This window comes from Podarcis raffonei, chromosome 16, assembly GCF_027172205.1.
Source record: "Podarcis raffonei isolate rPodRaf1 chromosome 16, rPodRaf1.pri, whole genome shotgun sequence".
In the NCBI taxonomy this organism is placed as follows: Eukaryota; Metazoa; Chordata; class Lepidosauria; order Squamata; family Lacertidae; genus Podarcis; species Podarcis raffonei.
In genome coordinates, this window is record NC_070617.1 from 7,979,980 (window position 1) to 8,050,159 (window position 70,180).

General features: G+C 47.0%; 4 protein-coding genes across 7 annotated transcripts in view; 3 read left to right on the forward strand and 1 right to left on the reverse strand.

Moving 5' to 3' along the window:
* The first annotated feature begins 1,369 nt into the window (after positions 1 to 1,369).
* Positions 1,370 to 15,586, forward strand: LOC128403715 (protein S100-A16-like). Of its 2 annotated transcripts, none has more exons than XM_053368745.1 (3): positions 1,370 to 1,516; positions 12,572 to 12,765; positions 15,080 to 15,586. In XM_053368745.1, the coding sequence occupies exons 1-3, from the start codon at positions 1,510 to 1,512 to the stop codon at positions 15,242 to 15,244; spliced, it is 366 nt and encodes a 121-aa protein (XP_053224720.1). In that variant the 5' UTR covers positions 1,370 to 1,509; the 3' UTR covers positions 15,245 to 15,586. The 2 variants fall into 2 exon arrangements, with proteins under 2 accessions (XP_053224720.1, XP_053224721.1); XM_053368746.1 differs by lacking the exon at positions 1,370 to 1,516 and adding an exon at positions 5,896 to 6,002.
* Positions 15,587 to 19,482: 3,896 nt separating this feature from the next.
* Positions 19,483 to 22,339, reverse strand: LOC128403724 (protein S100-A13-like). Its single transcript, XM_053368760.1, has 3 exons — positions 22,226 to 22,339; positions 21,312 to 21,567; positions 19,483 to 19,781 (listed from the first exon to the last, which is right to left on the reverse strand). Exons 2-3 carry the CDS (start codon positions 21,462 to 21,464, stop codon positions 19,644 to 19,646), a joined length of 291 nt encoding a protein of 96 aa, XP_053224735.1. The 5' UTR covers positions 21,465 to 21,567; positions 22,226 to 22,339; the 3' UTR covers positions 19,483 to 19,643.
* A 2,988-nt stretch (positions 22,340 to 25,327) lies between these two features.
* On the forward strand, positions 25,328 to 33,946 carry LOC128403717 (protein S100-A16-like). Of its 3 annotated transcripts, none has more exons than XM_053368750.1 (4): positions 25,328 to 25,432; positions 30,701 to 30,891; positions 33,045 to 33,206; positions 33,883 to 33,900. In XM_053368750.1, the coding sequence occupies exons 2-3, from the start codon at positions 30,721 to 30,723 to the stop codon at positions 33,198 to 33,200; spliced, it is 327 nt and encodes a 108-aa protein (XP_053224725.1). In that variant the 5' UTR covers positions 25,328 to 25,432; positions 30,701 to 30,720; the 3' UTR covers positions 33,201 to 33,206; positions 33,883 to 33,900. The 3 variants fall into 3 exon arrangements, with proteins under 3 accessions (XP_053224725.1, XP_053224724.1, XP_053224723.1); XM_053368749.1 differs by lacking the exon at positions 25,328 to 25,432 and adding an exon at positions 26,991 to 27,155 and having other exon boundaries at positions 33,045 to 33,183; positions 33,881 to 33,946; XM_053368748.1 differs by lacking the exon at positions 25,328 to 25,432 and adding an exon at positions 26,993 to 27,155 and having other exon boundaries at positions 33,883 to 33,899.
* Positions 33,947 to 54,508: 20,562 nt separating this feature from the next.
* Positions 54,509 to 70,180, forward strand: part of LOC128404271 (uncharacterized) — a 19,425-nt gene continuing 3,753 nt past the window's right edge. The window contains exons 1-4 of the mRNA XM_053369765.1: positions 54,509 to 54,968; positions 56,538 to 57,085; positions 59,303 to 59,450; positions 62,188 to 62,347. Coding sequence (XP_053225740.1) covers positions 59,310 to 59,450; positions 62,188 to 62,347 — 301 coding nt within the window. The 5' untranslated portion in view covers positions 54,509 to 54,968; positions 56,538 to 57,085; positions 59,303 to 59,309. The remainder of the gene's footprint in view (positions 54,969 to 56,537; positions 57,086 to 59,302; positions 59,451 to 62,187; positions 62,348 to 70,180) is intronic.

Sequence of the window (70,180 nt, forward strand, 5' to 3'; positions counted from 1 at the left end):
GCAAAAATCTGGAGAAGTGTGGATTTCAAAGGATAGCTGTGCAAAATTAAGGAGGTTCGCCTACAGATCGAGGTAAACAATAATACCCCTCCAATCACCATGAAGGTGATTTATCAAGTAACCATCATCTGTGGCCTTGATAATGTCAGGTAACTGATAGGCGGATGGCTGCACCTCCCTGCCAGATTTTCCCCACAGGAAATGCACCACCCTGCAGGACTGAACTCTCTGCTCATCAGCTGATGAGTAGGGGTTAAGTCTTGGTGCTTTAGTTGCATACCAGTTTTCTGGAGAAGGAGGCGGAAGGGGCAATTTCAGCCCATACACAATCTAATCCTTTCCCCTGTGCGTCAAGTTGATATCGATGCCAGTGACGTCAAATGATTGACATGGGGATGTGGTTTGGGGGAAGGTGCCACTGGAATTATTGAAAAAGATTTTTCCATCTTCCATCATGTTATTTATTATGACTATGACAGATCAACACAGCTATCCACCTGTCTATCTAATATACCCAGTTTGGCCTAAAAGGCCATTTCCCCCAATCCACACCCCCATGTCAATCATTTGGCATCACTGGCATCAATATCAATTTGATGGACAGGGGGAAGGGTTAGATTGTGCATGGGCTGAAATTGCACCTTTTGCCTTCCTTCCCAGAAATCGCGTGGCGGCAGGAGGCCCCATTAGCTAAAGTGGTACCTCAGGTTAAGAACAGTTTCAGGTTAAGAACGGACCTTCAGAACGAATTAAGTTCTTAACCTGAGGTACCACTGTATTTTGGTTCAGACCAGAGGTCCATCTATGCCAAACATCCTCTTTGCACCCAGCTGTCTCCCAAAAGCCCATCAGCACTGGCAGTGCAATGAATCACCGAGACCTTGGTTCAGATCAACGGCCCAGCTATACTCAGCAATTTTATTCCGACCAGAGGTCCATCTATATACTAACATCCCTCTTTTTCTGTTCGCCAATTGTCTCCATCGACAATGAAGTTAACCATTGAGGCTTTGGCACTGCTGTGCCCTTTGTCTGTAATATCTGGTACTGCTGCCCCCTCTTGGAGGCAGGATACTGGGTTAATGCTTTTTTGTTTAAAGCATAGCTGGTGTGTAAGGTTTTTTTTAATACACCCTGGCCGCTCTGGCTGCCCATACCTTGGGCCTTACACACCAGCGCAGAGCGTGGGCGATGCTCTGCATCACCAGCAGGAAGAACGAGAAGGACCATGAGGCGCATCCTCTGGTTTTGCAACGGCTTGCCTGCTGATGCCAGGTGAGTTGCAGAGGAGGAACGCCCCAAAAAGAGTGTCTGAGCCACAGGAGGGGAGGGAATGTTTCTCTCTAAAAGGAAGTTGGGACTGGCCTCGTGACACAGGCATTGGGTGGATTCAAGAGGTGGGTGGTTTCTAATCTCATATAGCCCAACTCCTGCCAGCGCTAGGACGAAACAGGCAGACGGACTCAGAAGTCTTTGGTCGACGAGAGACACACAGCCCACAACACAATCATGCCAGGTAAGGAATATCCAACACATCGCCGTCTGTTTGTTTATCGCATGGGGGAAAGGGCTTCTTTCTAAGGACCCTACGGCGAGACGCTGGTCTTCTTTCAGCCTGGAATGTAGCTAGGAAGTTTCTGAGGACGTGTCTCTACAGGTCTTGGTGGAGCAAGCGCCGTCGTCCGACTGACGTGCCAACGAAATGTCCCTGGGAAGCGAAAAGATCTGGGATGAAAGAGATGTGGGGGTTGGGATCAGAACTGGGGAAAGGGATAAAGAACCCAGAGGTGATATTAGGGTCTCACCAAACCACTGGGTCTTGACTCGAGTTGGGCTACGCTCAAAGTCTTGTGCGATCTCCTTCGTTTACTGGATTCCGGAAGCCCACCCATGTGTGCTAAAGTTATGCAGACCTATGATCTAAATCCTAACCAATCTGCGTCTGATGAGACCATCGGAATATAGGGAGATGTCTTCTACTGTCAGACCAAAACTGTTCACAGTTCCCAGCTTGGGGAAGGGAATCTGTTCCTCCCATCCCTTCCTGGAGATGTCTGCGATTAAACTGAGGACGTTCTCCATGAAAATCATCCCATCTACCCCTGAGATACAGCCTTTCCTCTGAACAAGTGCCCAACTCTTGCTTGGGAGCACCTCTCGGCTGGATCACGTCCAGTCCAGCATTCTTAGCAAGAATCCATCCACTATGTGGTCAGCTGATGGCCCATGAGTGATGTGCTCTGGTACAAGGCAGCTTCCTAACTTTTTAAGCTTTGGTATAAGAGAGACTGAGCAGCTTCTGAATACCCGTTACTGGGATCCACAGGTGGGGCTTGTGTTCGAATCCTGGTTGTGGGTTACCTGCAGGCCTCTGGTCGGCCACTGTTTGAACAGGATGCTGGACTAGATGGGCTCTTGGCCTGATCCAGCAACCGGCTCTTAAGGACAGGCATTCTGCGCAGAGATCTTGCACTTCTCCACATTTTGCAGTGCAGCGATGTGTCTGAAAAACACACTCGTCAGGGTGAAGCAAGTGTATAAATGTGCATAGCACATCTGCGAAGCTGGCTTGACAAAGATGGCTTGACGAAAAAAATGTGTGTATCGGGAGAAATCTTTAGGAAATGGCTGGTGAGTTTTCAAGAGGATTTTAAAAGGAAGCTTCAACCAGATGTGGAAATATGGAGAACTTTAATACTGGGAAAATAAGAAACTGAGAAACAGGGAAGCCGACATGTTTGCTTATCCCCAGCCATGGCTAACCGCTTTTTGAAAACATGGATTTCCATAGGGTCTAAGTGCAACTTGTTTGGTCTGAACCCAACCCATTGCTCTTGGCCACCTGTCTGAGATGATGATGATTGAAAGGGCACCTTGGTTTAGGTGCCCCCTTCCCAAGGATGAAAGGCAGCTGCCTGTCTATATCAGATTAGGTTTAGTGGTCCTAGGACAGCCTAAAAAAGGAGTGCCTTTTAAGCCACTTGGATGACTTTTAAGACATCTGAAGGCAGCCCTGTGTGGAGAAGTCTTTCAATGTGTACTGTTTTATTATGTTTTTATGTATGTTGGAAGCCACCCAGAGTGGCTGGGACAACCCAGTCAGACAGGCAGGGTATTATTATTATTATTATTATTATTATTATTATTATTACACATTGATCTAAGTCCCACAGAACAGAGCTGGACTTTATTCCCAAGTAAGCATGCCCAGAATCATTGCAGAATAATTGAATTGGTCCATCTAGCTGAGGGCTTTCCCCACCATGGTGGCCTTCAGACATTTTGGACTACAACTCCCATTAGCCTCAGACAACAGTCAGGACAGATGATAGCGGAAGTTCAACACCACCAGGAGGATGCAGTCTGACCTTAAGATGCCAGATTTTGAACTCGGGACCTTCGACATGCAAGGCAGATGTCCGACTACTGGGTACAACTCTCTTGCCCACAGAAGGTGCCAGGATCAATACCCCATGGCTTTTCCAGGTGGGGCTGGGAATGTCTCCTCCCCGAAGCCTTGGAGGGCAGCTGCCAGACAATACTGAACAAGATAGATCAATGGTCTGACTCTGTATGAACATACCTTCCTATGTTCAAAGGAGCACACACTTTTCAGAAAGAGGCTCAGTGACGAACTGTCGAAACAGCCGACGGGAGGGAGGGAGGGAAGGTTAAAACACTGCGACAAGTTTCAGCTTGATTGACCAAATACGAACAATCACAGCCCAGCAATAATACTTAGAGACTTCTCTGTGGACTGTGTCTGAAGTTCACAGCCTCTCCTCTAAGAAAGTTTGCCTACACCTCTGTACTGAATGAATCTTTTTCAATGTGGGTCTGCCAATAGCTCTGTGGGACATTTCATGTAAGTTCTGAAAGCTGACGTCTTGACAGCCAGGAAGGAAGCTTCTACGCAGACGTCCACATCTGGATATGCATCCAACCATCCTAAAATAAATAGCCAACACCATCTAGAGATCCCCATGTTTCAGGAAGCAGTGTCAGAAGTATAGCTTCCATAAGCGAGTTTGTTTCTCAGCTCTTGACCATCTCCAAATTGGGATTTTCAAAAAGACAGGGCAAAGGCGTTTGAAAGGTCCACTAGGAAAACAAGGAGCTTCCATAACTCAGCGGAAGAGGATGACCTTTGGAACTGGAATGATGAGGAGTAGACATGGGTAGTGGTGGTTTCCAATTCAGTTCAAGTTTAAAGGCAAGCTGATCAGGTTTGCGGCTGCTGAAATGATCTGAGAATTGAAATGGAGCTGTCTTTCGCAACTGAACTTTCTCTGAATTTTGCAATGCAGTTCTCCAACCAACCAAGGTTCACCAAAAAAATCTTCTATTAGGGCAAAGTGTGCATGGAAGTTGATGCCTTGATGAAAATAACTTAGAAGAATGCATTCTATTAGGGGAAAAGGCTTACAAAAATGTGTAGCTTTGTCAAAACTGTATATGGAAAAAAAAATGTAATTATTAGGTGAAATCCACTCTAAAATGCTTGTGGGTTTTCACGAGGTTTTTTTTAATTGCTGCAGAAATGTGGAGACTCAAATTTCAAATTGGAAAAATGAGGATTCCAAAAATGAGTAACTTAAACTGACAAATCCTTCCATTCCTAGTTGGGCAAAAGTATAAATTTCAGTTCCTCTTGCTTTCTCCCATTTCCAATAGCTACTGCCCTTCCTCTCATTAATTCGTTGATTTTTTTCACAATCATTTATTACCCCAGAAAGTTGCCTTGAGACCCAATCATGAAGATGTGGTGTACACATATTTAAAATAAATGAATTCTCATTTGAAAAAAGAATGAGTCAGGGACAGATAAGTGTGTAGGCAGCCACCCAATTTGCAATGGGTCTTCAGCCACAGAATAAACAGCCAGAATGACACAACTTTGGGGGATCTAGTATTATTTATTTTTTAAAATGATTGCTTTTATCATCAGGCGGTACACCCCCAAAAGTAAGGTTAAGGGTTCGGGTTGGAACACAGCATATTTGTTCCTGGCTGGGATGAATTGGAAGCAGTAATTGAAACGTTCCCAGGCCTGCAGGAATCCAGCCGGTTATACTGCCTCAGCAACCTGGTTAAAATTGCTGATGAGCTCTAAATAATAAACTGGAATTTGGAAGAGGGCTTCCCGGGCAGCAACGTGCCAGGAAATACAGATTCGTAGGAAAGAGGAAGGCACCTTTAAGCATGTTCAGAGTGCTGAACCCTCTTCCTTTGAGGAGAGAGGACTCCCACCCATCACAGGTAGCGATGGCAGGAGGATTCCAGGTTAGGAAAACTCTTGCTATGCTCAGAAGAGAACCTCCATGTTCTAAGGCAGTCTACCGCTGAACGCTAAACGCTGGGAACAACCAAGGGTCTGAATCATGTGTCCTTTGGAACTGCAAGCGGGGAGCGTTGCTGTCATGCGCCCTGCATTGGCTTCCCATCTGGTTGGCTGCTGCGAGGACAGGGTGCTGTTCCAGACGGGCCTTTGGCCTCATCCTGCTGCCAGGTTCTTGAAAATCAAATCAACCTTGTGAGAGCTTGCCAGACCAGGTGGGAAGGAACGGAGAAACCCATCGAGGGTGTGACATGGGCAAGCCCTTTCTTGCTCAGTCTGCTAGGTACAAAACGCCTTTGAAACCTCACACACCTGGGCTGCTCCTCCTCACCCGGCTTATCTGTGGGAGAAAACATTTCCTGCGTCTCTCTGATCCATTTGGAATGTCGGTGTGCCAAATTCTGCCCTAAGCAGGTGCTTTTGTGCCATCAGCCGGTGCCCAGAGACATCCAGGCGGTACCATGTTGGATAACACCCCCCCCCCCCGTTGCTAGAATTAAAGGAGACAACTTATTTGTGTTTCCTCTCGCGCATGTGCGGCTAATTTGCAGGATGCCGTCATCTGCATCAAAACATTCCTCTACAGAGTCAGGATGGGCCGGAGAGACCAGATCCCTGGCGGTTGGGCAAGAGTTTTAGGAACCTGTCCTGGTACCCTATCGTGGTGGGTGGGGACGGCCTCCCACGCTTTCCTGCCTTATCACCCCAGAGCAATGCAGCTGGCAGTGACGTGTCACATATATGCACTTGCAAGTGGGGTGGCATCTAAGGGCAGGAGGAATTCCAAGGATGGGGCAGAAAGGGCTGCAGGGCACCTGTTGTTGTTGTTGTTTAGTCGCTTAGTCGTGTCCGACTCTTCGTGACCCCCTGGACCAGAGCATGCCAGGCCCTTCTGTCTTCCACTGCCTCCCGCAGTTTAGTCAAACTCATGCTGGTAGCTTTGAGAACACTGTTGAGCCATCTCATCCTCTGTAGTCCCCTTCTCCTTGTGCCCTCAATCTTTCCCAACATCAGGGTCTTTTCCAGGGAGTCTTCTCTTCTCATGAGGTGGCCAAAGTCTTGGAGCCTCAGCTTCAGGATCTGTCCTTCCAGTGAGCACTCAGGGCTGATTTCCTTCAGAATGGAGAGGTTTGATCTTCTTGCAGTCCATGGGACGCTCAAGAGTCTCCTCCAGCACCTTAATTCAAAAGCATCAATTCTTCGGCAATCAGCCTTCTATATGGTCCAGCTTTCAGCCTTTTTATGGTCCAGGGCACCTGGATGGGGTCAATTTGACGGCGAAAAATCTCCATGTGAAGCTTGGCCAATAGGGTGGAATATCCACCCCAAAGCAGAACATCCCTGCCAGGGAGACGAGTGGGAAATGATCGCATTCAGAATTTCTGCCATGTTTTGCAATGGTTATTTTATGAATGGATCCCAGGTTATTTTATGAATGAATCGCCGTGGTCATTATGTGAATGAACCCCTGTGGCTCATTTATGAATGAATCCCTACAATGTCTTAGGATACTTTTTTTGTAATGGTAACAAAAATGCTGAAGAGACCTGCTGAGAGTTCTTCCCTCGCCCCTTCTTCACTTCCATCAGTTTATTCTGCTGATGGGACATTTGGGAAGGAGTGATATTGAAATCTTCCCAAAAGGTCTAAGCGTTGTTTTGGATTGGGACTGTAGGCCGGAAGAGTTTAATTTGGGGAGGGCGGGGGACCAAATTGCTAAACAGGTGGTGATCCAGAAATGTCATCCCGCCTTTAATTTAATCAGCATTTTGTTACTTTTAAAATAATAATAATAAGATAAGAATCATATCCCAAGAAACATCTGATTAAGACTGTTCCTACCACCAGGCCAGGAACTTTTTCAAAGCCTGAGGGCCACCTTCACTTCTGGGCAACTTTTGAGGGGCCACATGTCAGTGGTGGGTGCAGCCACAGGCAAAGTGGGTGGAGCAATGGGTGCAAATTTTACCTCTGTAAAATAGACTAGAATCTACTCAATTTTCTATCTGGGCAAGCAAGAAGCAATTGCTATGTTTTTATGATGTTTATATTAATGCTTTTAAAATGTAATTCGCTTGAAGACCTCTGGGTAACAATAACTAACATGCCTAATTAATACTAATACTTTTAGTACTATACTATATTAATACTACGCCTGGATTGCTCTGGTCCATGGGGTCGCGAAGAGTCGGACATGGCTAAATGACTAAACAACATACTATACTATACTATACTATACTATACTATACTATACTATACTATACTATACTGGTACCTTGGAAGCTGAATGCCTTAGCTCCCAAACAAATCAGCTCCCGAATGATCGAAACCTGGAAGTGAGTGTTCCAGTTTTCAAACGATTTTCGGAAGCCTAACGTCCGGCGTGGCTTCCGTGGCTTCCAATTGGCTGCAGGACACTCCTGCAGCCAATCGGAAGCCACGCTTCAGTTTTAGAACAGTTCCGGGAGTCGAACAGACTCCCAAAATGCATTCTGTTTGAGAACCAAGATACGACTGTACAATACAATGCAATACAATACAGCTGCTGTTGTATTACTGCTATTACTGCTAATAGGAATATACCGTATTTTTTGCTCTATAAGACGCACCAGACCATAGGATTCACCTAGTTTTTGGAGGAGGAAAACAAGAAAAAAAATATTCTGAATCCCAGAAGCCAGAACAGCAAGAGGGATTTGGCTTCTGGGATAGCTGTGCAGCCTGCATTCGCTCCATAAGACGCACACATATTTCCCTTTACCTTTTAGGAGGGGAAAAGTGCATCTTATAGAGCGAAAAATACGGTAAGTATCAGAGTTCAAGGCCTGATTCCAGCCAGGAAAAGACACTCAGGGTGTGAGACAGTGAGGGACGTGGCTTGGCGAGAAGGCATGTGGCCTAGGGAGTATTCCAAGGGGGCCACATAGGGACAACTGGAGGGCTACATTAGGCTCATTCCTCTAGATCTTTTGCCTCTGCTGGAGATCAGAGCTGGTTGAGATCCCTGAGGCCTGTCTTGAGAGCCCCTAAGTTGCTCTGATTCTCACCCACCCCAAACTTCACTTAGGGGCAACAGAGAATTTGTTTCCCATTTCTGGTGCTTGAAGGAAAATTAAAGATGCCTGTCCCTTCGGGCAGAATTCGCCCTGATTTCCACAACGAACAGGATGTCACTTACAGAGGAGATCTGAGTAAACAACTGCATCATTATGAATAAAAATAAATAAATCAAGAAGGTGACATCCAGATCAGGAAAGGTAAAACAACTAGGCCAACTCCCCCTTCTTATTCTATATTTTGTGGGAGGTTTTTTTCCTTCTTCTTCCTGGATGTTGGGACATCAGCTGTGACGTCAGCCCATCCTGAAAAGTGGAGAAACACTTAATGAGGCTTTTATTGCTTAACGACTTTGAGCACTTCAGGCTCCTCCCTCTTTCCTGGGAAAACAGCTCTGGACTTTGAATCTTTTCCAAAGGGCGTGCAATAAATCTAGTCAATTTGATAACTGTTAATAGCCATGCTGTATGGATTATTCCTAGCAACTCCACAAATATGGCCCTCAGTGTCTCTTTGACTGGCCCTCAGAACTCTCTCTCCAGCACTGGCCTATGTCCACGCTTGAGTTTTTGAGTATCTTTTTTATAATATACTGAAATAAAACAGATACTTAATATAAAAAAAGAACAGAGGCAGGAAGGATGAAAGAAAGAATGAAAAAGAGAAAGAAAGAAAGAAAGAAAGAAAGAAAGAAAGAAAGAAAGAAAAGAGAGAGATAAGATTAAAATTCTTTCAGTTCCTGCAGTTAAATAAAGTACAGTATTCAGTCATTAGCATTCAAACATTCTATATTTTATAAACCAAGCTGGCTGCCAATTCTTCTTATCAATGATAGCATCATTTTATCTTCTTTGCAAACCACTGAGGGTTTCCATTTCTGTTTTAACAATAAATTGGTGTATAAAGTAAAGGTAAAGGGACCCCTGACCATTAGGTCCAGTCGTGGACGACTCTGGGGTTGCGGCGCTCATCTCGCTTTACTGGCCGAGGGAGCCGGCGTACAGCTTCCGGGTCATGTGGCCAGCATGACTAAGCCGCTTCTGGCGAACCAGAGCAGTGCACAGAAACGCCGTTTACCTTCCCGCCGGAGCAGTACCTATTTATCTACTTGCACTTTGACGTGCTTTTGAACTGCTAGGTTGGCAGGAGCAGGGAGTGAGCAACGGGAGCTCACCCCGTTTGAACCGCCTACCTTCTGATCGGCAAGCCCTAGGCTCTGTGGTTTAACCCACAGCGTCACCCGCGTCCCAAATTGGTGTATAAATTTTACCCAATAAAATAAAATAAATAAACAGGCTCCCTCGGTGGGAGCCCTGGGCTTAAAGCACCTGTCTTCCCCCCATGAATCCTGGAGCTTCACCTGTCGCAGAGCTGCAAATCTCTGCATATCCTGGGGGAACCTGCATGGAATCTGCAGCTCCCAGAATTCCTTGGGTGAAAGGCCATTTGCATCTAATGTTCTTTTGATGTACAGTGACCTTGGTCTCTCCAACGCCCTCGTTCAGTCGCTTCAGTTTTCCCAGCCTTTCCAGGCAGCTTCCACACCCAAGGATGGGATGGAATGAGCGATAGGAAGGTGAGATTTCAGGACACAGCGGATTCCAACACGGCGGGTGCCTTTTTATCAACCCTGTGCTGCCGATGTGCCTTGCAAGGATAGCCCATAATTGCGGCTTTTGCCTGGCACCACTCCTCCTTCTCACCCTCCTACGCCCGCTCTGATTGGCTGGGAGGGAGCGGCATTCCATTCCAACGAAGGTCTGGCGACTGGTTCGGCGGATTTCGCTCCCGGCACCCGCCTCACTGGGGCTAGGCAAAGCTCCTGCCAAAATATAATTATCGTTAATTGCCTGTGCTGGAGTGTGGGTGTTGCGACCTGGAGGGGAAGGAAGGAAGGAAGGAAAGATAGGCAGATTGCAGGGCAGAAGGATGGATCCTGCAAACCGGTTGGCTTGCATTCCTAGGAGCAGCCACTGGAGGTCGCTGTGCAGGAAAGACGGGAGACCGTTCAGAAGGCAAGGCTCCATGCAAACTCAGTGGTTGAACATTTCCTGTGCATGCCAGGGGGTGACCTGGGGAGACTTATGGAGGCCAGGTTAAGAGACTTAGAGGGCCGCATTCGACAACCTGGCCTGAAATTCCCTGACCCTGATCTAGATACCTATTTGAGGAGACAATGTTAGATTTGGGACATCATTTCGGGAACTTTCAATGGCCGTAAAGAGACAAAGGAGGTTATGAAACTAATACAGGGAATATTGTTGCACATCAAAGTGCTGCATCTCTGACTGGTGTGAGATTTCACGGGTTCCACGCTCTCACTCAGAGTCTGCGTTTCCTTTTGAAAATCAGGCACAGCCAAGACTGTGGTGTCTTTATGATATATGGGTTATTCACACATATGTACAACCTGAACCTATGATGGAGGGGTTTACAGCATTAATACCCCCAAAAGGGTCCTTCTGTGTCGCCTAACTCCTCATTCTCTAAGCTCTGTTGTGGGAGAGGGACCCCACCCATTTGCCGTCTCATACCAACTGCCCTTGATCCCTTTGTTCTCTTAATGGCCCGTCAGCCAGGGGATTAACAAACGAGGAAGGTAGCTTGATTTAATCAAATGTTAACACTTGCTGATTCCGGGGATTAGAAGTGTCTAGCACACAGTTTAGCTCCCTAAGACCTAATTAGATTCTAACACTAGCTAGAGCCAAGGATTATAGTTGTCTGGCACTCACAAACTCATAACAATATGTTGGTTGCTCAAGGATCTTCCAGCCAGGAAGTGACTTCCACCATTGGAGATATCCATCTCCCTGCAGAATGATGCAACATCAGGGCACCCTGAGATAACCCTGGTTGCTATGAGTCTTTCCAGCTCCCGCTAAAAACATTCTTGTTTCAACAGGCCTACCCAGACATGTTGGATGATGACGCATGTCAACATGTTTTTAATTTATTCTTGGTTGCTTAATGCTCCAAATAGTTTTTACTGTTTTTGCTCATAATGTTATCGTTTTATTCTCTTTGTGAACTGCACTGCGGGCTGGTTTTCTTTACGATCAAGTAGTCTGAAATGAATAAAATAAGCAATCATCCCCTGCAACACAGTTAGCACAGTTGTCAGTGGTGATAACAATGCCAAGGTGGCAGGTTTGATCCCTGTAAGAGACAACTGCATATTCCAATCCTGGTCTGACTGCACTGGCTACCGATTAGTTTCCGGGCCCAATTCCAAGTGCTGATTTCGACCTATAAAGCCTTAAATGGCTCAGGACCGCAATACCTCAAGGACCACCTCTTTCAGTATGAACCTACCCAGACCCTGAGATCATCTTTTGAGGCCCTTCTTTGTGTGCCTCTTCCTCGAGAGGTCAGGAGGGTGGCAACACGAGAACGGGGCCTTCTCTGCAGTGGCTCCCTGCCTGTGGAATGCTCTTCCCAGGGAAGTTTGCCTGGTGTCTTCATTATACACCTTTAGGCGCCAGGCAAAAACATTCCTTTTTAACCAGGCCTTTGCTTAACCAATCAACATCCTGGTTCCTTGTCCCTCCTGCCTTTACAGCAGTAGCTACTTATATTCATGCAAGAAAGTCGGGAATGCATTTTTTGCTTCAATTAGGTACACATAATTATGTACTATATTTTGTCACAAACAACTACATTTTATTACATAGGGGAAGAGATCTATTTTAGTGATACTTAAGACAACAACCTGTGGTGTACCTAAAGACTGGTGAGAATAAAAGCAGTTTTTTAATACCTACTGTTTCACTAAAGGACTTTCGACTTGGTGCGCTCATTTACCAAAGACGCGCTGCACCAGCGGCGATGCTTGTCAGACTCAACGACGGTGCTTGTCATTCTCAACGGCGCTGTGCACGCAAAATTAACTAAATTTGGGGGCCCTGGGCAGATCTTTGCACCCCGGCGGCGCATATGTTAAAGACGGCCCTGTGTGAAACCCTTTAAAGAATGGCTTATGTACTAAATATCATGGGTGGTATAAGGTACGGGGTATCTTTGGGTTCCCAGATGTTGCTGGAACAGATCTCCTATTTCCCCTGGCATTCTGAGCTACATCTGGAGGCTCCAAGCTTCCCCACACCCGGGGAATATGTCCTGTCCATGAATTGGGAAGGGATGCTTATCGATGACGCACTTCCGTTTTTCCTCTAGGGTGCAAGGGAGGAGGAACCAAAGGTGGAGACATCATGGGCGGGGACCCCTCTGAGCTGGAGTGGGCCATCCAGACGCTGTCGAAGAACTACGATAAGTACGCCGGCAAAGGGTGCTGTTGCAGCAAGAAGCGGGGGATCAGCCAGGGTGGCTTCCGGAAGATGCTCAAGCATGAACTCAACCACATGTTGACGGTGAGATGAAGGATGGAGGGAGATTCAGAGGGACCTGTTGCTAAGTCAAACCGTCAGTCCATCTAGCCAGTGCCGGATTTACATATGAGCTAAACAAGCTATAGCTTAGGGCCCCATTCTCTTGCCCCCCCCCCAATTCACTATTAATATAAAGTTAAAGGTAAAGGGACCCCGGACCATTAGGTCCAGTCGCGGTTGACTCTGGGGTTGCGGCGCTCATCTCGCTTTATTGGCCGAGGGAGCCGGCGTATAGCTTCCAGGTCATGTTGCCAGCATGACTAAGCCGCTTCTGGTGAACCAGAGCAGCACACGGAAATGCCGTTTACCTTCCCGCCACAGTGGTAGGTTGGCAGGAGCAAGGACCGAGCAACGGGAGCTCACCCCGTCGTGAGGATTCGAACCGCCGACCTTCTGATCGGGAAGTCCTAGGCTCTGTGGTTTAACCCACAGCGTCACCTGTGTCCCTACTATTAATATACTTCTTCTTAATTGTATTTCAGTTCAACAATTGCTTTGATAAAATACGTATTTTGTTATGTGCAAATGGCTTTAGATACCTTTTAGGTCCATAAATTACCATATAGCATATATTCAACACAAAAAAACAGAGACAATTTGTTGTTGACAAAAGACAGCTGGACATATAAAGTGTCAGGAGTTCAGCCTACACTCGAGTAGGACCTTGGCAGAGACACATGCCTGACTGGCATGTTCTCTCCCTCCTGGTCTTTCGTTCGGAAGCTTCAAAAGCTTTCTTCTGCCCAAACATCACAGCGACCGATGCCAATCGACACCGGCACACTTAGGGATCCGCAGAGTTTGCGCATCATGTGTGTGACAGACCTCAGCAACTCGGCATTTTGGCTAATCTACTTTATTTACATTTAAACACACACGGAGCACTGCAACATCTCCACCATCAGACAGCAAAGAGAAAGAACAAAGGACAACAGTCCCACTTCACGGCACACAGTAACACAAACATCCTGTCTCCGTCACTTCCCACTCTGTGGAATGAAAACATACACAGTCATGTGATAGACAACAATCCCATGACTGCAGACATGGGGAATGAATCTTCAACATTACCTTCAGTAGCTTAGGGCCTTATCAAACCTAAATCTGGCCCTGTATCTAGCCCAGCTTTTCCGACACGGACTGGCAGTGACTCTCTCTCAGCAGCAGCAGTGTGCGGTGAAATTTTGTGCAGGGGGACAGATAGGGCCAGAGGTGCCAGCTTGTGAGGGGGTGACATTATGATGTCCCAACCTCGCAAACGTGAGCATCATGCTTCCTTCCCTAAGCTTAGGCAGAAGCTTCTTGGGCTTTGGGAAGGAGGCACCAGGGAATATTAAAGAGACTAGCCTAGCCCCTCTAGTCCATTGACCACATGCTCCTGGCCAGCATAGTAACAAGTTGATCTGCAAGTTGATTGGAAAGTGGGTGCAATATTTAGTCCAAGCGGCACCAAGAGGCTGGAATGTGGGGGGCGACAGAAAGCCAGGCAGCCTCCACTCTAGATGGGAAACCAACGAGAAGCAAGAATCTGGCATTTTCCCCAATGGCAAGCAGGTCAGCACTGAGATGGGGAGAAATGATAGTAATAACGTTTCATGGTGCCACAGCAAGTCAGGCAGGACGTGAATGGGGAAGCCTTAAAGGGGTACAAGCTACACAGCAATTAGATGGAAAGCAATGATAAGCAACAGAACGGTCACAAAAAGAATTTGTTGTTGTTGTTTAGTCGTTTAGTCGTGTCCGACTCTTCGTGACCCCATGGACCAAAGCACGCCAGGCACTCCTGTCCTCCACTGCCTCCCGCAGTTTGGTCAGACTCATGTTTGTAGCTTCGAGAACACCGTCCAACCATCTCGTCCTCTGTTGTCCCCTTCTCCTTGTGCCCTCCATCTTTCCCAACATCAGGGTCTTTTCCAGGGAGTCTTCTCTTCTCATGAGGTGGCCAAAGTCTTGGAGCCTCAGCTTCACGATCTGTCACAAAAAGAATAACCTGAACTATTTCACACTTAGGCTATGTTGCAAACCCAGCTACATTAGTGAAACAACGTTTTGAATGCGTTATAAACATGCAACACAAGATGGCGCTGGAGAGCAAAAAAAATTCTATGCTATTTTACATAGCGATTTTTTTTTGTTATAACGATTTAATTTCTGAATTACTTATAGTGTTTTTTCCCGACATCTAGTAAGGTGGACCTCTGCTTCCCAATGTGGTGGAAGTGTCTAGGCTCTTAGGCTCCAGGTCTCCCAGTCTCACTTTTCTGACTCGTTTCATTCCCCCTCTTCCCCCATCCAGGACACCAAGAACAAGCAAGCTGCCAACAAACTGATCTGTGACCTGGATGAGAATCAGGATGGACTCATCAGCTTCCACGAGTACTGGAACCTGATTGGCGGCATCGCCAGCCCAATCTCCTGCCTGATCCGACAGCAGGAGGAGAGCGTCAAGTTCACCAAGTAGAGCAAGAGAGAGAACGTCAGCTGCTCGCACCACCCCCAGCCCCTTCTATCTCTCCCCCCACATTCCGACTCCCTGCCTTAACTTTGCCGTCATTCCAGCTCCCCCTGCTGGCTGGGCTGCACATCACACGGCCCATCGCCATTTGGGCCTGAAAGCTGAACTCTACCATTCCTTTGGAAATTATCCGTCCACTTATTTAATTCTTTTCGACACCTGCAACTGGGGTATCGCGTCTGGGAGGGTGACGGGTGGTTGTGGGGTGGGGGTGGCCATGTTCCGTGGGGATCCAGCCGGGTGTCAGACTGTGAAGAGCATTGCAATAAAGCCTTGAGTCGGATCAGAGTGTCAGAGTGGTGCGATTGCCTCTCCCTTTTGGGGGTAACCTTTCTCGAGCAAGCTTCCGGTGCTCATTGAGGACACTGAATTCCCAATGAAACTTTTCTAGTTGCTACATTCTACTCCTGGGTGCTCCTATGCCAGGCAGACCCGAAGAGCCTATCCCTGCCCTTTGTCACCAGCTGAGATATGCAGTCCCTCAACCTGGAGGCTCCATGTAGCTAGTCTGGCTATTATCCGTCCAATGAGCTCCTCTTCCCCCATTGAGGTGTTCCCAAAGTAAAGGAAGGATTGAACTCTGATTAATAAGAATACACACAGAGGCTTGAACCAGCAAGACTCTGGGAAGGGTGCGTATAATAATCTCTCTGTCTCCAGCCCCTGGCCCAGGTCGTTTTATTCACAAAAGAGCTTTTTACAGAGTGTTCGTAAGAACCAATCAGATTTCTTCTGAGCATTTCAACAAAGCCTACGTGGGGACAAAGTTAAACTACCAAAACTAATTAAGCATGGGGCAAATAAAACAGAACTACAAAGGAGTGCATTTGGCAACCCCGGGACGTGATAAACAAGCAATGATAAGAACATGATAAGAAGGATGATAACATGATAAGAAGGATGGCCAGGAAGACAGCAATTATTATCACCTTCAGGTGAGATCTGTTTCCTGGCCCTAAAATTAACATCCTAAGATTAACATATCAGAAAAGCTACATCAAAGAAGCTGCCCACTGTCTTTGATGACCCAGGATGCCTGCCTGGCAAAGACTGGCAGTGTACATGACTGGTCAAGAAAGAGAAATGGAACAGGGATGCAGAGGTGTGGATTGATCAAGAATCATATCAAAATAGTTTAAACCCAGTCAACGCAATGCTTTCATTGCTGACACAGGCGGCTTACTCTATATTTGTTATAATTCCTCATAGCAATCCCACCTGATCACTACACCCATGCATTTCCCTGGCTCTCTCTCTCTTAAATAAAGCCATCTGAGATCACGGCGATCGGCAATAGAGTGTGTTGGAGCCGTGAACCTCCTTGTTTCCCCCCGCGCAGTAAAACAGCCAGGGAATTCAGGGGGGTGAGTTCCCACGCTCTGCTGGACCCCTAGGACCCCCCACTCCTCCGTGGGGTTTTTTCGGGGGGGGGTAAGCCCTGGCGCTCTCCCCCAAGGCTCTATTTGCCCTGAACCGTGTCGCCCTTAAGCGGACGACACAGAGCTCACCGCCATTAGCCTCCGCAGCGAACCGGAAGTCCGGGTGACCAGCACATCTTGTGCCAATGAGTCCCACAGACTAACCATGGGTTGGGTGAAGCATTTTCTTCTGTCTGACTTGACAGAAGTCAGAGCATCTTCATCAAGTGACCCCAAGTCCTAGCAGTATGAAAGCAGATGCCGGGGGAGAAATCTCTACGAACCTATCTCTCTTGTTGCGTTCTGAAGGCAAAGGAAGGACTGGGCCCTGATTAATACAATAGACACGAGGCTTGACCAGCAAGACCCTGGGAGAAAGTGCAGATCTCACTCCCTGGCCCAGGTCGTTTTTATTAACAAAAGAACTTTAACACAGCGTTTGTAAGAACCAATCAGATTTCCTCTGAGCATTTCACGTGGGGACAAAGTCAGATCAGAGGAAGCCTCTTAACTACAAAGAACTATTTACTATTTGAGCATGCATACAGGTTTAGGCTAAATAAACAGGAACCAAGGAGGAATGCATTTAGCAAACCCCGAAGGTAATAAACCCATAGGAAAGGAAAGACAGGCATTTTACCACCTCCATGTGAACTCTGTTCCTGGCCCAAAGATCTACCTAAAGATTAACAAAAGCTACATTAAAGCTAACAGGTTGAGGTTGAATCCTGACAAGACAGAAGTACTGTTTTTGGGGGACAGGAGGCGGGCAGGTGTGGAGGATTCCCTGGTCCTGAATGGGGTAACTGTGCCCCTGAAGGACCAGGTGCACAGCCTGGGAGTCATTTTGGACTCACAGCTGTCCATGGAGGCGCAGGTCAATTCTGTGTCCAGGGCAGCTGTCTACCAGCTCCATCTGGTACGTAAGCTGAGACCCTATCTGCCCATGGACTGCCTCGCCAGAGTGGTGCATGCTCTGGTTATCTCCCGCTTGGACTACTGCAATGCGCTCTACATGGGGCTACCTTTGAAGGTGACCCAGAAACTACAACTAATCCAGAACGCGGCAGCTAGACTGGTGACTGGGAGCGGCTGCCGAGACCATATAACACCAGTCTTGAAAGACCTACATTGGCTCCTAGTACGTTTCCAAGCACAATTCAAAGTGTTGGTGCTGCCCTTTAAAGCCCTAAACAGCCTCGGTCCAGTATATCTGAAGGAGCGTCTCCACCGCCATCGTTCTACCCGGACACTGAGGTCCAGCACCAAGGGCCTTCTGGCAGTTCCCTCACTGCGAGAAGCCAAGTTACAGGGAACCAGGCAGAGGGCCTTCTCGGTAGTGGCACCCGCCCTGTGGAACGCCCTCCCACCAGATGTCAAAGAGAACAACTACCAGACTTTTAGAAGACATCTGAAGGCAGCCCTGTTTAGGGAAGCTTTTAATGTTTGATGTATTACAGTATTTTAATATTTTTTTGGAAGCCGCCCAGAGTGGCTGGGGAAGCCCAGCCAGATGGGCGGGGTATAAATAATAATTTATTATTATTATTACCTCCTTATCTTTATGGCCCAGGATGCCTGGTAAGCAACTGGTCTGTGTTAGAATGCTCTGCACGTGACTGTCAGGCATAGAGAAAATGGGGCAGAGATGCAGAGGCTTGTGGGATCGATCAGAAATCATGTCAATGACCCAAGCCCAGTCAAAGCGATGCTTTCACCGCTGACACAATGGCTTGCTTCATTTTTCATAATTCCTCATAGCAACCCTAAAAGGTAAAGGTAAAGGGACCCCTGACCATTAGGTCCAGTCGTGACTGACTCTGGGGTTGTGGCGCTCATCTCGCTTTATTGGCCAAGGGAGCCGGCATACAGCTTCCGGGTCCTGTGGCCAGCATGACTAAGCCGCTTCTGGTGAACCAGAGCAGTGCACGGAAACGCCGTTTACCTTCCCACTGGAGTGGTACCTATTTATCTACTTGCACTTTGACGTGCTTTTGAACTGCTAGGTTGGCAGGAGCAGGGACCAAGCAACGGGAGCTCACCCTGTCACGGGGATTCGAACCGCCGACCTTCTGATCGGCAAGCCCGAGAGGCTCTGTGGTTTAGCCCACAGCGCCACCTGCACCCCTATAGCAACCCTACATGACCACTACACTCTCTGTTGATTTGTAAACTGTAGGGGAAATCCAGAGAAACTTGAAAACCAGATTGGCCTAGAGGTTTTGTCTGTGTATTCATGCCGGTCTGTTTTCCTGAAGGGGGTATCAAGGAGTCCATGCCTTGGGCCCTGCAAACACACTCCTCATGTGGAGGAACACACTCCCTTTAAATTGGGCCCCTGCCCTCTCACCTCGCCCCTTATAAGAAAGAAGAAGGTCAGATCAGCCTCTCCCTCCCACCTTATCTCTGGAGCACACAATTTTCTTTTCTTCCCAAAAGGACATGGGCAGATACCAGGGTGTTGGTGGTTTATAGCCAATTAACTTATAAGGATGTGGGAAGAAATTCCATTCAGTTTGCGGTTGAACCTGATTCACACTTTGAAATTCACATTGAACCAAGGTGGAGGTTTGTGCAGTTCTGCGCCCTGAGCACCAGAGGGCAGCAGGGAGTATAGTGGCCTCTCTAATGAATAGGTAGGTAGCCATGTTGGTCAGCCATAGTCAAGACAAAATAAAAAAATTCCTTCCAGTAGCACCTTAGAGACCAACTAAGTTTGTTACTGGTATGAGCTTTCGTGCCACCAAGCAAGCAACAGGCAGCGGCTTCTCAGAGCAAAGGCTTTTATTCGAATTGTTGCAACTGGCCAAGAGATTGATTGATATGTATTTTCATCCTCCTGCAAGTCCTAGGATCAATATTTCCTGGTCCCACCCACTCACCTCTCTCTCACCCACACCCAGAAACATGCACGTATACCCCAAAATTCACTTTATATTCCCCATTTTCCCCTCCTTGAGCTTCTTGGATATCTCCGTCATCAGTTTCCAGTACGACGTAAATTCCAGCTCCCCGTCACTGTCGGTCCCCAAGCTTCTCATCTTCTCATCGAGATCACCAGCATCCTACAGAAGAGGCAAGAGGAACGGAAAGCTCAGAAACAGTCAGTGAGAGATTGCCTCTCTGGGATGGATTCAGCTGAGTAAGAATAAGAATTTTATTATTTACGTATTCCCTGTCCATCTGGCTGGGTTGCCCCAGCTTCCAACACATATCAAAACATAATAAAACATTGAACATTAAAAACATCCCGATACAGGGCTGCTTTCAGATGTCCTCTAAAAGGCCCTCTGCCTGCTTCTCAGAGTAGACCCACTGAAATGAATGAGCTTAAGTTAATCTTCAGTGGGTCTCCTCTGAGTTAGGATGAGCATCGGCTACCACCCTATGAAACTGCTTGCACAATTATTCCTCCCACTTTCCACGTTCGTGAGGCGTGTGCGACAAAAATGGCAAGAGATTGAGGTATTGGCAGACTCAGGGATACCCCAAGGTTTGCAGAACAACAACAAGAAGCCCTGAAAACGCCCCATGAGAACTGAGCATGCTCCGTGGCGATGGAATGCTGGCTGACCGTATAGGAGGGAAAGTTGTGGAAATGGAATGGAATATCTTTCAGAAGGGTGTGGCTGGCTGGCTGGCTGGCAGGAGCAGCAAACAGGAGCAGTTCCCACCGCCGCCATTTTGTCGCAGGAGCCATGCAAGACATGGAGAAAAAGGAGAGGGAATTATTTACCCTCTCTCTTCTCTTCCTAGAGCTCAGCATCTGAGCATCCTATTCTCCGCCCACTGTTGCCTCTGCCCCCCCCCCACCACAGTGATTTTGTTGTTGTTGTTCAGTCATTTAGTTGTGTCCGACTCTTCGTGACCCCCTGGACCAGAGCACGCCAGGCACTCCTGTCTTCCACTGCCTCCCGCAGTTTGGTCAAACTCATGCTGGTAGCTTCGAGAACACTGTCCAACCATCTCATCCTCTGTCGTCCCCTTCTCCTTGTGCCCTCCATCTTTCCCAACATCAGGGTCTTTTCCAGGGAGTCTTCTCTTCTCATGAGGTGGCCAAAGTACTGGAGCCTCAGCTTCAGGATCTGTCCTTCCAGTGAGCACTCAGGGCTGATTTCCTTCAGAATGGAGAGGTTTGATCTTCTTGCAGTCCATGGGACTCTCAAGAGTCTCCTCCAGCACCAGAATTCAAAAGCATCAATTCTTCGGCGACCAGCCTTCTTTATGGTCCAGCTCTCACTTCCATACATCACTACTGGGAAAACCATAGCTTTAACTATACCGACCTTTGTTGGCAAGGTGATGTCTCTGCTTTTTAGGATGCTGTCTAGGTTTGTCATTGCTTTTCTCCCAAGAAGCAGGCGTCTTTTAATTTTGTGACTAGTGATACAGCCCCCCAAAAGTTGACTGGAAGGAAATGTGGCCCTAATTCAGAAAAAAGGTTCCCTGGTCTACAAAGCTTCTGAAATGAGAAGTCAATGGTCCCCATCTTTTCCTTGATCTTAAACAGCAAAATACTTTTGCTTGCACTGCTTTTGACCTAAAAAATAGCCTCCCTTTGCCCTCCTGCCCTCTGCCCTTTGACCCCACCCTACCTTCATGAAGTTAGGGAGCTGCTTGTTCACAAGCACCTTGAACTGGCCGGCCGTCAGTGTCTCCTTCTTGCCCTCGGTGACCGTATGGACCAATAAGATGCTGACGATTTTATCAATGGCCATCTTCATCTCTGACACACCCTCGCTGGCCATCTTGTGACTGAGCACTGTTGGGCTTCTTCCTCCCTCCCTCGATGAGGCTATTGGTCAAGGGATGGGGATTATGTGTGGGTGACCCTGTTGTGTAAGACAGGCTCTGAGAACAGAGTGAGGGAATGCGAGGGAAGAGAAGAAGAGGGGAAAATGCATGGAGAAAATGCAGGGGCAGCGAGTTACTGGCTGCTTTCCTGGGATCACAGGATTGCCGAGTTGGAAAGGTTAATCCAGCCCAACCATCTGCGAACGCAGGAATCACAGCTTTCGACAGCTTTTCAGAAGAATTTAACACATACCCCCACACACATAAAGATAAAGGGAACCCTGAACTTTAGGTCCAGTTGTGACCGACTCTGGGGTTGTGGCGCTCATCTCACTGTATTGGCCGAGGGAGCCAGCGTACAGCTTCCGGGTCATGTGGCCAGTATGACTAAGCCGCTTCTGGTGAACCAGAGCAGCGCACAGAAATGCCTTTTACCTTCCCGCCAGTGTGGTACCTATTTATCTACTTGAACTGGCGTGCTTTCAAACTGCTAGGTTGGCAGGAGCAGGGACTGAGCAATGGGAGCTCACTTTGTTGCGGGGATTCAAACCGCCGACCTTCTGATCGGCAAGTCCTAGGCTCTGTGGTTTAACCCACAGCGCCACCCGCGTCCCTTCACACACACATACACACTCCCTATAGCAAAGCGGGGGAGATCAGCCTTTGTCACAAGCTGAAATCTTGCCCCCTTCCCTCCGAAAGGATTGCCACTTACCCGAAAGATGGTCACTTGCAAGCTTTGAATGCCAGCGAGGGAGCAATGCGATGGTTCTCATACCGATGAGGGCAGCTTGAATCAGGCAGAGAGCGAAGGGTGTTTTGTGTGTTCAAAGGTTCTGAGCCAACTGCCTTTTTGCTTGCCAGCACCCATAAAACCCAACATCCATGCTGCCAGCCTAGCCACACACACCCACACCATTTATTTGTGTGCCAGTTTAGGGACCCAACCAAGCAAGGGAGAGGGGAGCCCAGCAACAAGAGCACAGGATCTCATGCGTGCAAAGGCTGGTCATCGCCACGTTTCAAAAATCTTAAATTCTCGCCGTTAGTTAAAAAACCAGAAGCTTTTTCGTCAGGTATTTTGGGACAAGAGCTGCCGAAGGAAAAACAGACGTTATTTATGTATGCCACAACAGCAGCAAGAATGTTAATAGCACAAAACTGGAAGACTGGAGAAGTATCATCCAAAGAGCAACGGCAAGAAAAGTTGATGAACTATGCAGAATTCACAAAATTAACGGACAAGTTGCGTGAAAAGGACAATAGTGACTTTGAAAAAGAATGGGAACCCTTTACAACATATTTGCAGAAACAGCTAAAAAACATGGACTCCCTGGCAGGATTTAAATAAACATTTACAACTTTATTTGCAGAGAACAATAAATAGAACAATGGGAAAATGTAGTATTATATACAAATAGTAGGTTGTATCATTTGATGTATAAATGATACATACATCAATAAATAAACCAGAAATGGAAGTTGAGGGAAGTCAACAGGGAGGGGGGAAATTGGAAAAGGAATGTTTAGTAATGATGATGGATATTTGTTGCAAGAAAGAAAATCAATAAAAATTATTTTTTAAAAAAATTCTCGCCGTTCATTCTTCTTATCCATAACTTTATAGTTTCAGCTTTTTCGTAAACTGCTTTGAGGGAAAGGCGTTCCTTTCTTCCTTTTTGCAATCAAGTGGTGTACAATTTATTTATTTTTTGAAAGAAAGTCAGTAAATAGTTTCAATCCTCCGAACATTGGCTAGGCTAGCTGCCTGGGACTGAAGTGATTTGGACGCCAACCATGGCTGAAGTTCTGCAGCTACCCTGTCCCTATTCTGGAGAACCAGAAAGGAAATATTTCAAGATCCCGGAAACCTATCAAGGACAAAAGCTCCCCAAACCACTGACTGAAGGCTAAGTTGTTTGGGGTTTTTTTGGGGGGGTGTAAAATATGGGTGTAAAAAAAGCAGAGACATCACCTTGCCAACAAAGGTCCGTATAGTTAAAGCTACGGTTTTCCCAGTAGTGATGTATGGAAGTGAGAGCTAGACCATCAAGAAGGCTGATCGCTGAAGAATTGATGCTTTTGAATTATGGTGCTGGAGGAGACTCTTGAGAGTCCCATGGACTGCAAGAAGATCAAACCTATCCATTCTGAAGGAAATCAGCCCTGAGTGCTCACTGGAAGGACAGATCGTGAAGCTGAGGCTCCAGTACTTTGGCCACCTCATGAGAAGAGAAGACTCCCTGGAAAAGTCCCTGATATTGGGAAAGATGGAGGGCACAAGGAGAAGGGGACGACAGAGGACGAGATGGTTGGACAGTGTTCTCGAAGCTACCAACATGAGTCTCCCAAACTGCGGGAGGCAGTGGAAGACAGGAGTGCCTGGCGTGCTCTGGTCCATGGGGTCACGAAGAGTCAGACACGACTAAACGATTAAACAACAACAACAAAATATTCTTTAAAAAAAATGAATCACATACACCCTGACTGCTCTTTCTATCCAGAGACCCTCCAAGTGTCCCAATTTTCCAGGGACATCCCTGATTTAGAGAAGCTGTCCTGTTTTCTCATTTGATCCCAGAAAGGCCCGCTTTTCCTTAGGACATCCCTATTTTCATTGGAGAATTGTTGGAGGGTATGGAGTTACCTGACCCCGAAGCCAAGGAGATAAGTAACTATACAACCTGTAGAAGACATCGGAAGGCAACCCTGTATAGGGAAGTTTTTAAAAGTTTGACTTTTTTATGTTTTTATTTATGTCGGAAGCCGCCCAGAGTGGCTGGGGGAATCCAGTCAGATGGGTGGGGTATAATTAGTAAAGTTACCTTTATGGAATGGGATGCCCCTATTTTCATTATTAATTTTAATTGGAAATTTTATTTACAACATAACATAACCCCCCAACCCCCCAATACAGAAACACAATAAACATAACATACAACAATACAAACAACCAAATAAAAGACTTCCTTTATCCTGTATCTGGCCTCCTTATTTACTTCTTATAAGCTGTTTCCTTTATGAATAATTATTAAGATTTTTCTAATTATAACTTAAATATCCACAAAGTCTCCTGCAGACATTAATCGAAACAAGTCCAGGTATGTATTTTAGGGCACTGTTTTGTGACGTATTTTCTGCATTTTCCCCATGCTTTTTGAAACTCTTGTCTAGTGTGATCTCTAATTGCCTCTGTTAATCTAGCCAGTTCAATATACTCTATAATGGTTTGTCTTGCCATTCCCTTTTTGTTGGCACAGATTTCTTTTTTCCAGTTTTTAGCAATTAGGATCCTTGCCGCTCCTGTGGCATAGAGGAATATTTTCTGATCTTCTCTTGCTATTCCTGTGTCTGTTATCCCTAGTAGAAAAGCTTCTGTATTTTTCATAAAGTTAAACATTTTTTTAAGCTCATCATATACTATATTCCAGAAGCTTTTGATTTTTTCACAGGTCCACCAAACATGTATAAGTGTCCCCTCTGTTTCACCACACCTCCAGCACAGATTTGTTTTTGTCTTATACATTTTAGCTATTTTTATCGGAGAAAGGTTGGAGGGTATGCAGCCATACTTTTCACCTTGCACTATGTCACGGAGCGATACTCCGTCTCTCCTGCGAGAATTACAAGATTCTCTGATTTTGCAACTTTATGGCTTTCTTCATTGCTCCCTGATTCCAGTGTCAAGTGAGTTGCAGAGATTAACCTGGAGGAATGCCCCTGGAACAAAGAGCAGGGAGGGAATTTTTCTCTTTCAAAGGAAGTTGGAGCCAGCCTCGTGGCACAGGTGCCGGGTGAGAGGTTTGAGGCGCCCAATCTCCTCTAGCCTTCCTCTAGCAAACGCTGACGAGACAGACAGAGAGACGGGTGCAGGAGTCTTTGGCCGACGTAACGCACACCGCACAAACCACCGTTCTGCAAGGTAAGGAAACATCCCGGAGGTGGCAGCCCATTTGCTTATCAGGTAGGTGGGGAAAGGCTTCCTTTAGAGGACCCTATAACAAAATGCTAGGGACGCAAGTGGCGCTGTAGTCTAAACCACAGAGCCTAGGCCTTGCCGATCAGAATGGTAATAAATGGTAATAGGGGCTGCAAACAGTAAAAGACCCCTGGATGGTTAAGTCCAGTCAAAGGTGACTATGGGGTTGTGGCGCTCATCTCACTTTTAAGGCTGAGGGAACAGGCGTTTGTCCACAGACAGCTTTCCAGGTCACGTGGCCAGCATGACTAAACCGCTACTGGTGCATGGAGGACAGTGATGAGTGTCAGAGTGCATGGAAACACCATTTATCTTCCCGCCACGATGGTACCTATTTATCTACTTGCACTGGTGTGCTTTCAAACTGCTAAGTTGGCAGGAGCTGGGACAGAGCAACAGGAGCTCACCCCGTTATGGGGATTCAAACCGCTGACCTTCTGATCAGGAAGCCCAAGAGGCTCAGTGGTTTAGACCACAGAGCCACCTGCATCCCCATGAAACTTAAAAGAGGATATATATATTTAGCCAAATAATATTTTAGCCAAATAATATTTGTGTTGCTGTACAGTATGTAAGGTAAAGGACCTCTGGGTGGTTAAGTCCAGTCAAAGGCAACTATGGCGTTGTGGCGCTCATCTCACTTTCAGGCCGAGGGAGCCGGCGTTTGTCCACAGACAGCTTTCCAGGTCATGTGGCCAGCAAGACTAAACCGCTTCTGGTGCAGCAGAACACCGTGACAGAAACCAGAGCGCACAAAAACATAATTTACCTTCCCGCCTTCCGACAGTAAGAGCTGTTCAACAGTGGAATAGTCTCCAAAAACCTTGGAGATTTTTAAAGAAGCGGTTGGAGGGCCATCTCTCATGGATGCTTTAGCTGAGATTCCTTACTCTGTATTTCCAGCAGGAAGAATGAGAAAGCCCATTCTTCTATGTTTCTTTGTTTCACAAAAGTTTATTCACCACTTGACTGTTTGTTTGTTTTTTTTAAAAAAGTCAAAGTGATTTACAAAAGAAAAATCACCAATAATAATTAACGGCAATAATTTAAAACTTCAGCAAATTAAATCCAGATCAAAATTTGCACCAACTTTCTTAACATCAAAAGATCAGCATGATTTCAGCAGGTGCCAAAAATAGAATTCAGAGATGGCAATAGGCACACTAAAATATTGATTTCTTCCAAAGATGGAATGGGTCTTATGTGGCCCCACTTACCTGCCATGGGGCAAGGCGATCTCGCGGGTGAACTTGTCCCAAGTTGTTAAGGGCTTTATTTACTACAAACAGCAACAGCTTGAACTTGTCCCAGCTTGTAGCAAATCAGCAGCCAGTGCAGTTGCCTTTGAGCACAGGATATTCTGATTTTGCAACGGCCTTGCTCTCTGGCTTGCTTCCTGATCCCAGTGCCAGGTGGGCTGTGCAGTACTATTCAGAGGAAAAGTCCCGAAGGGAGTGTCTGGGGAAAGGGGGGGTGGGAGGGAATGTTCCTCTTTAAAAGGAAACGGGAGCCGGCCTCGTGACGTAGGTACCTAAACTGGAGCTGGGAGGTGCCTAATCTAATAGAACCCACCACTCTGACAAAGCACTGGGGGAACAGGACTGAGACAGACAGACAGACCCAGATTTATTTGGCCAAAACGCCACACACTCGGCAATTCTGCAAGGTAAGGAATGTTCAACATGCCGCTATCCGTTTGCTTATCGGACGGGCCAGAAAGGGTGAAATGCAAAACTTTCTTTCAAACTCTGAGCAAAAGGACGTGTCTCTGCAGGCCATTGTCCCGCCGGCATGCCAAAGAAATGACTCCACAGAAGGGAAAACATCTGGTATAAAAGAGGCGGGAGGGAGGGGGAAGGAATCGGGAATGAAGAACTCAGATCTGGTGTTTGGGGAGGGGTCTTGCCAAGCCAGGGATGGGTTAAAGCACAGAGCCTAGGACTTGCCGATCAGAAGGTTGGCGGTTCGAATCCCTGCGACGGGGTGAGCTCCTGTTGCTCGGTCCCTGCTGCTGCCAACCTAGCAGTTCGAAAGCATGTCAAAGTGCAAGTAGATAAATAGGTACCGCTCCAGCGGGAAGGTAAACGGCGTTTCCGTGCGCTGCTCTGGTTCGCCAGAAGCGGCTTAGTCCTGCTGGCCACATGACCTGGAAGCTGTACGCCGGCTCCCTCGGCCAGTAAAGCGAGATGAGTGCCGCAACCCCAGAGTCGGTCACGACTGGACCTAATGGTCAGGGGTCCCTTTACCTTGCCAAGCCACTAGGTCTTGACCTGAGCTGGGCTGACGCCAGTCTTATATAATTGCCCCATTGGTATTCCCTAGGCCCACTGAGGTGAGTTAAGTTGACACAAGGCGATGGATTCCCCACTCAGTGAGCCCTACACGGGCTGGCAGCTGCACTCCAGGGTTTCTGGAAGTTAGTCTCACTCCCTCTCCCAGCCCTGCCTGGAGATTCTGGGGATCCAACCTTCCGCACGGGAAGGATGTGATCTACAAATTAGTCACAGCCACCTTGCAGGGCTGTTGTACAGATAAAACGAGGAGGGGAGAACCAGGTACACCATTTTGAGCTCTTTGGAGGAAAAGGTGGTATGTATATACAGTCGTAGCTTGGAAGTCGAACGGAGTCCCTTCCGGAAGTCCCTTCCGGAAGTTCCTGCAGCCAATCGGAAGCCGCGCCAGACGTTAGGCTTCCGAAAATTGTTCGAAAACCGGAACACTCCCTTCTGGGTTTTGATCGTTCGTGAGCCAATTTGTTTGGGAGCCAAGGCATTTGCGATTCGAGATACGACTTTACATGTAACAAAAAGAAAACAAAATTGCCCTATTGATCAAGTAAGGCGCCAGTCCTCATGGTTGTGAAGAAAGGGCTGGTTAAGATAGGAACAGAGCAAGCTGCCAAACACTTGAGTCAGGGCATTAGCGCTGTCTACACTGACTGGGAGAGGCTCTTGGAAATTTCAGGCAGGACTCTCGTGCCTACATGGAGATTCAGGGGGTTGAATCTAGGCCCTTCTGCATGCAAAACACGTGATTCACCACTGGGCTCTTTCCACTTCTCCACTTTGGTTAAGAGCATCGAAAGTGCTCTCAGCTGGATCCCATCACGGCACACTTAGTTCTACATTCCTAGCAAGAATACTGCCGCTGGGTGGTCGGTCAACGGTTTGCGAGTGACCTGGTTCGGTAGCGGTTCTTCCGAATTCTCACATCTCCGAATTTTGCAGTATGCCAAGGGACAAGTGCAGAAGGGTGTAGCCAAAGGCATCAACTTGCAAAAATGATATCCCATCGCTCTGCAGAAATGTGTGTGCATTGGGCACACGATTCCATCTCAAACCTGTACCCAGCAGGAGAAATTTGCACGGAAACGCTGGTGCAATTTTCACAAGGCCTTTAAAGAAATACATTGCAAACTGATGTGGAGAACTGGACTTAAGACTGGACAAAGGAGAACCTCGACGTGAGAGATTTTCCCTGTCCTAGCTAGGAAGGGAAGGGTCTAGCAGTTTAGCTTCCTTCAGTTTCTCATTCCCTCTCCCCCCAAAACTTAAATCCAGTTCTCCAAATTTCTGCAGAAATTTGCATTTTTAAAAAATCCTCATGAAAAATTCCCAAGTCTCGCTTCCTGCAGAGAGTCAAACCCCACGTGCATTAAACTTAGAGGTATGTCCAAGTGGGTGGGTGGGAAGAAGTAAGGGCGATCTCACAGCAAAAGGGCAACTTTGCATGCCCTCTAACATTCTCCCGATGTCCCATTCCATGATAATAATAATAATATTTTTTATTTATTTATAAGAGCATTTCGACAGAGGAATGGTCTCCTATAAGAGATGGTGGGCTCCCTTTCCTTGGAGGTCTTTAACCAGAGCTTGGCTGACCACCTGTCATGTATGATCTAGTCGAGATTCCTGCATTGCCTGGGGTTGGGCTAGATGACCGTCGGGGTCCCTTCCAACTCTACAGTTCCATGATTCTATTATTTATATTCCCCTTTTCTCCAAAGAGATCAGGACGGACTATAGGCTTCTCTTCTTCCCCATTTTGTCCTCACAACAGCCCTGCGAAGTACCGTATTTTTCGCTCTATAAGACGCACCTTTCCCCTCCTAAAAAGTAAGGGGAAATGTGTGTGCGTCTTATGGAGCGAATGCAGGCGGGAGGCTCTGCTCAGCGCTCCCTTTAAAGAGCCGCATGGAGTGTGGGGGAAAAGCCTCGGGGAAAAGCCCTCAAGAGCCGCACACACACTCCACACGCTCTTTAAAGGGAGCGCGGCTCTTGGGGGAGCCTTTATCCCGCTGCCCTGAAGAGGCTTCGCGCGGCTATCCCAGAACCCAGATCCCTCTTGCTGTTCTGGCTTCTGGGATTCAGAATATTTCTTTTCTTGTTTTCCTCCTCCAAAAACTACTGTATTTTTCGCTGTATAAGATGCACTTTCCCCCCTCCAAAAATGAAGGGGAAATGTGTGTGCGTCTTATGGAGCGAATGCAGGCTCCTTGGCTTCAGCGATAGCAACGCAAAGCCTCTGATGCGCAGAGGGGGAGCTCCCCCCGCGCTCCTTGGCTTCGCGTTGCTTTCGCTGAAGCCGCCTGAAGCCCCCGGAGTGCAGCGGGAACTCCCACTGCGCTCCGGGGCTTCAGGCCGCTATCCCCAAGCCTTCGGAGCGCAGCAGGAGTTCCCGCTGCACTCCGAAGGCTGTGGATAGCCGCCTGAAGCCTGGAGAGCAAGAGGGGTCGGTGCACACTGATCCCTCTTGGTCTCCAGGCTTCGCTTCGCTGGAGAGGCGCTGCACAGTTTTCCCTCTCTACGCAGCGCCCCTGCAGCGAAGCGGGAGGCGAAATGGAAGGGGCTCCATTTCTCCTGCCGCTTTGCTAAAGGGGCGCTGAGCAGAGAGGGGGAGAATTCCCCCCCTGTTCTCCCCTTCCTATGGTCTGGTGCGTCCTATGGTCTGGTGCATCCTATAGAGCGAAAAATACGGTGGGTGCGTCTAATGGTCTGGTGCGTCTTATGGAGCGAAGACTACAATAGGTTAGGCGGAGAGATTGCAGTTGGCCCAAGGGCAGCCAAGCAACTTCATGGCCACAAGGAGGATTCGAACCCAGGTCTCTCCCAGGTCCTGTGCCGACCCTCCAGCGGCTACACCACACATGTCCTGCGCATGAACTGGGGAGGGATGCTGCTGGTGAGTGACGCACCTCTGCTCTTCTTCTAGGAGCCAAGGGAGGAGAGGCCATGGCGGGCAACCTCTCTGAGCTGGAGGAGGCCCTCCTGACGCTGGTGAGGAACTACGACAAATATGCCGAGAAGTCCTTTTTCCTCAGATACTTTTTTGGGAAACAGGGCAAGATCAGCAAGGAGAATTTCGGGAAGATGCTCAACGAGGAGCTCAGCCACGTGCTGTCGGTGAGGCAAAGGGCAGCGGTGGTGGCGGCGGCTAGAGAACATGCTTCCTCATCTAGCTAAGTATTTCCAGCACTGACTGGCAACAGCTTGCCAGGGTTTGAGGCAGAGAGATCTAGAAGTATTGCTGACAGCAAAGGACCCCAATATATTCCAAGATAATTTTTTAAAAGATTTGGAAATATGAGGGGTGGGGAGCAAAACTCTCTTTGTTGGGAAGAATTTCAGCCATGAAAACGAATGGATTACCAAAAATGTTGTTTTCATTTCAAACTGCACCAATTGTTAATAACACGGGCTGCTTTAAAGAATAGCAAAAATAAATCCCTAGATTTGTCTGGCAGGGGAAGAAACGGAGAATACAATATAAAATTTTGATAGATGCTAAAGGAAGAGGTGGCTTTCCCGACCAGACTTTCATTTATATTATGAAGCAGCCTGTCTATGTTGGTTAAAAGAATGGATTGTGTTGGAAAACAGTTGTTGGACTTGGAGGGCTATGGTATTAAGTTTGGTTGGCATGCAGGTCTATAGTATGACAATGCTAGAATACATAAGAACATTTGAACCATGTTATTAGAAAGAATTTCCTTTTGGAAAGTAAAACACTTCTATGGCTTTCAGCTATAGAAGCAATCTTGTTGAAAAAAACTTAATATTTTGGACGTTTTGGACTTTACCAACCAAGAAGTAAAACTGAAGAAACTATGAGGAAGTCAGAAACTATGTGACGGGTTGAACGAAGTGTTTAAAGGCAACAAGGAAGACAGGTTTATGGACCAAAGTTCCCAGTTTGAGAGGGAACTAGTAGAAAATAGAGAAAAACTAATTTCTAGGATGTATAAGATACTGTTAGAATGGGAAACAAAAGATGAAATGGTTAAATCTGCCATGATTCCGTGGGCTAGAGGTGTAGATCACAACACAGATTTAGATCTATGGGAGAAGTTGTGGAAAACAGGTATGAAGTTTACAGCATGTTATGCTTTGAGAGAAAATTATATGAAAATGATTTATAGATGGTACTTGACACCAAGTAAATTGGCTAAAATGTATAAGTCAGAATGAGGTACATGTTGGAAATGTAAAGAAACAAAAGGTACATTTTATCATATGTGGTGGACTTGTATGGGATATTGGGAGATGATATACAATGAGATAAAAATAATAATTAAGAGATCTCTCCCCCCAAAAGACCAGAATCTTTTATTTTAGGGTTAACTGCATCAGATGCACCAAAGAGCAGTTGAAATGGATGGAATATGCAGAATTAGCAAGTTTTAACTAGTAAAATCAGAGAAAAATATGAAACAGCTTTCAAGGAGGGTTGGAAAATGTTTGTATATTGTTTAAAAAAAATTGTAAACACGTTATCACACTAGCAGGTTTGGAGTAAGTTCAGCAGTAAAAGTTACTTTGAGAATACAGTCGTACCTTGGTTTTGGAACAGCTTAGTTCCCGAACGTTTGGGCTCCCGAACGCCGCAAACCCGGAAGTCAGTGTTCCAGTTTGCAAACTATTTTCAGAAGCCGAACGTCCAGCATGGCTTCCACAGCTTCTGATTGGCTGCAGGAGCTTCCTGCAGCCAATCAGAAGCCACGCTTTTGGTTTCCAAACGTTTTGGAAGTCGAACGGACTTCCGGAACGGATTCCATTCACCTTCCAAGGTACAACTGGAAGAAGTTATAATTATAATATACAGCAGCTAAAGATAACCAGGAGAAAACCATGGGAGGGAGGGAGGAAAGTCGACTTTTAACAGTGAATGTATGCTGGAAAATGTTTGATTACAGTGGACACTCGGGTTGCAAACGTGATCCGTGCGGGATGCATGTTCGCAACCCGCAGCAGCCACAACCTGCAGCTGGGCGTCTGCGCACGAGCGGGTTGCGATTTGGCGCTTCTGCGCATGCACAAAGCACAATTTAGCTCTTCTGCACATGCGCGACTGCCGAAACCCGGACGTAAGCCATTCCAGTACCTGAAAAAACACAACCTGAAGCGTCTGTAACCCTAGGTCTGAATGTAATTGTATTTTATTTGTAGCGGGGAGTGGGAGGTTTTCCATACCCTTACGCGTTAGGTCTTTCATTCCTGCTTTTCTCACTAGTTCCATTCCTTCTCCTCCCTGCTCCTTCCCTGTCCCTCCCATCCAGAACACCGACAGCAAGACTGCCGCCCAAGAAATGTTTGCTGACATGGATTTGGACGAGGATGGGAAGATGAGCTTTGATGAATATTGGAGGCTGATCGGTGGCATCATCAACCAACTTTTGCACGTGAAGCAACAGGTTCAGGAGCGTGACGGATGATAGATGGTATATTACACCTGTTAAGTTAGTGAAAATGTATGAAGTCAGCAATAAATGTTGGAAATGTAAAGAAAAAGAGGGAACATTTTATCACATGTGGTGGGAATGTAAAAAGGTGAAATGCTTCTGGGAGATGATATATAATGAGATGAAAAAAATGTTGAAATACACATTTATAAAGAAACCAGAAGCATTCTTATTGGGCATTGTTGTGAGTGATATAAATAGAAAGGAATATAAGCTCTTTTTATATGCAATAACAGCAGCAAGAATATTATTGGCCCAAAAATGGAAGCAAGAAGAATTACCAACGATTGAAGAATGGAGGATGAAGTTAATGGACTAGGCAGAACTAGATAAACTAACAGGAAGGATTTGAAACCGGCGGGACCAGAAATTCACGGAAGACTGGAGTAAACTTACGGACTATTTGAAAAGTATTTGTAGGGTTGCAAGAAGTTTTGTGAGGAGTATTATTGGAAGTATTGCAAAAATGGAGAAGGGGGAGGATGATTTGTTAAGAGATGTAAAGGCAATATAAAGTTAAGAAATGCATAAGAAGTGGTTAAAACGGTGAGTCATCAGAGGGGCTGATGGAAGTCTAAAAAGATTGTATAAGTGATAAGTTCTGTGGTACATTTTATAGTTTATATGTTAAAATCAATATTTATTTTTTTAAAAGGAGCGTGACGGATGATGGAGAATGAGAGCCCGCAGGAGAGAACATGTCAGCTGCTCCCCCCCCCGAGCCCCCCGCACCATTCCTGCCTTAACTTTGCCATCGTTCCAGCTCCCCCTACTGGCCGGGCTGCACAGGACATTTCCCAATGGCAGAACTTCTGGAAGTCAAACTCTACAGAAGATGGGGAACGTGGACCTGTCTGTGGAAACTGCCTGTCCGTCTGTTCAATGCCTCTTGACGGCTGCACTCAGGACGCCGTGTCTAGGAGGGTGGTGGGCAGTTGCAGCTGGACTGTCAGACTGTGACAATAAAGACTGGACTCTGAGTGTCAGAGTCATGTGACTTCCTCTCTGATCAGCTCAGACTTAAGTTCGATGTCCTAGGGTTAGAGGAGAAGAAGGGCATGCACAACCTCCATGGTCAAAGGCAGCAAAGTTTCTGAATACCAGTTTATGGAAACCTCAGGAGGAGAGGGGGCCCTTGCGCTTGGATCCTGCTCGCCGCTCTCCTCCCACAGGCATCTGGTTGGCCCCCGTGAGAACAGAATGCTGGCCTGATCCAGCAGCCTCTTCTTATGTTCTTATCCTCTTTTAAGGTCATCCACAGCTGCGTCTTGTGGCAGTGAGTTCCATAGTTCAGGCACTTAAAAAACAACAACACCATTTACAGTGGTACCTCGGGTTACAGACGCTTCAGGTTAAAGACTCCGCTAACCCAGAAATAGTACCTCGGGTTAAGAACTTTGCTTCAGGGTGAGAACAGAAATCGTGCTCCGGCGGTGTGGCAGCAGCAGGAGGCCCCATTAGCTAAAGTGGTGCTTAAGGTTAAGAACAGTTTCAGGTTAAGAACGGACCTCCGGAATGAATTAAGTACTTAACCCGAGGTACCACTGTATTACAACAGAGCCTTGCGCATGAAAATCCAAGTTCGTGTATTGGTTTGCTTTGTTAAAAGCAGCACCAACTGCTCGAGTTTCCTATTCCTTCAGAAGCAGCACATTCCCTAACATTGTGGCCTGCACAGGCCAGGATGGAAGAGACTCTCTCTCCAACCTTCTTAACTTGCTCTCCGTGGGCTAGCCGACCTGATAACTTGCATGTACAGTGGTTCCTCAGTTTAAGAACAGCCCTGTTTGCAAACGATTCGGTTTACGAACTCCGCAAAACTGTAAGTAGTGTGCAAACTTTACCTCGGTCTAAGAATGGAATCCGAATGGTGGAAGGGCACTGGTGGAGGGAGGCCTCATTAGGGAAAGCGTGCCTCGGTTTAAGAACGGTTTCGGTTTAAGAACGGACTTCCGGAACGGATTAAGTTTGTAAACTGAGGTACCACTGTACAAGCAACGAAGGAAAGAAAGAAAGAGAGAGAGAGAGAGAGAGAGAGAGAGAGAGAGAGAGAGAGAGAAAGAAAGAAAGAAAGCAAGCAAGCAAGCAAGCAAGCAAGCAAGCAACATTTCAGGCCACAGCAAGCATGTTCTGCGTTCTAGGACCCTTTTCCTGTTGCAAGCCAGCTTGGTGTAGTGGTTAAGAGCGGTAGACTCGTAATCTGGTGAACTGGGTTCGCTTCCCCGCTCCTCCACATGCAGCTGCTGGGTGACCTTGGGCCAGTCACACTTCTCTGAAGTCTCTCAGCCCCACTCACCTCACAGAGTGTTTGTTGTGGGGGAGGAAGGGAAAGGAGAATGTTAGCCACTTTGAGACTCCTTCGGGTAGTGATAAAGCGGGATATCAAATCCAAACTCCTCCTCCTCCTCCTCCTCTTCTTCTTCTCTTCATTTCAGTCCCAGTGCATCTGTTGCCCTGTTCCTCCTCTAGCAGGGCCTGCCTCTCATAGGAGGGTCCACAGCTCTTTCATGCTCCCAGGATCTGTGCCTTGCTGCCAGCAAACATCCTAGAGCTAAGCCCCAGGGGTGGACGCGCAACAGAAAAAAGATCACCTTCTCATGAGGCCCTTTCTTTTATCTGTGTCTAATCTTCCAACACCTTCACTAGATTTCCACACATTTTAGTGTTAAGCGAGAGGGAGAAGAACATCTTTTCTCTATTCGCTTCCCCCATGACGTACATAATGGAATCGATCTGCAGCGCTAAATGTTTAGGTATAGTATATATTAGGATTTATTTAGAACTCATGTGTTATAACTGGAATATGTTCTAAGACAGTTTCAATGTATCTTAGAAAGGAGGTTATGCAAGGGGGCTGAGGTGTTTAATCGGTGTTTATATGTAAAGACTGTGTGAATGTAATCCAGATCCACTGCATGGACCTACTTCTGAGCAACAGCAATGAACATGTGAACAGTTAATTAACCTAGGTAAATGTCCTAAGTGTGTACCATTCTTTAATCCTAGTCAACCAACAAGGGTCGTGTAGTGATTTCAGGCTCTTTATTGCAGCTCGTAAAACAGTGAATGAATTTCCCCCCAAACCTCAGGCTTTATATACCGTATTTTTCGCCCTATAGGACGCACTTTTTCCCCTCCAAAAATGATGGGACAATTTGTGTGCGTCCTATGGGGCAAATGCAGGCTTTAGCTGAAGCCTGGAGAGCTCTCTCACTCTCCAGGCTTCGCGCAGCTCTCCGCAAGTGATGGGAGCCCGGCGCTGGGCTCCCACGGCTTGCGGAGAGTTGCCTGCATGCCGAAGCCTGGGCGTGCAGAGCTCAGTGCGCCCAGGCTTCAAACTTCACGCAGCTCTCCGCAAGCTGGCGTTGGGCTCCCACGGCTTGCGGAGAGCTGCCTGTTCTGGGGGCTGGGGTTGGGGGAAGCTCGGGCTTCCCCTGCCCCAGCCCCACGCCTGGGGGAAAATAAAATTTCCCCCCTTTATTTCCCCCCCCCAAAAAACTAGGTGCGCCTTATGGGCCGGTGCGTCCTATGGTGCAAAAAATACGGTGCATGATTTACACAATAAGTCCCGTCTGATTGGCTGATTCTGCTTCCCTCCTGGAGCCTGATTGGGCAGCTACTGCAGGCCAATCTGGTTGTTGCATTCTAGGATCCTGCCTGCCTATTGTTCAACTTTCCAAGCTTAGTACACAACATCAGGTTAGCTAACAGCTGGGGGGATTAAACATTAGTACTTAAAAGCATCCAAAGAATGGACCATTAGAATGAAATGGAATAAAGGAGATTAGGAGATGTCTTGGACTGAAGTGCTACACTACTGTGGGGGAAAAACCCCTCTTGATATTACCATGTTGTAAGATCTGGACCCCCTCCGTGCAGACTGGAGGTGTAAATCTGTGAATAAACTGTATTTCTTAAAGCAGCAACAGTCTCCGCTGTATCTCAGTTCCCCATTGTTCAGCCCAGACACTGAGGTCCAGCTCTGAGGGCCTTCTGGCAGTTCCCTCACCATGAAAAGTGAAGCTACAGCGAACCAGGCAGGGCCTTCTTGGTAGTGGCACCCTCCCATCAGATGTCCAGGAAAGAAACAACTACAGTAGACGCTCGGGTTGCGAACGTGAGCTGTGCGGGAGGTACGTTCGCAACCCACAGCGTCCGCAACCAGCAGCACCTTGTCTGCGCACAAGCGGGTTGTGATATGGCGCTTCTGTGCATGTGTAAGCGTGAGCGCCGAAACCTGGAATTAACCTGTTCCGGTACTTCAGGGTTTTGGCGCGTCCGTATCCCGAAAATGCACAACCTGAAGCGCCTGTAACCCGAGGTACAGACTTTAGGGAAGTTTTTAATGTTTGGTGTTTTTAATATTCTGCTGGGAGCCGCCCAGAGTGGCTGGGGAAACCCAGGCAGATGGGAAGGGTATAAATATTATTATTATTATTATTATTATTATTATTATTATTATTAGAGCACAGACCCTATGTGTGTGCCCAGAACCCCATGGACTCTTGCGGCAGAGAGAGGGGCAGGCACCCGACTTTTGTAATAAGAATTTTTATAGACTTCTGTCATTCTGTCACACCACCTCTCGCTCATCATTTCTCTAAGCTAAGAAGCCCCAAAAGGTCAACAACATCTGGGGAGGGACACAGGTTCCCCATCCCACATCTGGAACCTTTTTTTCACACAATTGCTAACTAACAGATGGACAAAACTGTGACTCTCCTGGTGGTGCTTGACTCCAACTCCCATCTGACCCATCAGCCAGGATGGCCTGTGATCGGGGATGTGGCCCCACAACACCTGCCGGGCCATCCCTTCCTAAGCCCCGTTAAGAGAGCCGGAATGACGAGCTTTCCAGAACGACGGCTGCATTGAACAGAAATGCATGTTCATGCGCTTCTGCGTCCCGAGCACCAGAGGGCAGCAGAGGGAGCTGGCAAAAAACCCAGGGCCTCCCCTGTGGAATGTGCAAAACACACACACACACAAAACACAAACACACAGCTCCTGTAGTGGGCGATGGTCAACACAAGGTGGCAGCACAGGCCAGCCCATCGCTCCCTCTGCAATGCTCATTCCAAAGTCGGTTCTGAAATGGCTTCCAGAAGTGGAACAACCCTTAAAATGAGAGCTAGACGCTTGCACCCTTTCAAATTTGTTTGTTTGCTTGCTTCTTTATTTATTTATAAAATTTCTATGCCGCCCTTCATCCGAGGATCACAGGGTGTGGTTTGCACACAGGGTGTGGCTAAAAACAAAAACAAATAATAGGCAAAAGATTTATACGATCTGAAGAGAAACCAGAGTACAAGAAAGCGAACTGGACTCCTTGGCTGGTTTTGAATAAACATTCACAAACATTTTATTGATAATACAGTGGTGCCTCGCAAGACGAAATTAATTCGTTCCGCAAGTTTTTTCTTCTTGCGAGTTTTTCGTCTTGCGAAGCACGGTTTCCCATAGGAATGCATTGAAAATCAATCAATGCGTTCCTAGGGAAACCGCCTTCAGACCAGGTCCGGGGACAGTCTGTCCCCCAACCTGTTCTGAAGGCTGGGGGGGGGACAAGGGCTTTTCTTCCCACCGCCAGCCTTCAGAAGGCTGTTCTGAAGGCTGGCGGTGGGAAGAAAAGCCCTTCTCCCCACCTCCCACCCCGCAAGCTCCGGGGACAGGAGGGCTTTCCTCCCGACTGCCAGCATTTTAAAAGCCCCCAGGACAGCGGAGACTTCTCCGCTGTCCCGGGGGCTTTTAAAATGCTGGCGGGCGGCAGCGAACCCTTCGCTGCCGCCCGCCAGCATTTTCAGATCGCCCCGGGACAGCGGAAAAGTCTCCGCTGTCCCGGGAAGGCAGGCGGGGGGAGCAAAGACTTTTGCCCCCCGCCGGCCTTCAGAAGAGGTCCAGGACCTCTTCTGAAGGCCAGCGGAGATTTCCCTATGGGCTTTCTTCTTGCGAAGCAAGCCCATAGGGAAATTCGTCTTGCGGAACGACTCAAAAACGGAAAACTCTTTCGTCTTGCGAGTTTTTCGTTTTGCGAGGCGTTCGTCTTGCGAGGCACCACTGTAATCAGCTAGATAGTTTGAAGATCTATGCAACTGTGTAACATGCAGAAAACAGCATTTTTAGAGAAATCAAAGACTGGAACTGAGGGAAGTCGGGGGGGAGGGGGTGGGTGGGTTCTGTGGGGGGAGGGAAGGGAAAATGGAGGGGAAATAAGGATGATATGTTTCTGGATAATATGTTTTGTTTTAATTTTGAATAAAAAGCTATTAATTTTTTTAAAAAAAACAAATAATAACAAACTGCATAATAACAAACAAAACAAGAACTCCGCCGACGCAGTTTTAACAAGCTATATAGATTGTTTAATTAGCCAAAGGCTGGGAGAAGAGAAACGTTTTCTCCTGGTGTGCTCTCTGTTACATGCCCAGAGGCTTCCCTGTCACCTCCTGAGCTAAGCAGAGATTTGAACTCAAGGTGATGTTGAAGGAGCTGTTAAAAAGCCCCCAATCTCTCTCTCTACATCTTGGGCAATTGGGACAACCCGATTCCCTCCAGCTATACTACAGTTCCCATCAGCCAGTGCCAGTCCCAAGACTCGGCGCATCGTAATACAGTGGTACTACTTAATTCATTCCGGAGGTCTGTACTTAACCTGAAACTGTTCTTAACCTGAAGCACCACTTTAGCTAATGGGGCCTCCCGCTGCTGCCGTGCCACCGGAGCACGATTTCTGTTCTCATCCTGAAGCAAAGTTCTTAACCTGAAGCACTATTTCTGGGTTAGCGGAGTCTGTAACCTGAAGCGTATGTAACCTGAGGTACCACTGTATATACATCAACATCTTCATAAAAGATGGGGGAGTTGCTAATAAACTTTGCTGTGTGGAGTGTCTCTGTTTAGGGTTACCAGACAAACACACACACACACTTTCCTATGATACTCCCATCCTTCCTGCTCCCACCAACTGGCTCTTCCATCCCACTCCTGTAGCTGTTTTACTACAAAGGAATTTCAGAAATAGACTGGAAAGAGAAGCTGCTGAATTGCAACTCATTACCAAACTTAAAACCATGGAGAGACCTGGTCTGAACAAAGACATTGGATTCTTATCTCATTATACATGACAAAGCCATTTTTCACCTTCTCACCCCTTGCTTTTTCCTGTAAGACCTATTGCAGTCGTTAAGAGTCGTCAACAGGCTCATCACAGCTATCTGCCAATCACCCATTCCCACCACCCTTCTGAGTAATACCCCTCCCCACCTTCTCACTATATAGAGGGATCTGGCAACTTCTGTTTCAGTGTATCTGAAGAAGTGTGCATGCACACGAAAGCTCATACCAAGAACTAACTTAGTTGGTCTTTAAGGTGCTACTGGAAGGAATTTTTTTTTTTGTTTTTATCCCACTCCTGTCAACCATAAATCAGTCAGCCCTGCCCACTGAGTGTGCTCAGCCCTCAAAGAGCTATTTGAGGGTTTTTCCTCACTGGAAATTCTTATTTTCCCCAAAGCTTTCTTTCTTTCGACAGAGAGGCATTACTTCTCCAAACTTTTGGGGTTTCCCCAGACCTGCTGCTTGTCAATCAGGTCAACCAAAGGCCTGGTTAAAAAGGAACGTTTTTGCCTGGTGCCTAAAGGTGTATAATGAAGGCACCAGGCGAAGTTCCCTGGGGAGAGCATTCCACAGAGGGAGAGCCACTGCAGAGAAGGCCCCGTTCTCGTGTTGCCACCTTCCGAACCTTTCAATGAGCATCTCCACCCCCATCGTTCTGCCCGGACACTGAGGTCCAGCGCCGAGGGCCTTCTGGCGGTTCCCTCACTGCGAGGAGCCAAGTTACAGGGAACCAGGCAGAGGGCCTTCTCGGTAGTGGCACCCACCCTGTGGAATGCCCTCCCACCAGATGTCAAATAGAACAACAACTACCAGACTTTTAGAAGACATCTGAAGGCAGCCCTGTTTAGGGAAGCTTTTAATGTTTAATAGACTATTGTATTTTAATATTTTGTTGGAAGCTGCCCAGAGTGGCTGGGAAAGCCCAGCCAGATGGGCAGGGTATAAATAATAAATTATTATTATTATTATTATTATTATTATTATTATTATTATTATTATTAGGAGGCACACAAAGAAGGGCCTCAGAAGATGATCTCAGGGTCCGGATAGGTTCATACGGAAAGAGGTGGTGCTTGAGGTATTGCGGTCCTGAGCCGTTTAAGGCTTTGAAACCAGCACTTTGAATTGGGAAATTAATTAGTAGCCAGTGCAGTCGGACCAGGATCGGTGTAATATGCTCAAACTATCTTGCTCTGGTGTGCAATCCGGCTGCTGAATTCTGCACTAGCCGAAGTTCCTGAACCGTCTTCAGAGGCAGCCCTACATCTAACCTTGACCAGAGCATAGACAACAGTAGCCTTCAGTTTCCCCAGGACATTTGCAGGGTGTGTACGTCTTCCCTGCCGAGTTCTACAAAGGGCAATGTCAAGACGAAGGAGGAAGAGAAAGCTGTCAGCCAAGGTTGCCACTCAGACAGGTTGTAAGTAAGAAGACAGGGGCAGTCAGAGGTTCATGGGGCAGCACCCCCAAATGCTTCACTCCCTGCTCGGACCCCCCCCAGCTCCACTCCATGCAGGGCTGTGGAGTGAAAGAGATCTGGCAACATGTTTCAGCAGCCAGCCCAACCTTTAGACCAGTGGGACGTTTGTCCTGGCTAGCGGCAAAGAAATCCCCTTCTTTGTTTGCAAATAAAACTTGTGAGGTGGGAAGGAGCCTCCCACTGGTCTCCTGGCAACCCGAGGAGAGTGCGTGTTTGCCGAGTGAGTCATTCCTTCTCCCCAGGCATCCTGCTCTCCTTCTGAACACTGCTGGGTTGAGCTGACTCACTTGGCGGAAGAGGGGAGGGATTGGACCAGACTATGCAGAGGGAGGGATGCAAGTGGCGCTGTGGGTTAAACCACAGAGCCTAGGGCTTGCCGATCAGAAGGTCGGCGGTTTGAATCCCCGCGACGGGGTGAGCTCCCGTTGCTCGGTCCCAGCTCCTGCCAACCTAGCAGTTCGAAAGCACGTCAAAGTGCAAGTAGATAAATAGGTACCGCTCCGGCGGGAAGGTAAACGGCATTTCCATGTGCTGCTCTAGTTCACCAGAAGCGGCTTAGTCATGCTGGCCACATGACCCGGAAGCTGTACGCCGGCTCCCTCGGCCAATAAAGCGAGATGAGCGCCGCAACCCCAGAGTCGGCCACGACTGGACCTACTGGTCAGGGGTCCCTTTACCTAGGCAGAGGGAAGAGACATGTAGCTGATTGGGATGGTGACTCTGAGCGAACTGAGGAACATGCTTGTGGGGATAAGTGTGTGCGTGTGGATGAGAGATCCACGAATCCTCTTGGCCATGGTGGCCGAAGTTCTAAGAAAGCAAAGGCAAGACCTCGTTCATACCAGAGACGTCAATCCCTATGTTACCAGTTATGGCTTCCCCCAGTGAATCATGGGAGCTGCAGTTTGTTATAGGTGCTGAGAGTTGTTAGGAGACACCCCCATTGGCTACAGTTCCCATACTGGTTTACCCCTACATCCGGATTTGGCCATCGGAAACAGTATCTGGGAGTAAATCACTGTAACGTCCGGGGGGAACTGAAAGCAGCCATGTTTAGGGCAGTTTTTAATGTTTCATGTTTTGTTGTGTTTTTAATATCCTGTTGGAAGTCGTCCAGAGTAGCTGGGGAGGCCCAGCCAGATGGGCGGGGGTATAAGTAATAAATTACTATGTTTATGATTATTATGTACGGCAAACCATGTAGGAAGGGCTGGATTTCCTTCAAAAAAGCTCAAAAACATGTTTGTTTTTATTTGATTGGGGGGGCAATAAAGCTCAACTACTTTGGGCAAAACTAAAAAAAGCTCCACAAAAAAGCTCCCGCCAAAAAGCAAAAAACAAAACCCAAGCTCAACAACTTTGGCCAAAAAAGCTCAAGGATTTTTCAGGGATCTCTGGGAATACCCATCTAGTCTAGCTTCCCATTCTCCCAGCGGCCAACCAGGTACTTACTCTGCAAAGGCCTCAAACAGGACCTGAGAGTGCCAGCAACTCTCCGCCACTTGTGATTCCTAGTGACCATCGCCCAAAGGCATATCGTGGAGGGAGAACACAATAGGTAGTATCCAGGGATAAGCCTGGTCCTCCATGGATTGGCCAAATCCTTTTTTATAGACGTCTGGGCTTTTGGATTGCACCCAGTTGGAAGCCATTTTCATCACATGCCTCTGGGTGCTTGGCAGAAGACTCTTTTAATAACACCCTCTTAAAATCTAAAGTCTAAGACAGGTATTATTATAGGTTGTTGTTATTATTATTATTATTATTATTATTATTATTATTATTATTATTACAGTGGTACCTTGGGTTACATACGCTTCAGGTCAGGTTACAGACGCTTCAGGTTACAGACTCCGCTAACCCAAAAATAGTACCTCGGGTTAAGAACTTTGCTTCAGGATGAGAACAGAAATCGTGCTCCGGCGACACAGCAGCAGCAGAAGGCCCCGTTAGCTAAAGTGGTACCTCAGGTTAAGAACAGTTAAGAACGGAGCTCCGGAACGAATTAAGTACTTAACCCGAGGTACCACTGTATTATTATTATTATTTTATATGCCACCCATCTGACTGGGTCTTATCCCAGTACAGTGGTACCTCTGGCAACCGTGTTTTGTGTTGTGTAGGCTCCTATAATGTAAGTCATGGGCCCCGCCTGCTAGCCTGCTCCCTAAAATATCACTGGTTTGCTCCTTTCTATATATAGGGTGCCTACATTCTGCATGGACAGCATGTGCAAATGGCTTTAGATACCTATTATGTCCATAAATTACCATATAGCATATATTCAGCACAAAAAACAGCGTCAATTTGTTGTTGACAAAGGACAGCTGGACATATAAAGGGCCCCATTACCTTCAGTAGCTGAGGCCTCATCAAACCTAAATCCAGCCCTGTCCATCACAGAATCATAGAATTGTAGAGCAGAGACATCACCTTGCCAGCAAAGGTCCGTATAGTTAAAGCTATGGTTTTCCCTGTAGTAATGTATGGAAGTGAGAGCTGGACCATAAAGAAGGCTGATCGCCGAAGAATTGATGCTTTTGAATTGTGGTGCTGGAGGAGACTCTTGAGAGTCCCATGGACTGCAAGATCAAACCTATCCATTCTGAAGGAAATCAGCCCTGAGTGCTCACTGGAAGGACAGATCCTGAAGCTGGGGCTCCAAGAATTTGGCCACCTCATGAGAAGAGAAGACTCCCTGGAAAAGACCCTGATGTTGGGAAAGATGGAGGGCACAAGGAGAAGGGGACGGCAGAGGACGAGATGGTTGGACAGTGTTCTCGAAGCTACAAACATGAGTTTGACCAAACTGCGGGAGGCAGTGGAAGACAGGAGTGCCTGGCGTGCTCTGGTCCAGGGGGTCACAAAGAGTCGGACACAACTAAAAGGCTAAAAAACAACAAGAGCTGGAAGGGACCTCTGAGGGTCATGTAGTCCAACCCCCTTTTAATGAAGAAACCTTCTGCCCGACATGGTCCTCAAACCTGCAACCCCAAGAGTCTCATGCTCTACCAAGTGAGCTGTAGTCGAAAACAGCCGGAAGGCACCAGCTTGGGGAAAGGCATCCCGTAAACACACTTGCCTGGCAGTGAGCCCCACTGAACTTGGTGGGCTTCCTCCTGAGTAAACGTTAGAGGATCATGCTGTTAGCATTCAAATGCAGCGGAGGTGAACTTTCCCCCAGCTTTAGCCCCGGATCAATTATTTTCTAATTGCCGTTTGGCTGCCCGTTTCCTGACCCCAAATGCAAGATCTGGCTGGCCTGATTTAAGACCGTAAATGAGAAATGAGAACGCGCCCATAAATTTGCATGCATGCGTGACAGATGTAAGGAAATAAGAAAAAGCCGCAGGTTTGTTTCCTCTTAGCCCTGAGAAGTTCTTTTATGGATTAGACTAACTGAAATATTCAAACATAAAGGGACTGAAGAGTTTGCAGCTGTGGGGAGTCAGCGTCTAACAATGTCTGGGGAGAGAAGGGGGGTAAGGATATAGATGAGGTGCACATTTAAAGGCAATTTTACCTAATTTGTGCTTTCTGAAACCCTAGGGCCTAGGCAAACTAAAAAACAGCCACCCTCCGAAGCCCTCAGTTCCTCAAATTTTGCCACGCCCCATCATGCGTACAAAAATGCATATATCTGGGTAACATTAAAGGTAAAGGTAAAGGGACCCCTGACCGTTAGGTCCAGTCGTGACCGACTCTGGGGTTACGGTGCTCATCTCGTTTTATTGGCTGAGGGAGCCGGCGTACAGCTTCCGGGTCATGTGGCCAGCATGACTAAGCCGCTTCTGGCAAACCAGAGCAGCACATGGAAACGCCGTTTACCTTCCCGCCGAAGTGGTGCCTATTTATCTACTTGCACTTTGACGTGCTTTCGAACTGCTAGGTTGGCAGGAGCAGGGACCGAGCAACGGGAGCTCACCCCGTCGCGGGATTTCGAACCGCCAACCTTCTGATCGGCAAGTCCTAGGCTCTGTGGTTTAACCCACAGCGCCACCTGCGTCCCTTGGGTAACGTTACTTGTGCATAAAAAATGGGCTTGCCAGTGAAAAAGACGCAGAAGAATCCATTGTTTTAGGGGAAATGTTACTGGAATAATGTACATCTTAAGGAAAACTGCACACAAATTGCAAAAAAGCGAAACAAGAAAACCACGAGTTTTCAGGAGGAAGAGGCACTGAAAGGATGGTGAATTTTCACGAGGATTGGTTATTATTATTATTATTAATAATAATAATAATAATAACAATAATAACAATAATAGCAGCAGCAGAAATAACAATAACAACAGACAGATGTGGAAATGTGGAGAAAAGACCAGAATGCAGGGAGGGGATGAGAAACTGAGAAAAAACAAAATTATAAGATTCATCCAACCCTCTTCCTCACTAAGTCCTACCAGATAATCACTATCATCATAATTTTATTGTCAAAGGCTGCTCTTGAACTCGGATCCAGCTTACGGGCTTTTTCGTAGCAGCTTCTGGTTAGCCACCGTGAGAACAGGATGCTGGACTAGATAGGCCCTGATCCAGCAGGGCTCTTTATGTTCTTACTCAGAGTAGACCAAACAGCTGCTTTATTTATTTATTTATTTATTTATTTATTTATTTATTTAAATAATCCATAATGCCATTTGAGGATTAAATATATATATATATCAAAGCTCTTTACAGCAATAAAATGTACAATCTGTGCAGTATGAAAACCATAAAAACAGGCATTAATTCACCATTTGTAGAAGGAATGCATTCTTAATGGGCAGAACGAAGTTGCAGAATAGAAAAAGTTTCCAGCAGGTATTTAAAAGCTGGCACAGAAATCTCTAGTGGCAGAGAGTTCCGCAGGACCGTGCCGACCGACACTGAAAGCTCGGCTTCTCGCCTGTTGTCAAATGAGCCTCGCCAACTTGATTTTGTCGTGCCCGTTGCCCCTGGTAGGTCTACTCCGAGCAGGGCCCGGACAAGGTTCCAGAAGGTGGGTGGTTTCCCACCAGTCTGAGGTTGCTTGTTTCGGGAGTCACCGGTCTTTGCTGCTGAAATCGGGGCCTGTTTTACGGGTGACTGCCCATCGGACAATGCAGGGGCTTATTCAGATGTGCTGGGCGACGGGAAAGGCAGAGAGGATTCGAGAGCCGGGCACGGGACAGAGTGTGACAAGAAGACAAAAGGGGTTGTGTGCCTGCGTGCGCGGCTAAATAAATGGCTAGCTGCCTGTGTCACGTGCGCAGCTCAGAGAACTAAGGTCTGCAAGTTTGTGCAGGCAGACTTGATCCAAGGGTAAAATACACTCCGGCCCTAAACTGCGCTCTTGAGAAGACGCAAGTATCGATTTGTTTAAGCTGCATAAAAAATGTAGCTTCGAATGGCAAAAGATTCAAAAGGCATAAAATTGCAGCTTTGACATACAGAATGGCCCGGCGCTGTAAGACACCAGCAGGAATTCCTGCATCGCAGGGGCTGGACTAGATAACTCTTGGTGTCCCTTCCTATGGCTCTGTGAAAAGAAGCAGAAGATCAACAGGTGGAGATGGTCAGTACCTCCGTCCTGAGGCTTGAACTCAAGATTAACTGTTGAAATCGAGCAGCAATGAGATTTAGGACTAGGCCAGAATTCCATCCCCATCTCACCCCTTGAATTAATCCTGTTGACTTGCGGAACTCACCGCCACAAGAGGCTGGGATGGTCAATAGCTTTAAAAGACAATGGCGCCTGTTATTATTACTGCTCATCAGGTGGTAGTGCCGAAACAGACAATTACCAGACACAATTGTTAAGTGAACCCTCCGTGGACAGTGGCACTCTACCTTTGAAGACCCATCACTGAGGGACAATAGCAGGAGGGGCTGATTGCTCGCATGATTAAGCCACTTCCGCCTAAGGAGGAGGTGGGGTTGCAGCCCCTCCTCATGAGCGGGGGGGTGGAGGCCAGCCCCGCATGATTGGGGGGATTCCTGGCCGTGTCATCCCCTGGTCGGCCAATCGGCTGGCTCGGGGGGCGTGGCCTGCCCTATGTAAGGCAGGAACGGCTGGGGATCTCCCTCTTTGCCGCCCCCAGCTGTTCCTGCTTTTCCGCACCCTCCCGCCCTATAAGGTTTCCGTTCCTTGACCTTGCTATGGACCTTGGTTGGTCGCCAATTGAGGGACCTGGTAGGAATTTTCCCACTTGGCAAATTGGCACCAGCCACTTGGTTTTCGCCTAAGGTAAAGGGACCCCTGACCATTAGATCCAGTCATGACCGACTCTGGGGTTGCGGTGCTCATCTCGCTTTATTGGCCGAGGGAGCTGGCATACAGCTTCCAGGTCATGTGGCCAGCATGACTAAGCTGCTTCTGGCGAACCAGAGCAGTGCACAGAAATGCCGTTTACCTTCCTGCCGGATCGGTACCTATTTATCTACTTGAACTTTGAGGTGCTTTCGAACTGCTAGGTTGGCAAGAGCAGGGACCGAGCAACGGGAGCTCACCCTGTCGCAGGGATTCGAACCAACGACCTTCTGATAGGCAAGTCCTAGGCTCTGTGGTTTAACCCACAGCGCCACCCACGTCCCTCGTAGCAAATCATCATAACTTTCTGGGTATTGGCAGTTAGGCACTGATATTATTCTGTAGATGGAAGAGGGGAGGTAGTGCCATCACCTGCCCCACATATTGAAGGGTAGTCTGTTAAAGGATTCGGGGGGGGCGTAGCCCTGTCTGAAGCCTAGGGAGGTGAGGGCCCAAGGCACGCCCCCTATCGGAGACCCCGGGGGAGTTCCTAGTAGATGTGCATCAAAAGGACTCCCCCTACTGGTGGTTAACCCTTCCTGGACTTCAAGCAGACGGGCTGAAGTCGGATATAGTCGGTTAGGTCCAATGCCTAAGCCAATACCGCTCATCACCTGTAACCAATAAAGTTGTGGCCTTTTTTAGCCCATTAACCTTAATAATTGTGTCATTATTTCCACCTGGGGGAAGGGTTGGTAACTCGCCACGCAATGGGCTTCCCACTGGGGCATCTGTCTCACTGTGGGTGACAGATGCCTGACTAGTTGGGCCTTTGGTCTGACCCAGCAGAGCTCTGCTTAGGCTAATCACCCAGCTAGGTAAAGGGTAAAGGGGACCCCTGACCATTAGGTCCAGTCGTGACCGACTCTGGGGTTACGGCACTCATCTTGTTTTATTGGCTGAGGGAGCCAGCGTACAGCTTTCGGGTCATGTGGCCAGATTGACTAAGCCGCTTCTGGCGAACCAGAGCAGTGCACGGAAATGCCGTTTACCTTCCCGCCGGAGCGGTACCTATTTATCTACTTGCACTTTGACATGCTTTCGAACTGCTAGGTTGGCAGGAGCTGGGACTGAGCAACGGGAGCTCACCCCGTCACGGGGATTCGAACCACCAACCTTCTGATCGGCAAGTCCTAGGCTCTGTGGTTTAACCCACAGCACCACCCGCGTCCCCTAATAGCCCAGCTATTTAGGGACAAAGTCTCCAGGAGCAGAGGCAGTCTACCTCTGAATAAGCTGGCCCTCTAAGCTGGGACTCAGAACCCAGATAAAGGAAGTCAAGCAAAATTAAATTAAATCAAACTTCCTCCTCATCTACTAAGACAAGGATAGGGGAGCTCAGGCCCGAGGGGGGCGGGTGTTGGAGGGGGCCCAGACCTCTCTGCCTGGCCCTCGGGACTCTTCCCAGGCCACCCCCCCTCAGTGGTCTTCCTTGTCACCCTCCTCAACTATCTCTGCCTTGCTGGGACGTGTCCTTGAACTCTGACCGTGCCTCTTGTGTGGATGGACGGAGGGCAGAAAGGTGCAGGTAGAAACACAAGCAACATTTACAGCCCTCTCTCTGCCCGCCTTTGCCCCAGATCCATCTGCCACTGACAGGTGGCCCCTGGAATGTTCCTTTGGAAGAAATCCGGCCCTTGAATGGGAAAAGGCTCCCTGTCTCTTTATCGGGCAGAAGGAACAGAGGAATCTGTGCAGTCCCCCCTCCGACAGAACCTTTGCAATGAAAGCTGGTTTCAGTTTTTCCTGGCTGGGCAGGAAATCCCTTCAGAGGTTTCTGAAGCCTGCGAGTTTCAGGTCCAGTTTTCTGCCTCTTTCCAGATGGCAGCTGCTTTGGTTGCTTTTCCCCCTGGAAGGCCAGGCCCCAGGCAGCTGGGATGGGCCCTGCGATTACAGTGTGTGTGTGTGTGTGTGTGTGTGTGTGTGTGTGTATGTGTGTGTGCAATTCCTTCAGTCTGCCCAAAGTTTTGCAAGGCTGAGTCATCTCCTCATGATAGAGCTACTCCCTTTGCCCCGAGGCACCACGCCCTGGCATGGAGGCCGAGTGCCAGGCTGTGAGGGAAGTGGCGTGGAAGGAAGTCTTGCTTGCCGCTTGCAAAAGGGATGCAGGTCTCGGTTATGGGTTCCTAGGCAGCTGTCTTGTACTGAGTCAGACCATTGGGTCCAGCTAGCTCAGCACTGTCTGATCTGACTGGCAGAAGCTCTGCAAGATTTCAGTCTGGGACCTTCTGCTTACAAGACAAAGACTCTGCCGCTGAGCTACGCCCCTTACCATGATGATTCATCCCGCCTTACTGGTTTTTTGAACACCTGGAGACTCGTGGTTTCGTGTGCACTGGGGAATATTTATTTATTTATTTATTTATTTATTTATTTCCCGCCCATCTTGCTGGGTTTCCCCAGCCACTCTGGGCGGCTTCCAACAGAATACAGTGGTACCTCGGGTTAAGAACTTAATTCGTTCTGGAGGTCCGTTCTTAACCTGAAACTGTTCTTAACCTGAAGCACCACTTTAGCTAATGGGGCCTCCCGCTGCCGCCACTGCGCCGCCGCCGCACGATTTCTGTTCTCATCCTGAAGCAAAGTTCTTAACCCAAGGTACTAATTCTGGGTTAGTGGAGTCTGTAACCTGAAGTGTCTGTAACCTGAAGCATCTGTATCCCGAGGTACCGTTGTATTAAAATACAATAGTCTGTTAAACATTAAAAGCTTCCCTAAACAGGGCTGCCTTCAGATGTCTTCTAAAAGTCTGGTAGTTGTTTTTCTCTTTGACATCTGATGGGAGGGCGTTCCACAGGGCGGGTGCCACTACCAAGAAGGCCCTCTGCCTGGTTCCCTGTAACTTAGCTTCTCGCAGCGAGGGAACCACCAGAAGGCCCTCAGCGCTGGACCTCAGTGTCTGGGCAGAACGATGGGGGTGGAGACGCTCCTTCAGGTATACAGGACCGAGGCCATTTGGGGCTTTAAAGGTCAGCACCAACACTTTGAATTGTGCTTGGAAACGTACTGGGAGCCAGTGTAGATCTTTCAAGACCGGTGTTATGTGGTCTCGGCAGCCGCCCCCAGTCACCAGTCTAATTGCCTCATTCTGGATTAGTTGTAGTTTCCGGGTCACCTTCAAAGGTAGCCCCACGTAGAGCGCATTGCAGTAGTCCAAGCGGGAGATAACCAGAGCATGCACCACTCTGGCAAGACAGTCCGCGGGCAGGGAGGGGCTCAGCCTGGGTACCAGATGGAGCTGGTAGACAGCTGCCCTGGACACAGAACTGACCTGCGCCTCCATGGACAGCTGTCAGTCCAGAATGACTCCCAGGCTGCGCACAGGACTGGCTTAATACCAACTCCAGACTTCTGAATCCAAAGAAGGGGAACATGAATTTGCATCTTTGATTTGCATCCTTGGACAGCTTCTTTGCTTTCTTACGGAAGGGTTTTCTGCAATCATTTCCATTTGCATCGAGGTTTCCACAGAAAGTGAGCAAGCTTTTATCCCTCCATGCAAAACTGCCCTCCCTCCCCTTTGCGGTAAATCACAAGATTTAAACAGGAAGGAGCAAAGCAGTGGAAAATATCTGGGATGCAAAAAGGTACAAACGCTGGTTTGTAGGTATAGATGCAAATTTCAGGATTAAAAAGCGACAGGTGGCAAGACCACCGAGACCCCCATCCAAATCAGTTAACCCGCCGCACACCTCAGATCACCACAAAACCAGTTCTTCAGTTCATTGACTCCAGATTAATTTTGGAACAGAGCCTGCTTCAGATCAAATCTCCGCCCCCCCTTCAATTATATCCATTCATTATCTGAAATGAATTTTTAATGTATCTTGCTTTTGGGAGTGGTGTCGCTCGGTGATTTGCTAGCTCAGTGACAGAGAAGAAGGCTGTGAGGATTAGATCTGTTCTTTAAGGTGTGTGGATCAATTAAAAAAGAAAAAGAATGTTCTCTGAAAGCTAGAACAATCAGAAAAATTAGGCACGGTTATACAAGGCGGGGCAGGGAGGGGAAATATTAGTTCACAAAGAGCTCTCACGCCACCGTCACCTTTGCAAAATCAATAGAAAACCTCGCATGAAAAAGTTGAGACTCGCCACTGTGGCCCCACCCACTTTTGTGGCCTCTGGCCCCGCCCACCCCTGTCTTGCAGTCCTCAGAAGGTCCCCTATGAGGGGATGTGGGGGGCAGGAAAAAGTGACCCTCCCGTTAAGGAGCGATCCATCAGGCTGTAGCAAATGGAGCAAGAGGGGAGATTCAGGATCTGTCCATCATCTCTGCTAGAAGGCAGCTCCAATGGCCCCCTTTCTCCATCAGTTGTCACCTGCCAGCAGTCTTTAACACCAGCAGTAACATCTAGACCACGGGAGCGTTTCAGCCCTGTTCTTGAGTTTGTTTAAAATCTAAAACAGCTTTATCTTGTATTCTTTTCTTTGAATTTGTGCCACTTTGGTTTTTAAACCTTTTTGTAAAAGCAGCACTGGAATTTTCACAGCTGAGTCCTCAGCCCTCTATTATTTTCCTTGCTTTCTTCAAGTTGAGCTTTGTTTAAAACTTGTTGTTTAGGTTTTCAAACCTTTTTTGTAAATTCAGTATTAGAAATTGTACTTGTGAGTCCTCAATCCTTTATTACTGGACTTTGCTTTACTTAGGTTGAGCTAGGATCATAATACATCAGAATTTGGGGGGTTCTACCCTTCTTTGAATTTTGGTCATTTAAAGTTTATGATTTTTCTATTTCCTTCTGAGGAAACGGAAAAGTTCAGTGAAACGAGGTTTGTAGCCAGCATCCCGTAAAGGCTTTGTTCTATTTTAGGTTTTTCAATTTTTTCCCCTTAAGCTTTTTGATTTTTAGTGATTTTTATTATTTAGTTGGTTTCCACAAGATAATATTTATAGTCGATTACTTCTCATTTCAGGGATTTTCACGGCATTTTGTGCAATTTCTCAGTTCCTTGACTGTCTTTTTTCTATTGATCCATCAGGCTGTAGCAGATGGAGCGAGAGGGGAGAAGCAGGATCTCTCCATCTCTGCTAGAAGGCAGCTCCAATGGCCTCCTTTCTCCATCAGCTGTCACCTGCCAGCGGCCGCTCAATCAGTCAGCAGATACTGGGAGGGAAGGGAAAGAGGGCCATTCTATCAGCTCTCCTGAGATACCAGTGACCTTTGCTTCCTCCTTGCCTTAAAATGCCCCACCCCAGCTGCTCACGAGAAGACCTTGTAAACTCAGATCTTGCTCTTTCCTCCGCCCTCCCAATCCATTTTCCTTTTGTGCCATGTCTGTTTGAGGATTGTAAACTTGAGGGCAGGGCACCGTCTTCTTTGTGTTGATCTGTAGATTGTTCTAGGAGCCTTGTTTGGCAGAAAGGTGGGATAACGATTCTTCAAATAATTTTTTTGTTTAGTGGGGTTTTCCCCCCACCACTTGTCTCTTCCGGGATCAAATGCCGGCTAAGCCTCCCTGTTATAAACTGGATCGGTGCAGAGTGATTCACCCAGTCTGCCACCTCCTTATCAAACAAACTCACATTTTTTTCACCTAATGCAAACAGGAGGTAACAATTTGTGCAAATCTCTCCTCCCCCCTTCTTACAAACACAATAAACTCTGGCTGCTGAAACAAGGAGATATTCTACGCATGAGCCCTCCGTGATCCTGTTCCAAAAATTAACCAAAAATTGCGGGGGGGGGGATTATAGATTACTTTAAAGAACACTGTAAATATGTTAAAACATTAGCAGGCTTGGTGTAACATTTATGAAGTAGTAATAGAATTAGGATTGGAAAAGAAGTTGAAATTATTTGGAGAAATAAAATTATATGGAAGGAGAAGAAAAGGAAAAAAATTGGAAACCAGGGGTGGGGGTGGGGGGAAGTCAAACAATGCAAACTGGGATTGGATATGTATATATAAGAAGAAGAAAAATGTTGTCATACTCAAAAATTGAAAAATATTTTTTAAAAAACACACGGTTTCCAAGAGAAATTGGTAACACAGATGTAAAATCATGGTTGGGAGACCAAATAGAATTATTTGAATCACACAAAGTTTCTAGAAATCGCAGGAGGGAAGAGTGCTCTTGTGCTTGGGTCCTGCAGATGTTGTACAATGACAATAAAGGTATTTATTGTCCAGGCAAAGGGCCTTCTCGGTAGTGGCGCCCTCCCTGTGGAACGCCCTCCCTTCAGATGTGAAGGAAATAAGCAGCTATCCTATCTTTAAAAGACATCTGTTCAGGGAAGTTTTTAATATTTAATGCTGTACTGTTTTTAACACTTGATTGGGAGCCGCCCAGAGTGGCTGGGGAAACTCAGCCAGATGGGCGGGGTATAAATAATAAATTATTATTATTATTATTATTATTATTATTATTATTATGTTAGAACAGGATGCCAGACTAGATGGCCCTTTGGCTTGATCCAGCACACTCCTCTTATATTGTTTATTTCAGAGTATTTTAATTTCAATGTGGGACACCTAAGAACACGTGGAGCGTGTCAAACAAATAAGACCCGGTGGTGGTGTAGTGGTTAGAGCATCGGACTGGCACCCAGGAGACCTGGGTTCAAATCTCCACTTGACCACAAAGCTCACTGGGTGATCTTGGGGGAGAGAGATGCCTTACAACTTGCAAGCTGAATTTGGCTTGCCGTGCCAGTTATTGAAATCCACGGTTAATTATTAATATTTTTAATCAACCAGTCAATTATTGCATATTTACCAGTGAATTCACCCCAGCCCAAATGCTGGTCGAGGGCCTTCTGAAACTCCCGAGAGAGAGAGAGAGAGAGAGAGAGAGAGAGAGAGAGAGAGAGAGAGATGAATGGGGTCATCCTTCCAAGGGCTTCTCTTTTCTCTGATCGCTCCAGGTGCAACAGGTAACCTTCAGTTACAAACAGGACATCTCTCTTTTTTTGCAAAGGAACTTCCCACAATGCAACACATCTATGCATGTTGTTTTCTGCTATATATGCCATTTTAGGCATGCTTAATCCTAGTACAGTGGTACCTCGGGTTAAGTACTTAATTCGTTCCGGAGGTCTGTTCTTAACTGTTCTTAACTTCACTAAACTGTTACCTGCTCTGCAAAGTGTCGCTCTTCTTGTGCCATTTTTCTCCTGCCACGATAAATCTTACCCAATGAGCAACGCTTGCAGCTTCCAACATGTCCCTTTGTGCTGCCCACGTACTCTTCAGTTTGAGATATTGAGAGCTAGAAACTTAAAAAACAAACAATCCAGAGGTGTGAATGTGATAGGAGTGGCTGCTGCACAAAGCGAAACCTCACTCAGCTCTCTGAGAAACAGTTCTTGGTTTATTCCAAATACAGTGGTACCTCGGGTTAAGTACTTAATTTGTTCCGGAGGTCCGTTCTTAACCTGAAACTGTTCTTAACCTGAAGCACCACTTTAGCTAATGGGGCCTCCTGCTGCCGCCATGCCGCCGGAGCACAATTTCTGTTCTTATCCTGAAGCAAAGTTCTTAACCAGAGGTACTATTTCTGGGTTAGCGGAGTCTGTAACCTGAAGCGTATGTAACCCAAGGTGCCACTGTACAGTCATACCTTGGAAGTCGAACAGAATCCGTTCCGGAAGTCTGTTGGACTTCAAAAATGTTCGAAAACCAAAGCACGGCTTCGACCAAAGCTCCTGCAGCCAGTCAGAAGCCATGTAAGCCCTGTCAGACATTCAGCTTCCAAAAGAATGTTCAAAAACCGGAACACTCCCAGTTTTCGATTGTTCAGGAGCTGGAACGTTCGACTCCCAAGGTGTTCGGGAGCCGAGGTACGACTGTATGTGCGTTTTGGGACATGTTTCACGGCTGTAGAACTACACTGCAAAATTCAGAGGAGTGGGGCTATCAAAGGAGAGCTGTCTTTCAATTCACATATTGTTTCAGAATACGCTGATCCCGTTCTCCCTGTTTGGGGCAGCCGCCAAGATTGCCAAACTTAGCCTGGGACATAAGAACAGAAACTGATCCTTCCTGAACCAGGCCAATGACCCATCCAGGGTTGCTGGAAAAAGGACGTCCTTTTGTCCCAGGTCGCAAGGTGGTTAGATTGGTCTCAACTAGGGCCAGGGCCTTTTCCGTACTGGCCCCGATTTGGTGGAACGCTCTGTCAAAAGACTAGGGCCCTGCAGGACTTGACATCTTTCCGCAGGGCCTGCAAGACAGAGCTGTTCCGCCTGGCCTTTGGTTTGGACTCAGTCTGACCCTTATGTTTCCCTCCCCTTATGGTCTTGATCTATCGGCTACTTTTAAATTGAGGCTGCATTTTAAATTGCATTTTAACCTGTATTTTAAATTGGTCCCCCCCCCCTTATGTTTTTACTGTGATTTTATTGGTGTTAGCCACCCTGAGCCCGGCTCTGGCCGGGGAGGGCGGGGTATAAATAAAATTTATTATTATTATTGTACTTGAATTCTTCTTACTGATTTCCCAGAGACAACTGGTTGGCCACTGTGAGAAGAGGATGCCGAACTAGACACACCATCCACGTGATCCAGCAGCCAGGCTCTTCCGATGTTCTTACTCATGGTTCCTCCAATTGGAAGGGGTTAAGCGAGGCGACTGAACAATCAGATTCCATGCGCCTCGCGGGATCTGCTCAAGTGTCAGATCGCATCTCGGGGCAGCACATCAGCAGGCTGAGACCTGTCAGGATGCGAGGCCAGTGGCCCATGTATGGAGCCTGATGAGGTTACACACCTGGGTGGGCAAAAATGGGGCGGCGGTGGGCGATGCGGGATGGGCGAGGGACAAGCTGGTTGGTTGGTTTGCCGTGTCCAGAGAACCCCATGAGCCAATCAGCTGTTGGGCAGGGAAAACACTCCACAGATGATGTGCTTTGTTATTGGCCAATACAGAGTCAATCAGGTCTGGTGGTACTTGGGGAGGCTGGACCAGGAGAAGGTATAAGGGCCTCCATCGACTGTACTCAGACAACGTCCCTCTACTTCGGCTCCAGAATCCGTGCTGCTGTTCTTCTTGGTAAGTCTCTTCCTGTCCTCCCTTTCATCAGCAACTCAAAACAGCTGGTGGTGTGTGTGCTTTTGTGAAGTCCTGAGAGGAGATGTCCCCAATAGAGCCCTCCAGGGCCTTGGACTGAGGTCAACAGACAGATGTTTGCAAATCCTCTAGAATTCCCCTTCTTTGTGGCTCAGATTCTTGTGTTGGGGAGGATGCCTTTTCATGTGACTGAGCCAGAAATGGGACTCTGTACTTTGGTAAGGGAAAGGTGGTGAAGGATGCTAGGATGTTCTGGAGATGTTGGCGTTGGGGGCCCATCCCATTAGAGCAGGACAGAGGGACATACGGCTCTGCCAGGTTTTATGGACTCCCAAGTTCCTCTAGCCCCAATGGCCAGAGTTGTGGCCTGACAACATCTGGAGAACCGTGTGTCCTCTAGGCTTGCTTTAGGAGAGGACCATACCTCAATGGTAGAGTGCTTCCCTTCCATGTGGAAAGATCTCCCAGGCTCAAACCACTGCCCACCTCCAACTTTTAACAAGAGGATCGGGGATGAAGGAAAGAAAAGGACCATTAATGGTTAGACTGCTAAAAGTTAGGTGGATCAATGGTCTGTCTCAGTGCGAACCATGCTCATCCTACTCAGAGCAGACCCACTGAAATCCATGAGCGAGACGAACTCAGGTCCATTAATGTTAGTAGGTCTCCTCTGAGTATACCCCACGGTGCCCATCCTTTCTGTTTATAAGATATACTGATAGCAAATTCATTCTACGAATTATGGGTCCTTGTGTAGCCAGAACAGGACCAGTCATGCACAAGAAAGAAGTGTCGGTGTTCTGAGGGGAACCTTGAGGTTTGCAGAGATACAAAACTTTAGGATGTGGGGATCCTAATGGGGGGAAAACCACCCCAAACAACCCGCAGAAGGTACAGGATATGCAGTGGTCACAGAATCTTGACCGGCTGTTGGGAGATGGAATGAGGGTGTCGAAAACCAGAAGAGAAATGGAATGGAGTATCCTGCAAGAGGGTATGGCTGACAGGCTAGAATCATGGAGCTGGAAGGGACCCCAGAGGTCATGTAGTCCAAGTCCCTGCAATGCAGGAAACAGAGCTAAATAATTCCCAGCAGGTGGCCACCCAACCTCTCCTGATAAACCTCCCGTGATGTAGAGTCCAGCACCATTCAAGGTAGTCCGCTCTCCTGTCAAGCATCTCTTACCGTCAGAAAGTTCTTCCTGATGTTTAGGTGGAATCTCATTTCTTATCATTTGGGTCTTACCCTCTGGAGCAGCAGAAATCGAGTTTGTTTGTTTGTTTTCCAATTTTTTTATTGATTTTCCAAAAAAAAAATAAACAAACAAACAAAAATCTCCACCGTATTTAAACCAGTCTTAGTAACATTGTTAAGGGACTTCCTCGTATCCCCCTGGTTGAATTTCAGTGTACATCATTTTAACGGTTTTCCAAAACTAGTATTATTATACAATTAACTTAATCACTTAACATCTTTTTTTTCCTTTCCAATTCAGTATTAAACCTATTGATTCATCACGTTACATGTTTAAATCCTAAGCCTATCTAATATTTGCAAGCTTTTCCAATTAAGTTAACTTAACATGTTTAACTAAATATTCTTTAAATTTCATCCATTCTTCCTGATAATCCTCCTCTGGTCACGGACTCTTCCAGTCAGGTCGGCTAGCTCAAGAAATTGAGTTTGCTCTGTCCTCCATCTGAAAGCCCTTCAGAGATTTGAAGGTGGCTATTGTGTCACCTCCAAGTCTTCTCCAGGCTAAATCTGCCCAGCTCCTTCAACCACTCCTCATAAGGCTTGGTTTCCAGACCCTTGATCACCTTAGTCACCCTTCTCTTCAACCATCTGTCTGTCTATCTGTTATGTACTGAAGTTCTCACCCTGGGCCAGCAGGGGGATACTGTAGATAGCTATGCAAATAAGGGATTGAAAGTGACGTTCAGTGATTGGATAGTTTTAGAAAATTATTACAGTTACGTTGTACTGGAGCTCTATATAAGCAGGCTGACTGAACCCTTCAGTTCAGTTCTGTTCTGGCCTGTGTATAAACAAGAGCTGTTTGAAGAATCGCTGTGTCGTCTGATATGTTCACCCACAACTTAACACTATCCTACAGATTTGTCTGTCCAAGAACCACCGCTCCTCGATTCTTTCCCCCTTGGATGTTCCCACTTCGCTCTCCCCTTGGTCTTTTTCAGGTTCACCATGGCAACTCCTTTGGAAAAGTGCTTGGCCACCATCGTCGCGACCTTCCACAAGTATTCCGGGAAGGAGGGGGATAAGTACAAGCTCAACAAGTCGGAGATGAAAGAGCTCCTGATGAACGAACTCCCCGCCTTCCATGGCGTAAGTCCTTCCAGCAGAAAAACCCCTGGGATGTTAAGTCGTCGTTTGCGCAAAAACATTCGGATTAACTGGGAAGCGTGTAGTGCATGTCTGGTGATGTCAAAGTTCAACGAAAAAAGCAGAAGACCCAGTGGATCAGTTCATTCTCTAATCAGTTCATGCATAAGGTCCATATATGTGTAAGTGTGTATTCCACCTGTCTGTTCATAGAGTCCCAAAATCCACACAAAAGGTTGTTACAGTTCCACAGAACCCTTTCACAGAGTCCAAGACAAGGATTTCCGGAATATTAGCCTTGTTTTGCCGTCCTGGGCTTCATCAGTAGTACAAACTCATATATAATATCAGAGGACAGCAGATACTACTATGCCACTGTCCTATGATATCATACAGTGGTACCTCGGGTTACATACGTTTCAGGTTACAGACTCCGCTAACCCAGAAATAGTGCTTCAGGTTAAGAACTTTGCTTCAGGATGAGAACAGAAATCAGGCTCCAGCGGCGTGGCAGCAGCAAGAGGTCCCATTAGCTAAAGTGATGCTTCAGGTTAAGAACAGTTTCAGGTTAAGTACGAACCTCTGGAACGAATTAAGTACTTAACCCGAGGTACCACTGTATATGAGTTTGTACTACTGATGAAGCCCAGGATGGCGAAACAAGGCTAATATTCCAGAAATCCTTGTCTTTGTGAAAGGATTCTGTGGAACTGTAACAACCTTTCGTGTGGATTACTGGATTCTATGAACAGACAGGTGGAATAGATACTTGTATGGACCTTATGCATGAACTGACTAGAGAATGAACTGATCCACTGGGTCTTCTGCTTTTTTCGTTGAACTTTATGAGCTACTTCTGTTGAAATCTACAATTTAATACAACGAATAGTGTGCCTTATTTATTCAAACGTACAGCCAGTTACGTCTTGTGTGTTTATTGAATATGTTTCCTGTAACCAGAGGTTTGTTGTTGTTTAGTGATGTCAAAGGACATGGTGAGAGGCCTCTGTGCCGCATTTCGAATCCAGACCCTGCTGATTAGCTTGAAACTGAAATATCCAGAAGGCAGTTTGTGCAAAGGGTAGGGCAGATGATATTTTGAATTAGCGGATCTTGATGTCTTTTAATGGACTATTAAGATAGCTGCCTGCTTTATCTTTGGGGGGGGAATGATGGGGTGTTTTACTGCCCCAGTCCGCTAACATTGGCCTTTTACCTGTCTCAGGAAAGAGGAAAGAAAGTACATTTTCACATAGCGCATAAACTTTGGAACGCCCTCCAATAGGAGGCGGGGTGGCTACCAAAAGACAGTGGAACCTTGATTCTCGAACTTAATCCGTTCCGGAAGTCCGTACGACTCCCGAAACGTTCGAAAACCAAGGCACGGCTTCCGATTGGTGCAGGCGCCCTGGAAACAATAGCTGACAGCCGCATCGGACGTTCAGCTTCTGAAAAATGTTCAAAAACCGGAACACTGACTTCTGGGTTTTTGGCCTTCGGGAGCCGATTTGTTCATCAACTAAGCCGTTTGAGAACCAAGGTTCCACACAGTAGATAACTTTGAAAGAGGATGGCTAGGCTTCTGAATCCCAGCTGCTGGATACCACTGGAAGGGAGAAAGGGCTTTTGCGCTTGAATCCTGCTTGCATTGGCCACTGTGGGAACAGGATTCTGAGCTAGATGGGCTGTTGGCCTGATCCAAAAGGCTCTTATGTTTTATAAACACACATCAATGCATTTCTGGGGCATTTTATGCTGAAGATGTGTTTTTTTGCTTTAAGATGGAAAACGGTAAGTGGTAAGTGGCTGAAATTTGGGGAAGGTACTGGTGGCAATCTGTGGTCATATCCTAGAGCAGGGGTCTGCAAACTTTTTCAGCAGGGGGCCGGTCCACTGTCCCTCAGCCCTTGTGGGGGGCCGGATTATATTTTGAAAAATAAAATAAAAAATGAACGAATTCCGATGCCCCACAAATAACCCAGAGATGCATTTTAAAGAAAAGGACACATTCTACTCATGTAAAAACACGCTGGTTCCCAGACCGTCCGTGGGACGGATTTAGAAGGCGGTTGGGCCGGATCCGGCCCCTGGGCCTTAGTTTGCCTACCCATGTCCTAGAGGGATGAACCCAAAGGCCTATTTATATGTAAGCTGCCTAATGCAGAGGCATCTAGGGTAAATTCTGGATGCAGTTTAAGATTTGTGTGCTGCTGATCAATATAACCACAATGTGACCTGATGGCAGTCTGTGTAATACTGTTTGTGTCTTATTATATATCTTTAGTATTTTTTCTCTTCTCTATTTTTCTTCTTTAAGTTCTGTTTCATCTTTTCTTCCTTTCCCTTCTCATTAAATTCACAAATTAATTAAAATTAAAAGGCTTGTAACAGGGGAATGTCCAAGGAAGTAGTGCAAAGGAACTTATTTAGTTGCCTGCCTTCTCAGTGTACCTGTTGCTTGGCCTGTTTGAGTGGATCTTTAGTTAAAATGGTTATTATTATTATTATTATTATTATTATTATTATTAAAATACCTCCACTCTTTGGCAAAAAGGATCCCAGAGTTATCATAAGATTATTTTTTAAAAAAATCTCAATGCAATCCCAACCCTCCTTTTTACAACCAAAAAAAAAAAAAAAAGACACAGCATGAAAGGAAACGGTGAGGAGGAAGGAAGAGAAAAACAGGCTCTGAATTATTGAAGCTAACGGTTTACTTTTTTCTTTCCAATGCTCCCAGAAACGGATGGACGGGGCGGAATTCCAGAAGATCATGAATGACCTGGACCACAACCGGGACCAGGAAATAGACTTCCAGGAGTTCTTGTGCTTCCTGGCTTGTGTGGCGATGGGATTCGACGAATTCTTTCGGGGTTGCCCCAAATGCCCACTCCCAAAAAAATAAGCCCTGGAGGATCACACTTGCAGTGTCTTCCAATTTAAATTCATAACAATAAAATTTTCTTTTTAATATTAACCCTGACCTTCCTGTCCTTTTTTCCCTTGGTGGTTACTTGTCAGGGCACTTTATGTAGAGGATTCCGTAATTCACAGAAAATTGGATGGTGGCAAAAAAATTCTCACAGGGACTAGTAGCATGGATTGAGAAAGGGGTGGGGGGGCACAGCGGTTAGCTCCACCCACTGTGCAAGTCAGGTCTCAGGTGACAGGGCAAAGTGCTATTTAACCCCTCTCTTGCTGTGAACGGTGATGAGGCATTGGCAGAGTTGTCTGTTTATAGCAGCCTTTCTCAACCTGTGTGTCCCCAGATGTTGATGAACTACAACTCCCATCACCCCTAGCTAGCAAGGCCAGAGCTCAGGGATGATGGGAGTTGTAGTCCAACAACATCTGGGGACCCACAGGTTGAGAACTGCTGGTTTATAGGCTTTCACTGTTGAATGGCATATTGGAGAACCTTTGGCTCTGCTGCCACGTGGGAGATAAAGATCCCGTTCTGCCCGTTCCTGTGGAACGCCCTCCCATCAGATTTCAAGGAGATAAAGGAACTACACAACTTTTAGAAGACATCTGAAAGCAGCCCTATATCAGGAAGTTTTTAATGTTTGACGTTTTATTATCTTTTTATAAGTTCTGGAAGCCGCCCAGAGTGGCTAGGGAAACCCAGCCAGGTGGGCGGGGTATAAATAATAACATTATTATTGTTATATTCCTAGCCGTGATTCCAGAAAAAGAAAACTCTGATTACCAGATAATCCATTCCAGATTTTATACCGGATTTAGTGGGTTGGAGAATATTCTGGGATAGAGGCAGTAATGAGCATTTGAGTTGTACGTCTGTGTGGATCAGAGAGAGGGGGGAGACAGGAGATGCTTGCTGTTTACTTTTATTTGGTGTCTACAATTAAAGCGGGGAGTGAGGTTGGAAGGTGACCATCTCAGTGCATATAGGCAGGCAACAGACCACAGCAACGCAGGAAATGAACCACCCAAGGCACGAAGCAGCCTGGCAACCTGAGAACAGTCTAGATACCTGGGCGGGCCTCTTTTCACACACCTGTTCAGCAGGTTTCGACTCGAAGGCCTGAGGCTGTGTCTCCAGCTGGGACTGGGGGCTGAGGGAACAGCACTCGGAAATGTTCTCAAAGGAAAGGGCTGAGGTTACTGGGTTTATCAAGGATTCCCGAAAGAAATCGTAGCTCACCATGAGTACAATGGCAGTCCTATCTGGAGGGTAATGGTAAAGGGCCCCCTGATTCAGTCATGAGCGACTCTGGGGTTGCGGCGCTCATCTCGCTTTATTGGCCGAGGGAACCAGCGTACAGCTTCTGGGTCATGTGGCCAGCATGACTAAGCCACTTCTGGTGAACCAGAGCAGCGCACGGAAACACCATTTACCTTCCCACCAGAGTGGTACCTATTTATCTACTTGCACTCTGACATGCTTTTGAACTGCTAGGTTGGCAGGAGCAGGGACCGAGCAACGGGAGCTCACCCTGTCATGGGGATTTGAACCGCCGACCTCTGATCAGCAAGTCCTAGGCTCTGTGGTTTAACCCACAGCGCCACCCGCATCCTTGGAGGGACTGAACCTCAAACCTTCTGGATGCAGAGTAGACACTGAGACCTTCCCCTATGACAGAGCAACGTAGGAAGCTGCCTTAATTGAGTCAGACCACTGCTCCATCTAGCTCAGAACTGTCTGCACTGGCCGGCAGTGGTTTTACAGGGCTTCAGGCTGGGCGGCATTCCTGGTCCCACCTAGAGCTCCTGGAGGATGAAACCTGCATACAAAGCTCTACTTACCCAATGCAATACTTTGGAATGAACACAACAGGCTTCCTTCTGGTGACCTCCAGATGAGGTTGGGCTCCAACTCCCATCAGCCCCCAGGCAACATGGCCAACGGTCAGGGTCTCAGGACTGATGGGAATTGTAGTCTATCTGCCCGGCAGCAGATGTCCATGGTTTCAGACGGAGCCTTCAGACCTTTCGAGTGTCCCTATTTCCCAGGGATTTACAGAAGCCGTCCCAGTTTCTGATTTGATCCTGGAATGTCCCACTTTTCCTTGTTGTTGTTTAGTCGTTTAGTCATGTCCGACTCTTCATGACCCCCTGGACCAGAGCACGCCAGGCACTCCTGTCTTCCACTGCCTCCCGCAGTTTGGTCAGACTCATGTTTGTAGCTTCGAGAACACTGTCCAACCATCTCGTCCCCTGTCGCCCCCTTCTCCTTGTGCCCTCCATCTTTCCCAACATCAGAGTCTTTTCCAGGGAGTCTTCTCTTCCGGCTTGGGATTCATCCAGCCCAGCCTTTCGCATGATGAATTCTGCATATACCGTAAGTTAAATAAGCAGGGAGACAATATACAGCCTTGCCGTACTCCTTTCCCAATTTTGAACCAATCAGTTGTTCCATATCCAGTTCTAACTGTAGCTTCTTGTCCCACATAGAGATTTCTCAGGAGACAGATGAGGTGATCAGGCACTCCCATTTCTTTAAGAACTTGCCATAGTTTGCTGTGGTCAACACAGTCAAAGGCTTTTGCATAGTCACTTTTCCTTAGGACGTCCCTATTTTCACTGGAGAAATGTTGGAGGGTATGGGATTATGCGACCCCCACAAGCCAAGGAGATAAGTAACTATGCAACCTTTAGAAGACATCTGAAAGCACCCTGTATAGGGACAGTTTTTAAATGTTTAATGATTTATTATGTTATATTTTTATTTATACACACACACACACACACACACCATTTTCAACAGTAATTAAACATACTTTTACATCTTATTCAATTTTTTTGACTTCCATCAGTCCTGTCTGAAAATTTTCCAATCTAATCTCTTAGTATGCCTTTCTTATTTTCCCTATTACATTTCAAACTCGTAACCAATATCTCTATCTTTTTCTACTTTGTACCACTTCATATATTTCTCCTTACAAAACTTTCAGTCCTACTAGCGTAATTTGTTGATTACAGCTGCTCTTCAAATAATTCATATACTTCTTCCAATCTTCTGTAAATCTCTGGTCCCGCAGGTTTCGAATCCTTCCTGTCATTTTGTCCAATTCTGCATAGTCCATTAATTTCGTCTGCCATTCTTCTTTTGTCGGAATTTCTTCTTGCTTCCATTTCTGGGCTATTATTATTATGTTTTTATATACAGTGGTACCTCGGGTTAAGTACTTAATTCGTTCCAGAGGTCTGTTCTTAACCTGAAGCACCACTTTAGCTAATGGGGCGTCCCACTGCTGCCGCACCTCGGAGTACGATTTCTGTTCTCATCCTGAAGCAAAGTTCTTAACCTGAGGTACTATTTCTGGGTTAGCGGAGTCTGTAACCTGAAGTGTATGTAACCCGAGGTACCACTGTATGTTGGAAGCTGCCCAAAGTGGCTGTGGCAACCCACAGTGATGATGGGTGGAGTACCATCATCATCATCATCATTGAACAGGACATCCCTATTTTCATCGGAAAAATGTTGCAAAGTATGGTCTTTCCCAGTCCAACCTGGAGGTGGCAGGGACCAAACCTGGAGCCATCTGCATGCAAAGGTTTTACCCTGTCGCTGAGCCCTTCCTTTGAGTCATGTTCCCACATGCACAGGCTGCCTATCCAGGCTTCAGAGACAGACTTTCGGCAGATCCAGTTTATTATTTCGTAAGCACTGCGGGGATGGGAATAATAAACATGTCCCTGTTGAAATCTAGGCTTCTATCTACAACATTCCTAACATATGCTAGGCTCTTGGAGTCACTCTGACAGCAGAAGCGTTCGTTTTTTTAAAAGGGATATTTTCCCTCTCTCTGCTTCAGGCTCTGCTGGCGAAAGGGACAAGAGGAGCCTCGAACTCAGGGCTTGCTAGGAGCAAAGAGGTGGCTCAGAGTCAAGGGTTCCTGCTGCAGAACTGAGCACGAGACACCGGCATTTCTGGAAGCGGAGGCTATGCAGAGCAGTTGTTTGCTGGGCGCCAGAAAAGAAACATTCGGCTGAGTTTACATCGTAGTTTCATACGGCTGGGTTTCTCCCTCTACTTAGCTGGGTGAGTCATTTCCCCCCTTCTCTTCACCATCTTTTAAAAACAAACAGCTGTGCTGGCCAGGGCGGCAGGGAGATGGAGTCCAACAAAATCTAGAAGGGCACAAGTTTCCCATCCTTGCATTCAATAATGATCCCTGATTGGTTGGGACAAGATTGGTCTAGGATAGTGGTGGAGGAAGTCTATGGGGCACCCCCAAATGTTGATAGACTACTGCTCCCCTTGTCCCTTGGCTACCCGCTATGTTGTCTGGGGCTGGTGGGAGTTGCTTTTTTGGAAATACTTTAGGTACGTCCAACACTATCTCCTTTGTCTTGCTGATATTAAGGTGCAAGCCGTTCCCTGGGCACCACATAGATATTTTTTGGACCTGCCCTCTATACGCTGATTGGTCTCCACCTGTTATTAAACCCATTATGGTGGTGTCACCTGCAAACTTAATAATTGCAGTAGACGGGTCAGGTGATACACAATCGTATGCATACAATGAATACAGGTAGGGACTTAGCACACATCCCTGTGCTGATTTTTAAGGAATTAGATGTTACACATCCAATCCTCACTGTTTGTGTCCAATCTATCAGAAAGTCTTTTTTAAAATATTTTTTATTAATTTTAACATATAAATTATAAAATGTACCACAAAACTTATACAATCTTTTTAGACTTCTATCAACACCTCTGATGATCCACCATTTTAGCCACTTCTTATGCATTTCTTAACTTTATATTGCCTTTACATCTCTTAACAAATCATCCTCCCCCTTGTCCAATTTTACAATACTTCCAATAATACTCATCACAGAACTTCTTGCAACCCTACAAACGTCGTCTGTTCTTCACAAATGCTTTTCAAATAGTCCGTAAATTTACTCCAGTCTTCCGTGAATTTCTGGTCTCGCCGGTTTCGAATCCTTCCTGTTAGTTTATCTAATTCTGCATAGTCCTCCATTCATCCTCCATTCTTCAATCGTCGGTAACTCTTCTTGCTTCCATTTTTGGGCCAATAATATTCTTGCTGCTGTTATTGCATATAAAATGAGCTTACATTTCTTTCTATTTATGTCACTCCCCACAATGCCCAATAGAAATTCTTCTGGTTTCTTTATAAATGCATATTTCAACATTTTTTTCAACTATCAGAAAGTCTTTAATCCAGTCACAGATGGTAGAAGGAAGGTTCATGTCGGTCAGCTTTTTAATGAGGATGTCTGGAAGGATGGTATTAAAAGCCGAGCTATAATCAATAAACAACATCCTGACATAGTTCTCCGGTTTCTCTAGATGAGTTGGAGTTCAGCAACATCCCGGAGGCAGAACGTAGGAAACTGCCTTCTACTAATCATATCATTGGTTCGCATAGCTCAGTGCTGTCAACACTGACCGGCAGCAGCTCTCTAGGGTTTTAGGCAGGGCACATTCCTGGCTTTCCCATTGGGGATTGAACCCAGAACATTCTTCATGCAAACAAGGGCTCAACCACCGAGCTAGAAGCCTTTCCTTGTTACAAGGAGACTGGATCATCTTAGCTATCCACGTCTTATTTTGTTGCATAAGGACACAAGTCACGAAATTTTAAGACACCTGCTTCTTGGGAGAAAAGCAACAACAAACCTAGACAGCATCTTAAAAAGCAGAGACATCACCTTGCCGACAAAGGTCCATATAGTTAAAGCTATGGTTTTCCCAGTAGTGATGTCTGGAAGTGAGAGCTGGACCATAAAGAAGGCTGATCACCGAAGAATTGATGCTTTTGCATTATGGTGCTGGAGCAGACTCTTGAGAGTCCCATGGACTGCAAGAAGATCAAACCTATCCATTCTTAAGGAAATCAGCCCTGAGTGCTCACTGGAAGGACAGATCCTGAAGCTGAGGCTCCAATACTTTGGCCACCTCATGAGAAGAGAAGACTCCCTGGAAAAGACCCTGATGTTGGGAAAGATGGAGGGCAGAAGGAGAAGGGGACGACAGAGGACGAGATGGTTGGACAGTGTTCTTGAAGCTACCAGCATGAGTTTGACCAAACTGTGGGAGGCAGTGGAAGACAGGAGTGCCTGGCGTACTCTGGTCCAGGGGGTCACGAAGACTAAACGACTAAACAACATCAACAACACGGGAGTCATGTAGACATGTCTAAGGGTCAATATAGTCATTTGAAGCATGGTGCAAGTGCTGTCAATCGCATTATAGTCTGGCCTTCATTGACAAGCCAATGCAAAGCAGCTAAGAAAGTTCTGGATAAGACAATTGGAGATTCTTGTAAGAATCCATCAGAGGAATCCATGCAAATTTTGATCAAGCGTACAGTAGTTTGGGATACAAGAGTCTGCTCAACAAGAAACTGAACATACAAAAACCCAGTGGTAGGAACTGGGACTTCTTGTAATGGAAAAGAGAGGATAGAGACAAATTCTGGGAACTGGTGGCCTAGGGTTTAAATTAAGTGAGATAAGGCGGTGGGAGAAATTTCAAATTGCCAGCATCGACTGCAGGTGTCTGCTATAGATCCAAGAGCTATGAAGCAATAGAGCAATGAGAGACTGAGTAGGTTTAAATGGTGGTACGACTGATGCCTTTAAAGCATCACGAGGAATGAATCAAGGCTGCATTCTGGTTCCTGCTCTTTTAACGTCTATATTAACGATTTGGTGCCATATTTAGCCAACGCAAACTTCCCCACTGCAGTAATTAGGGACAGAAAGATCTCAGTAGTGATGTGTGCAGATGATTTAAGACCAACAGTATGATTTTTGGCAAACATAGTCCTAGGTATAAATGCTGCCTAGAAAGGGACACAGGTAGCGCTGTGGTCTAAACCACTGAGCCTCTTGGGCTTGCCGATCAGAAGGTCGGCGGTTTGAATCCCCGCGATGGAGTGAGCTCCTGTTGTTCTGCCCCAGCTCCTGCCAACTTAGCAGTTTGAAAGCACACCAGTGCAAGTAGATAAATAGGTACCGCTGTGGCGGGAAGGTAAACAGTGTTTCCGTGCGCTCTAGTTTCTGTCATGGTGTCCCATTGTGCCAGAAGTGATTTAGTCATGCTGGCCACATGACCCGGAAAGCTGTCTGTGGACAAACGCCGGCTCCCTCGGCCTGAAAGTGAGATGATCGCTGCAACCCCATAGTCGCCTTTACAAGGAGACTGGATCATCTTAGCTATCCACGTCTTATTTTGTTGCATAAGGACACAAGTCACGAAATTTTAAGACACCTGCTTCTTGGGAGAAAAGCAACAACAAACCTAGACAGCATCTTAAAAAGCAGAGACATCACCTTGCCGACAAAGGTCCATATAGTTAAAGCTATGGTTTTCCCAGTAGTGATGTCTGGAAGTGAGAGCTGGACCATAAAGAAGGCTGATCACCGAAGAATTGATGCTTTTGCATTATGGTGCTGGAGCAGACTCTTGAGAGTCCCATGGACTGCAAGAAGATCAAACCTATCCATTCTTAAGGAAATCAGCCCTGAGTGCTCACTGGAAGGACAGATCCTGAAGCTGAGGCTCCAATACTTTGGCCACCTCATGGGAAGAGAAGACTCCCTGGAAAAGACCCTGATGTTGGGAAAGATGGAGGGCACAAGGAGAAGGGGGCGACAGAGGACGAGATGCTTGGACAGTGTTCTGGAAGCTACCAGCATGAGTTTGACCAAACTGCGGGAGGCAGTGGAAGACAGGAGTGCCTGGCGTGCTTTGGTCCATGGGGTCATGAAGAGTCCGACATGACTAAACG

What these genes read in the sequence shown, in the direction of transcription:
- LOC128403715 (XM_053368745.1), top strand. An exon ending in AACTCAACCACATGTTGACG is followed by an intron (nt 12,766 to 15,079) that starts GTGAGATGAAGG and finishes TCCCCCATCCAG; the next exon opens with GACACCAAGAACAAGCAAGC.
- LOC128403724 (XM_053368760.1), bottom strand. Translation starts at nt 21,464, where the DNA reads ATGGCCAGCGAGGGTGTGTCAGAGATGAAGATGGCCATTGATAAAATC. An exon ending in AGCTCCCTAACTTCATGAAG is followed by an intron (nt 19,782 to 21,311) that starts GTAGGGTGGGGT and finishes CCTCTTCTGTAG; the next exon opens with GATGCTGGTGATCTCGATGA.
- LOC128403717 (XM_053368750.1), top strand. Translation starts at nt 30,721, where the DNA reads ATGGCGGGCAACCTCTCTGAGCTGGAGGAGGCCCTCCTGACGCTGGTG. An exon ending in AGCTCAGCCACGTGCTGTCG is followed by an intron (nt 30,892 to 33,044) that starts GTGAGGCAAAGG and finishes CCTCCCATCCAG; the next exon opens with AACACCGACAGCAAGACTGC.